Below are 71,483 nucleotides of genomic sequence, written 5' to 3'. Positions count from 1 at the left end.
TATATAAAAATAATAAGTGATACATTGAACAGTACAGCACAGGAACTGGATCTTGGGCACATCTTGTCTGATCCGATCATGATACCAATCTAAATAATCCCATCTGCCCACACGTGACTTCTATCCCTCCACTGCCTACCTGATCATCTGTCCGTCTAAATTCCTCTTACTGCTATCTGTCACCTTGATACTGATCACCATCTCCATCGCCTTGCTTCAGTCACCTCCCCTGGCAGTATGCTCCAGGCAGCAAGTTCTCTGTAATAAAAACTTGTCTCTTTTACCCCTCACCTTCAACCGATGTCCTCTGGACATTTCCACCCTAGGATAAATAACTTTCTACCCTGTCTCATCATCATCGTTACATGCCATGTCATATCGCATGGGCAATCATGCTTGTTCTTGGCCAATATTTCTACAGAAGTGGTTTGCCATCGCCTTCTTCTGGGCTGCAAAGTGTCTTTACAAGACAGGTGACCCTCTTCATTATCAATACTCTTCAGAGATTGTCTGCCTGGTGTCAGGACTTGTGATATGCACCGGCTGCTCGAACGGCCATCCACTGCTTCATGTAACCATGATCGGGGGGCTAAGCAGGTGCTACACCTTTCCCAAGGGTGGCCTGCAGGCTAGCTGAGGGAAGGAGTGTCTTACACCTCCTTTGGCAGAGATGTATCTCCACCCCGCCATCCATTATGCTATCTATCCCTGTCATAATTTTACGCACTACTAGGAGATCAATCCTCCATCTCTGATGCTCCAGAGAAAACAATCCAAGCTTGTCCAACGTCCCCTAAAATCTAATGCTCTCCAATCCAGGTAGCATCCTGGTGAACCTCTTCTGCATCCTCTCCAAAGCCTCCACGTCTCTCCTACAGTGTGGTGAACAACACTGCATACAATCCTCCAAATGTGACGTGATCCCAAACAGACATCTCAGTTTGCTGCTCAGGGCAGCGCAGTAGCATAGCGGTTAGCACAACGCTGTAAGATCAGAGTTTGATTCCCACTGCTGTCCGTAACGAGTTTGTACTGTTTTCACCAACCACATGAGCTTCCTCTGGGTGCTCTGGTTTCCTCCCACATCCCAACGACGTACCGGTTAAGATTATTAAGTTGTTATTAAGGTTATTAATTTGTGGGCACGCTCTGTTGCTGATTTGATTTGATGGAAATGGCACATTTCAATAAACATTTTCATGTACATGTAACAAATAAATATATCTCTCATCTTTAGATATTGTCTAGTAAAATGTACAGAAAGTGTGCAGATGTTTCAGGTATTTTATTTGAAATGAGTGTTATTCAGGAGCCTGAAGACACACACTCAACGTTTTTAGGGACAGCTTCTTCCCCTCCTCCATCAGATTTCTGAATAGATAATGAAACCATGTATACTACCTCAATAGTTTTTTTTTCATTTTTTGCTCTTTTTGCACTACTTAATTAATTTTAAAAATTTTTATAAGTTTAACTTGCAGCTTTTTATTATTGTATTGCACGGTACCGCTGCCACAAAAGAACACATTTCAAGACATATGTCAGTGATATTTGTTGTGTGTTTAACATTTCTGTAATATTTAAGAAATATTGTAAATATATTATTTGATTAAGCACTCCTTGTTGCTTAAATAATTCATTATGGTTGTTTTTATGAAGTATATAAATTGCATATGTCATCTCCCCACCACATGATATGCGTGCACCTCGCTTAAAGTAAAAACGAAGTTAGACTCGCAATCTGGACTCTGAGTTTTCTTTCCAATTAATTTAATGTTTTGGAGTTATAAAACATAACAATATTCAAACCGACTCTCATTCTCATATTTTAACATTTGCCTTTTCAATCAATATTAGTACTAACTGATAAAAATTGCTTTTTTTAACCTATGACAAGACATAAATCCGATTGACTTTGATAATGAAGGAATGTTTGGAGCCGATGGACATTTATTTTACAATATCTATTCATAATTCCCTTCTGTGAGAAGTAGCTAATATTCTGACAATCATGGGAAGCAGGAATTATATTGCATGTTCATTGGAATGGTAACCCAGCACAAACCTAGCCCGTGAAACTACTCTAATAAACCAATCCACTATTTTAGCCTTTGAAAAGTAATAGAAGAAGAGAGAGGCAGGAAGACAAAGGGAATTCCAGACCTAAAGCTCTCGGCTGAACTGCCAGAGTGGGCTGACTAAAGTCAGGAATGTGTGAAAGACCGAACTTTTATTTTATTTAGAGATACAGTGCAGAACAGCAACTCACTGATTTAACTCTAGCCTAATCACAGGACAATTTACAAAGACCAATTAACCCATTAACTGGCACGTCTTTGGACTGTAAGAGGAAATTGGAGCACCCGGAAGAAACCCGCACAGTTATGGGGAGAACGTACAAGCTCCTTTCAGACGATGTCATAGTTGAACTCTGAGCTCTGACATCCCAAGATGTAATAGTGTCCTGCTAACTGCTACACTACCATGGTGCCCCAAGCTCTATACTGTCAAGCTCTATCTGAGCTTCATCCTTTGTCAAATTTATATGCCTCTGAATGTGCATGGTCCGAATATCCTCCAATGATAGGATCATAAAATCTTCAAAACCTATATTAAATAAAACTTCAAGTAATTAAAAACAGAAAGCAATCATAAAGGATTGAAATGTTCAACTTATCTTATTGTTACCTGTTTGCCTTTCGGTTCTCCAAATGATAATGGTTGGGGCTTAATGCAAAAAGCTTAACCAGCTGTTGGTGGAGTGTAGATTTTTACTGGTCATTGACTTCAGAAAGTGGGACGGTGTGCATGATCCTGTCCACATCAACAGTGCTGAGGTTGAGAGGGGTTGAGAGCTTCAGGCTCCCAGGTGCCTGTCCTGGTCAAACCACACTGATGTTAAAGCCATGCAAGCTCATCAATGCCTCTACTTATAGGAGGCTAAAGAAATTCACCATGTCCCCATTGAATCATTTTATCAATGCACCATAGAAAGCATTCTATCTGAACGCATAACAGCTTGGAATGTCAACTCCTCAGCACGTGACTACAAGAAACTGCAGAGTGTTGTGGATACAGCTTAGCACACCACAGGGACCAGCGTCCCCTCCATGGACTCTGTCTAAACTTCTTGCTGCCTCAGTAAAGCAGCCAGCATCATCAAAGACAATCTCTCTTCTCCCCTCTCTCATCAGGCAGAAGATACAAAAGCCTGAAAGCATGTATCACCCAGCTCAAGGACAGCTTCTATCTCACTCTATCAGTCTTGAACGGAACTCTTGTTTGATAAGATGAACTTTTGGCTTCGCTATACCTCATTATGACTTTGCATTTTATTGTTTATCTGCACTGCACTTTTTCAGCAGCTTTTACACATTATTCTGCATTAGTATTCAAGCTCAATGCATTGCGTAATGATCTAATCCGTATGAACATTATGAAAGACAAACTTTTCAACTGTATCTTGATACATGTGCCAGTAATAAACTAATTCCAACATTCAGGAATGCTGGGAGAGTCCGTCAAGCTCACGCTCCACAGTTGGGTCCAAGCAACAGTCCAGTGGTGAAGTCCTGTTGGGAAATCACTTGATCTATTTGGGTCGCAAGACAGGGACTGGGACTCCTGAGTGTTGTGGATCCTACAGGCATATGCATGGTGAAGGCAAGTGATTTCTGTAAAAAAAAACCACATCTGGATGCAGAGAATGTATGTTCAGATACTTGTTCAAAGTTCAAAATAAAATAATTATCAAAGCACATACATTCAGTGGCCACTTATTAGGTGCACCTGTATGATAATGAAAATACCTAATCAGCTAATCATGTGGCAGCAATTCAATTCATAAAAGCATGCAGACATGGTCAAGAGGTTCATTTGTTGTTTAGATCAAATATGAGAATGGGAAGAAATGTGTTTTAAGTGATGTTGACTGTGGAATGATTGATGGTGCCAGATGGGGTGGTTTGATTATCTCAGACACTGCTGAAATGAGATTTTCATGCACTGGTCTCCAGAGTTTACAGAGAATGGTGCAAAAATCAAATAAAAAACATCCAGTGAGTGGCAGTTCTGTGGGCAAAAACACCTTGTTTAGGAGAACCACCAGAGGAAAATGGCTAGACTAGTTCAAGCTGAAAGGAAGGTGACAATAACTGAAAGCAGCCACACTTTATAACAGTGGTGTGCAGAAGAGCATCACCAAGCCTTGAAGTGGATGGGCTAGGGCAGTAGTTCCTCCCCATGCCTCGTTTGGTGCATTGGACAGCAACCGTGATGTTTCTCTAGTGCTTTGTCTGTTTTACAAGGCCTTGTTGCTAGCTCGGCACTCAACCAGCACGGATGGAAAGCGTGCAAGGAGCCACCCAGATTTGAACTCAGAACCTTTCACCCTGAAGTCTTGGATGGATGTCACTACCCTACCAGCAACAGATTACAGCAGCAGAAGGTCACAAAGATACACACAGTGACCACTTTATTAGGTACTTCCTGTACATGTTACCATATTTTACCATGAGATTCATCATTTTGCAGATATTCATAGGGAGAAAAAGACAACTGAATTAATGAAAAAAAAATATCGAAACAGAGAAATACTGCAAACACCAATAGCTAAAGAAGACAACCTGTATAAATAATAGTGAGAACATGAGTTGTAGAGAGCCCTTGAAAGTGAGTCTGGTTGTCATAGAATTAGTTCAGAGTAGTGATGTTTCAAGTTATCCACCCTGGTTCAGCAGCCTGATGGTTGTAGGGTAATAACTGTTCCTGAACCTGGTGGTGTGGGATCCAAGGCTCCTGTACCTCCTGCCTGATGGCAGAAGCAAAAAGAGAGCATGGCCATGATGGTGGGGGGTCAATAATGATGGGTGCTACTTTCTTGTGGCAGAGCTCCTTGAAAGTATGCTCAATGTTGGGGAAGGCTTTTCCAATTATGGACTGGGCTATATCCATCACTTTCTGTAGACTTTTCCATTCCTGGTTATTGATGTTTCCATACCAAGCCACAATACAACCATTTAGGACATTTTCCACTGTGCATCTATAGAAGTTTGCACTTATTAAGTAACATTCAAAAGTTAGCTGAGTGGAAAGAAGGCATGGCCGGAAGAACATTTGCCTCTATTGACAAAACTAATTAAAATGCATTCCAGTGTTGTAATGGAGGCTGCAGTCCCTAGCAAGGAGGGTAATGGGGTGAGATGGATTCACTGAGAAAGAAATCAGTTTTTACTTTTTTCTCAGTTAATTACATCTTCCTCTGTGGTGTTACACTGCCATTGTAGGCAGGAAAGTGTAATGGCAATGTGACAAGAAGGTAGGTTGTTGCTATAATCAATATAAACTTAAGTATTTTAAAATGGAAAAAGATTAATAAAGCTAAACTGGGAACTGAATTATGCTTGCGTATTCTAATTATCACTGGTCACAAGCCTTGATTAATTTATGTGTATTCATCTACAGTAGAAACCCTGTCACCACCCAGTACACATTATTTATGAAAGTGTCAGTGGCATTATTCTTTTGTGTTTTTATGTCATATATATGCTTTATGTTAACATATATCTTCAGAGTAATTTTTTATGTTTACATTATTTTAATGTGATTATATGTACTGTATTTTACACCTTGGTTCCAGAGGAACATTATTTCATTTAACTGTATATATCTGTACAGTGAACGGCAATAAACTTGAATAGTAGGGAAGAATAGAAGTGGAATATATTTAAAATAGATTACAGTGCAGACTTCATTTGTGGATAGACAATTTTCCAAGAGGATTTTAAAATATGCTCTTTATTGTCATATGATTAGGTAATGTTCATTGTCTATTCAGAAATTTAATGGCAGAGGGGAAGAAGCTGTTCTGAAAACATTATATGTGCCTTCAAGCTCCTGTATCTGATGGTAACATTGAGAAAAATAACATGTCCTGGATGGTGGGGGTCTTCAACGATGGATGTTTCCTTCTTGAGTTATTGTTTTCTGAAGGTGTCCTCAATGTTGGGGAGGCTTGTGGCTATGTTGGAGCTGGCTGAGTTTACATCCCTCTGCAGTTTTTTCCAATCCTGTGCACTGATGTCTCCATACTAGATGGTGTCATTCTAACACTACAGCATTCTAACTGCTACCAATTACAGTGCTCGCCATGGTACAGCAGGGTAATTAGGTAGATTTGAAAATATCAGGTACCATTTTAATGTCTTCATATCCTTTCAGTCAGACACATCCAAGCCCAGTCTCTGCCATCACTACTGGTATTTTTTAATGATTAAAGAGATTAACTTTGTCACATGTACATCAAAACATTGCAACATACAGTGAAATGCATCATTTACTTTAAATACCAACATAGTCCGAGGATAAGCTGGGGGCCTATAAGTGGCACCATATTTTCAGTGCCAACATAGCATGCCTACAACTTCCTAATCCTAACTAACTCATATACCTTTCGGAACGTGGGAGGAAACTGGAGTACCCAGAGGAAACCCACGTGGTGATGGGGAGAACTTACAAACAGCAGCAGGAATTGAACCCTGATCACCGTAAAGCTTTGCGCTAACTGCTACACTACTGCACCTTTTGGTGTCTGTGCTCTTGCTCTGAATCCTGCCAAGTTATAGCAGCTTGATGCCACTTCATCCTGTACCTCATGAGGGCTGCCTCCATCACCGTCTCATTACACTGAGTCACTTGTCAATCTGAATGAAACTTAACTGACACCAGCCTGTCAATTACCACCATGAGTTTCAGCAAGATTATACCTAATGCAACACAACCTGACATTTAATCCCTCAAACCTATTCCGGCACTGAAGAGATCATGGTTGGTCTTCAAACTAATTCCATAAACCTGCTTTTACCCTAAGTCCCTATCCATTGATCCAGTTCTACCTCATAGAGTTATAGAGCACTACAACACGGAACTGGACCCTTCAGGCCATCTACTCTTTGCTGACTTGTTTTCCTGCCTAGTCCCAATGACCCAAACCTGGATCATAGCCCTCCATATCCATTCCCATCCATGTACCTGTCCAACCAACTCTTAAATGTTGTAATCGAGCCTGCATTTAACACTTCCGCTGGCAGCACATTCCACACTCTCAGCACTGAGTGAAAAAGTTCCTCCTCAGGTTCCCTTTAAATATTTCCCTATGAAATCTAGTTCCAGTCTTACCCAACCTCAGTGGGAAAAGCCTGCATGTATTTACCCTATCTACACCACTCATAATTTTGTATACCTTTATCAAATCTCCATTCATTCAAATCTACCCTGCAGGGAATAAGGTGCTAACCATTTATGCATGAACAGTAGTGACTAATTCATGAGAAGAGGATTGAGCCTGGTTTCTGCTCACTATTTACCAGAAGGTGGCATGGTAGCATAGAGTTAGGTATCTATTCAAATAGGACTTCCTGCATTTACATATGGTTTGATGGGAAGTTCACTATATACTTGGAACTTGACAAGGTTTATGGACTTTCTCTACCCTTATAGTAGGCATGGATTGATTAAGCTACCTTGATTAACTTGCTATCAAGATTCACCCTTGGCCCGTTGTGTTTGCCATGTTCCATAAACATGATGCATTTTGGCAATATCACCTCACCTGCAAATTCCACCCTTAGAACGTCAAGGGCATCAGGTACCTGGGAATGTCATTATCTCAAAATTTTGAGTGTTCTATCTGCATCATTGTGTGGTACGGAAGTTGCAAGGCATCGGACCATATGGCTCTACAGAGGATAGTGAAAACTGCCAAGAGGATCACTGAGGGGGGATCACCTCCCCCCATTTGTGACATTTACCGGGAGCGTTGTATATGAAGGGCCCAAAACATTGTTGAGGACCCCTACCACCCAACCTACAATCACTTTGACCCACTACCATCAGGAAGGAGGTACAGGAGCATCAGGACGAGGATTGCCAGACTTGGTAACAGCTTCTTCCCTCAGTCTCTAAGACTAATGAATACCCTGCCACCACCAAGGTGCTGTCACTAGGGCAGCAAGCTGTTTACTGTTTCCCTGTGCTGTACACTACATGTATTTTGAATGATAATTTATTAACTTATTTGTTGTAATATTTTGTTTTATGTGCTGTGTGTGATAATGTTTTGTGTGTGCACTATGTTCTGGAGGAATGTTGTTTCATTTGTATATATGTACTGTCAGATGACAATAAACTTGAACTTGAAAATTCCCAAGAATATATTGCGTAGACTTGCAGATTAATCTCTGTTCTGTTACAGCTGAAATCAAAAATCTTCATATTCCATTACCCAAAGGTTTTGTGGCAGTGACCCCCTTCCTCTATCCCTCATTCTGACCTTTTACTTTTCACCTGTCTATTACTTCCCCCGGGACCCCTCCTCCTTCCCTTTCTCCTATCAGATTCTTTCCTCTCCAGCCTTTGGCCTTTCCCACTCATCTGGCTTTGTCTACCACCTTCCAGCTAGCCTCTTTCCCTTCTCCCCACCTTTTTATTCTAGCATTTCCCCCTTTCTTCTCAGTCCTGAAGAAGCATCTTAGCCCAAGACGTTGATTGTTTATTCTCTTCCACAGAGTTCCTCCAGCATTTTGGGCATGTTGCTTTTGTGGCAATACCTTTTGTGAAATGTAATAAAACGGTTCAAGACTCTCATCATCACCTTCATGCGTAACCTGGGATGGATGGTAAAAGCTAGACCTATTAGTAACAATGGAGGAACTCAGTGGGTTGAGCAGTATCTGTGGGGTGGGTGAAGGAATTGTCAACATTCCAGGTATTAGTGGGAGGGGGGAGATGGCCAAAATAAGGTGGGCTTCTTGGCTGTGCCCTACTCCAGAAATTAATTTTTTAAGTAGCATTAGTACTAAACCATAACTTCAGATTGTCTGGTGCAAGCATGGCTCAACACCTGGTCATATCTGGGCAGGATCTTGCATAAAGACTCAAGAGTCCCCCATAAGTTTCCTTGCAATATATATCAGAGCCTAATTTGCATCATGTACGATTTACTTACATTTCACATACAAGAAGTCTGCTGAGTGATGAAAGGAATCAAATCAATGTCATGTTAACTGAGATAAATTGACTCGGAATGCAGGCTACTTATTTGTATCTATAAATTTTGCATTACCTCCCCTAAGCAGTAAGACTGATCAACACCTCCAGCCACTAACCCACCCTACCACATTATCATTTCCTGTCAGTCACCTTATGTACAGACACACCTGTGCCTAGTGTCATTTTATGGACATACAATCAATCGATGTATATAAACTATGTATTTATATTTAGTGTTTTTTTATTATCGTGTTCTTTTTTATGCTGCATCAAACTCAGAGTAATAATTATTTAATTTTCCTTTATATTTGGGTACTGGAAATAACATTAAACAATCTTGAATTAATTGCAATAATTTACTTTCTGCATTTTCCTTGAGGCTGAAGGTCCCTGTTGAACAGAAATGGTTATATATTATTATACAGTACTTGGTTAACGGTAATCTCATGATTTACTTTATTGCACATCACACATCATAGATACACAAATGAAGTTTACAGCATAACAGAGGGGAATGTGTCACTTCACATAAAGATATTAATGAAAACAGTGAAACAGTTTGGAAATAACTTTTAGGATGCCTCATTAGGGCGCCATAACAGCACAGTGGTTGGCACAACACTAGTACAGCTTGGGTTGGTGGAGTTCACAGTTCAATTCCGGCCTCCTCTGTAAGAAATTTTGTATATTCTCCCCATGACCATGTGGGATTACTCCGGGTGCTACGGTTTGCTCCCACAGTCCAAAGATGTACTGGTCAGTAGGTTAATTGGTCATTGTAAATTGTCCTGGATTAGGCTAAGGTCAATAGGTGGGTTGCTGGGCAGTGCAGCTCGTTGGGTCAGTAGGGCCTGTTCTGTATCTCTAAATCAAATTAAATACAGTTTGATGCACCCATTTTGTACAGTAAGTATACACCAATGCACAGGATCAGTAAAAAGTGCAGACGGTTGCAGACTCAGCTAATCACATCATCACTAGTCTTCTTACCATTGAGTACATCTTCAAAACAGCGATGCCTCAAAAAGGAGGCGTCCACCATAAAGGACCCCCACCGTACAGGCATGCCCCCCTTTTTAATACTACCATCACGGAGGTACAGGAGCCTGAAGGTACACACTCAACATTTTAGAAACAGCTTACTCCCCTCCACCATCAGGTTTCTGAATGGACAATGAACCAACCCCTGAATACTACCTCACTATTTTCGTTCTCTTTTTGGCACTACTGTGTACATACATCCACTGATGCCTCTGGACACATCTTCACTGATGTTCCTGGAATCATCGGGCGTTTCAGGTCTTTCAACATCATACACCCTCCTCCAGGTAACCCAGCCGGGGCTGATCAGACCTCAGCTTGTGTCCAGATGGCTAGCTACTTATGACTCCATGGCTCCTCTCTTTTGAGCCACAGCCATCTTGAGGCCCTCTCTGCCGCATTGGTGGTACTGCAGATGGCTCTCCTCTTCCTCTCTCCCTCCATGCCCAAATTGCTGAAGGCTCTAGCTAAGGAACGGGCTGCGAATCCCCTACAACCAACCTCCACTGGGAGACACCTCGCTCTCCATCCAGCCTGCTGACAGTTGCTGACCAGTCCTGCGTACTTGGAGAGCTTCCTTTCAAAGGCCTCTTCCAAGTGATCTTCCTCTGGGACTGTCAGTTCCAGCAGCACCAGTTGCTTAGTAGATTCAGACACAAGGACAATGTCTGGTCGCAGGGTGGTGGCTGCGATATGGTTGGGGAACTTCAGCTGCCGTTCAAGGTCCACCAACAGCTGCCAGTCCCTTGCAGAGGTCAGGATGCCTGCAGATGTTCTTTTGGCAGGTATTGGCTGCTCCCCAGCTCTGACAAAGGCAATGGTCTGCTTGGAGGGTCGGGACTGCTTCGCCCACTCAACTCCTGCGCTGATGGCTTCAGCGATGGTTTTCAGGACCTGATCATGCCTCCATCGGTACCGTCCCTCACCAAGTGCCCTTGTGCAGTCACTGAGGATTGGCTCCAGGGCTCCTCGCTTGGAGCACAGTGGGCACGCAGATGACTCTGCCTTGCCCCATGTGTGCAGGTTTGATGGGCTTGGAAGCACATCGTACACTGCCTGGATGAGAAATTGGATGCGGTGTGGTTCGGCTTTCCAAAGATCAACCCAGGTCACTTTCCTCTCAACCGCATTTTCCCATCTTGTCCAAGCTCCCTGTTGTTTCATTCCCACCACCTTGCAGGCTCTTGTCTCGTCCACTACTGCTTTCACCTCCTCCTGAAATAGACGACGCCTTTCCTTCCCTCTGGTGTCCATTTGGGGAGTTGGAAAGGATCCTAGCCCAGCTCAGCTTTGTGTGACCACTCCCACCAGCCTCCTGTGACGCAGCCTCGCCTCTGCTTCCTGAACAGCTTCCTCTGCCCTCCACTTCCTGCCAGTCCTTACTTGGATCCCTGCTCTAGCCACCTTCGGGTCACTTGAGTCCCTATACTGTAGCACTTCTCTGGCTCTTGTTACCTTGAATTCTTCCTCCAAGGATTTGAAGGGCAGTTGCAGTTTGTTGTGGTGTCCATAGAGTGCGATGCTGCTCAGGCTCTTTGGCAGCCCCGGCCATCTCCTGAGGTTTCGACTGCCGAGATCGGAACTGCATAGACGTGGAGGGGCCACAGAATTCTGGGAAGAATGCCATGCTGATACACCCAGGCTTTAAACTTCCTAGGTAGGCCAGACTTGTCCACAGATTTCAGCCAGCCATCCAACTCGGTGCAGGTCGCCTGAATGGATGTTGTGTCCCTTGAAGAGCTGTCAAAAACCTTGCCTAAGCTCTTGACTGGCTTTTCTGTGATGGTTGGAATGGTTGTGCTTGTGATGCTGAACCAGAGCTTGTTCTCCACCTTCCCTTTCCTCAGCACCATCCATCTTGATTTGGCTGATTTGAAACGCATCCGGGTCCACTCCACCAGCTTTTCCAGCCCCTGCAGAATCCACTGGCAGCCTGGGACTGATTCTGTGGTGACTATGAGGTCATCCATGAATGCCCTGATTGGTGGTTGCCGTTGAGCGGAATTCAATCTGGGCCCTCTGCACTCTGGTATTTAATTTAAAAAATATATTGCAATTTAGAGTATTTATGTATTGCACTGTACTGTTGCCACAATAAACATATTTCACATTATATGTCAGTGATATATGACGTGCCAGTTCAATTCTGGCACCGTCTGTGAACAGTCTCTGTACATCTTCCCTGTGGAATGTGTGTGTGTTTCTCAGGTGCACCGGTTTCCTTCCACAGTTCAAAGATGTACCAGGTAAGCTAACTGGCCGTTGTACATTGTCCTGTGATTAAGTAAGGTTAAATTGGGGTTGTCAGGGATTGCTGGGGTGGCATGGCTTGAAGGGCCAGAAGGGCCTACTCCACGCTGTATTGCTAAATAAAATTAAAAAATAATAAACCTGACTCTGATTAAATTCAGGCATTTCATTTCAATAAGCATTACTTAGTATTTGTGCTTTCTATCAATGTTAGCACTCTTAACAATATTTGCATTACAGCCACCTGAGGACCCACCAATGGACAACCACTTCGGAGAACTTCATACTCAACTCCAGTGACTGCATCATTACTACTATGTTAGTACTAATCTCTTTACTTTACTTTTGACAAGTAGATAAGTTGGGTTGCTGCCATGCTGTAAGACTCTATGACAAGACATAATGATTTGGGCAAAACAGACCACAGAAGCAAACAAATGATTTGAGCCAGCTGACATTTATTTTACAATATGGTACTCATACAGTCACAATTTTCTTCTATGAGAAGAAATTAATCTTCACAGCATTGGCAACTGCAAGTAGCAAGCCAGACACTGTATGTTCAATAGAATGGGAAACATAGTTTAAACAACAAAAAAAAATCACAAATTCTGACATAACTGGTTAGTTTCAGTGTAAATTCAGTTTGAAAGCACTTTTTAAATAACATTGGACAAAACATGAAACACTTGTTTTAACAGTTAGTAAACAACTTTGACAACAATTGTTCAGAAAGATGATAATTATTTAAAATCAACGACCTAAACCACGTAGGTTAAAGTAACATCGAAAATCAGGTGGACCCACTCGATTTTTGAAATAAGAACATAGTATCAATTTGATATGTCTCTTTAAAAGTTTTCTGATACACACTGGAAGTAGAGAACTGCAACATTTGAGAAAAACGCAATCTCTGTTCCACTTGCTACAAAAAAAAATCAAATGATAAGACATCCCTGTGTCAAAACTTCCTAAATACATCTTATATACATTTTCACAATTAGCTTAAAATTATATAACTGGAAACTGTTACACATGCCTGGAAGTTTTGTTTCCTAAAGTTTATTAGCTGAAAATGTTCTGTACCTCATTTAGTTTAAAGCTGGAAGAGGGTTAAAGTACTACCTTGACCTTTTTATATACTTAAAAATCTCAGTAGCATTATTATTGATTTACAGGCTTTAGAAAATGAACAAGGGAGAAAAGATACATTACTAATTTGACATCACAGAAAGCAAAAAATAAGCTTCTCACTTGATTGTTCCTACTGTATACAACAATCCTTCTACTTGACCTCAAATGTCAGAGTATTATTAATCCATTTAAACTGAGTCTATATGCATTTATATTTTGTAACAGCTGAATAATTCACTAGATTAAAAAGGTGCAAAAGTGAACCAAATGCCTAATTTGCCATCTTAAATTCATTTTTTACTGTTTGTGATGCAGCTTCACACATGATATAGCATTCAGGCAACAAACGGATAACACAGCATGTTCTGAGCTTACTTCTTAATCAGAGATCCCTATACAAAACCAATGTACAGCACATGGCACTGTCTGTGGATATCTGAAATGAACAACATTTAAACTTACTGTGATGACACGGAAATATTGATATTTTAACACAAGGGGAAACCTAATAAACTAGTTTCTGTGCAAGAGAGAAAGTCTGTGAATTTGGCCTAAGGAAAATCCTGCAGCAAAAGCCATTTTGCAAAACCTAGCACTTTAACCTTTTATATCTGATATTTGGTAGCAGTATAATTTTAAATGCACCATTGCATAAAGTAGCCTTAAACATCATATCTGTTGGAAACACTCTGTATTGAGTTACACTGATCACAGAGTGGTAACATTTCTCTCACAGAAATATTACACAGATATCTAATCAAGATGAGTATGTTAATTATTGCAATGACCACTGTAAATTCCTCAAAGCTTATCGTACACATCTTTCCAGTATAAATAAATTCATCTGTCAGTGTCCAGTTAGCTTTGACCCTAAAGACAATGCACTGATTTAAATAACATATATACATATATAAAGTCTAATATGAATTTATATTATTCTATGATATATTATCTATTGGATTTGAAAATCTGATAAATGTTGTAATTGAATTACAAAGTAATCAGTGCACACTTACTGCTTCTAAAACATTGTATTAATTATTTCAAATAAAGATGAAAATAGATAATGGATAATGGGACCAGCTATGGATTTAAATGACTGGTTTTAAAGTTTAATTTTAATTACACTTACATGACACTTATGGAACTTCCAAAACAGCTTCTTCCACTACTAGTTCATTTTATACCCAAATATTGCTCTATTAATATTTATTTGGCATAAATGTAATGTTTGTTAATAACTGTAATATTCTGTGACCAGTGACAGAAATGGAAACATTTCATAAACAGGGGAAAACATAGGGGGAACTCACTCCAATCCAAAACCTTCAAAGTCTAGTGGAAGGTATAAATCTGATGGGGCCTTTCCCTTATGTCTGATAAAATTAGCTTGGTACAGGCACTTGCTGTGTACCTTAACAAAGGGCAAGGTGTTAATTTCAAAACAGACAGTCCAGTTGCACATAATACATGCAAACAGAAACAATGAAGTTTCACTAGTTCAAGGAGGTTATCTGCGTCATTACAGATGATGTAGCCATTTTAATCTTATGGCCCAGTTGCCCCTTGAGCCACCAGACAGAGAAGGATATGGATTGAAGTGCTGATAAGTGGGAACAGCATAAATGGGTACTTCTTAACCAACATAGACATGGAGTGATGAAGGTTCTCTTTCTGTGCTCTGTAACTAGAATTACTCTAAATCTGTTGGGGCTCTGGAGAGAGCTTATTCTAAATTGGAAATACACTGCACTCCCAAGTAAAATATAAAATGCACAGAATGTCATCTCCATATATTCCACCAAATCCAAGTAAAGAAAGTCTCCTGGAAATTGATAGTGAACAAATATTTAGTAAAATAGATTTTCATTGGTCAACTGAAAATGCTTAATATAGGTGAAGGGATTCAGCCAAACTATTTTAAACATCGTTTAACCACATAATTTTAAGGACTGCATATCTTTTCAAACACTGTGAGAATAATTTACTATTCACAGATGAATTAAGATATATAAATTAACTGTATTTTACAACAGCAAAGCTTTGCTCTGTAATTTGCTTTCTGGTTGTTTGTCTTAAAATAGTGCAATGATTTTTTGGGATTTTTTTCCTCTGGTTTTTTTCTTGCATCACACAGGTCTGTTTGATTCTTACAATGGACCACAGCAGTGATGGTTATTAAGTAAGTAAAGGTGGCAGGATTGCAGCTAACTATGGTATACACTGCTTTATTCTAGAGTTAGTCAGGAAAAGACGGGCAATGATCAAACAACATTCCAGTTCCTCTTCCATTTTCAAGGCATAAACTTATCACCATTCCCTTCCTCTAGCTCCCACCAAAAAGAGCACACTTCAAATTTAATAATGTGCTCTCATTTTCAATAATGCTGATGGTATTGGAAATAAGGTTGACAGTTTTAAGTTGTTCAGTAATCCCTTACCTGGTGCTAATACATTTAATTACAGTAACAGAAATCAGGGTACTGAAAAGGTTGAAGCCTTTAAACTGAGCTCTACAGAGTAGACATTCATTTGAGGCATATTCATAAGAGCACCTGAGGCCAGGTACTGTACTGAGGCTGTGATGTCTCTTTCTAGAGCACTCCAGTCAGTCCCATTCTTTTGCTATTTCCCTGTAGCACCAGATAGTACTTTCTATTGCATGTCTGTCCACCAAAAGCCCAGATTTTAAATTTACTATACAGGCATTGGAATTCAAAAAGCCTTTCAGAGGAATTATCCTATTGGCTCAACGGATATGGAGAATCAATGCTGAATATGATGAGCACCTACTGTATTCCACAACAGTCTATGTACCTTTTAATTATATTAAAATGCTTAGGACGTTGAAGTAAACTTACCAAGGATTATACTTTAAAAATCAAAATCAGCTCTTTAATTTGGCATAGGCAGTGTTCAATTGGAAGCTGCTTTCCTCTATACGAAAACACCATTTACCCAAGGTCAGAGAGCTAATGATGCATTAGAGACCTTTAATGAGCATTTAAATGGCCTCATTTTCCATGCTAACCACACCCCTGTGCTTCCCTCTCCATATCTTATCAATACACGAGGCTGGCTGATACATCTTCGACAGTATTTTTAAGTACTTCTGATCTGCCAAGTAATGCTATCACATAATCAAATAATTTCAAATTCCTACAGACAGGGGTGTCAGTTTTAGGTAAGCTGATCTCAGCGACTTCACACTGAAAGATTCAAATCCATTGCACAAGTAACATGTTTTTACAGATAAGATTTGCAAACAAGTTTTTTCGATTTGAGTGCTTTATAGTAGTCTTCAGGTCCTATAAGTTGTAATTATCGAATAACTTTGGAGTTGAACTATGTTTACATTAAAATATCATTAGTTCTGTAAAACATGAACTGCTTATAGATACTTTTAAAAAGAATTGTAGCTTAAAAATTTTAATTCTCAGGCTTTTTTAGTCCTATTTCTGAAAATAACAAATGCAAAACAGAAATTAAAGTGTCATTTGCTTTCAGCGGAAAATGACTGAACATTTTCAAGAAAGCAATTAACAGTACATAATTTTCAAATCATCCACCATTGTTAAAGAAGCCAATAAGTTGTTCTATCAAAAGCTGCATTTTCATCTTTGGAGCTTATTAATTATTAATTTCCTCTTCTCTCTTTCCACCTTATATTCTTCTATAATTTCATTGTGGTTTCATAGATATCCATCTACTGTGAATAATACCTTACCAAATAGAAACTTTTGTCAGTAAATCTTGAACACAAGAGATTCTGCAGATGCTGATGAACACCCAGAGGAACAAACATAAAATGCTGGAGCTTTCATCAGGTCCTGATAAGAGTCTCAGCCCAAAATGTTGACTGTTTGTTCCTTTTCATAGATGCTGCCTGATGTGCTGAGTTCCGTCAGTAAATCTGACTGGTAATTTACTCCTCAGCTGTCATGCATGCTCAACATTTAGTGTCTAGGACACAATACTTCAAATATACACATACACAGAGTATGCAAGTAATACCATTTTGGGAAACGAGCATCAGTCTACTATAGTTGTTATTTTCAGCCTGTCTCACACCTAGTTATTTAAAGCCACTATCAATGCAGACAATTTTTTTTAGAATGCATTGCAAAGCTACAACATACCAAATATTCAAAGTTACAGAAAGATTTCTTAAGTTATTCATCAGCCAACATGCCAAATGAAAGGTTTGGTTGAAAGACTTCAAACATCTTAAAGAGTATTTCAATCTGTAAGCCTTTTGCAAAATGATCGGCAGTCCATTGTTCACAAACAACGTTGGGCACCATTCGAACACCGAGCGCAGTACTAATCCTCAAAGTCCAAATATAATTCTGAGGATCAGGCTCCAGAATACAACACTTTAATAGGAATTTCCATTAACATGGCATCTGCAGCCTTGGAATTTAAGATGATTGTAAACTGCTCCAACTTCTGGTTTTGTGCATGTAATATATAAATTCCTATCACAATCCTCTCCATTACATAAAACTGCCTTTGTGAAAGGCAGAAAAGGGAAAGAATGAGACTTGGATTAATATAGTCCATTTAATAATCTCAGGACATTCGGAAGTGCTTTACAGCTAAAATAGAACTTTTTCTAAAGTATAAGCACTGTTGTAATGTAGGATAAGCAGCTGCTAGTTTATGCAGAGCAAGATTAAATAATGTTTACTTTCTGCAAGTGATGTTGATTGAGAATAAAAATTATCCAGGACTTTAGGCTACCTCCCCTATTCTTCCTTTGAAACAATGCCATGGGATCTTTAACATGTACCTAAGGGCATTTGCAGCTGCGGTTTAATCTCTCATTGGAAAGATGGCACTCCAATGTATTTCCTCAGTGATGCATGTAAGTGGCGACCTATCCCCCAGTCGCTTGTGGGGGACTCGAGCCCAAAAAGCTTCATACTCAGAGGCGAGATGTTCATTTGCGAGCTGACAGCATTTCTACACACAACGCTCTCAGTATAGACTCGACGTAAAATATACATGTGCAAATGGAGCTAATAACACATTAGCAAAATACAGTTCTACATTTATTCCTAGATTTGCTTTCACTTCTTTCCACATTAAATGTACACAAGGCTCGTCAATTCAGTTGTCTAGCAGTCATGTAATTGTGCAAGATTTAAAGTGTAAAAACTATAGGAGAATGGTTTTGGTTAAATAAATGTCATTGTGGCACCTACAGATTTCTCACAATCCCCTGGCTGTCAGCAATGAAACCTCTGGTTTTCTACTGTGACTGAGCCCACCACTGAATGAGTCAAAAGCACTTAAAACATCTTAACTACATCAAGTACCGTATATAATTTAAATGAGCCTCTTGGCCCATAAGTCCTGTCAGCGGACATCAGGGACCTGATACAGTTTTGTGCACGATGTCACATGCCGATGAAAACTATCTCGCCACATGAATTTCTTACCACAGATGTGGCACTCGTACGGTTTAATGCCAGTATGGATCTTCATATGGCCAACAAGATGGTGCTTCATTTTAAATTTCTTACCACAAACACCACAGCCATATGGCCGGAGGCCAAGATGCATGCTCATGTGTCGATCTCGCTGACTCTTGTGAGTGAAGTTTTTGCCACACTGACATGGGTAAAGTTTGTAAACAACAGCAGTGAAGCCAGAGTGAGAGGTCTTTTCATTAACTGGTGGCCCTAGTTCACCTTCAACCCCATAACCAGGCAGTCGATTCACCTGCATTTCTGCTGCCATCAACGGATCCTGACGGTGTGCACTGATGCTCGTATCTCCCCTGTCAGCTGAAAACTCATCCAGTGATGACCCATAGTAATCGACCTGCTCATCGTAAGAACGATTCTCAGGTCCTTCCTCAAACATCTCTTGGTTTTTGGCAGTGACGATATTAAAGCTGTCATCAATGCTGGAAGATTGTATTACTGGTTCTGCCTGAGTAAGATTCTCCGACTCGGAGACTTGGTGATCTTCAACAGCAGGAAGGGAGACTCCATCACCATAATCCTGCTCAAACTTTTCCTGTTTTACATACACCCACCGTTTGTGAGGCATTATGCTAGGCTGACTATACAGCGGTCTGGCAAAAGCATACTCTGCACTGTCACTTGCTCCTTCCTCGCCATCCTGGCTATTCATTTCTGCACTTAAGTGATCCTGCTCTCCCGAGGAATTGCTGGGAAGGTTGTCGTGATCTACGGATTGAGGCGGTGACACGTTACCCTCTTTGGGGCTCTCTTCACCATTTTCATCAGCCTTTGAATCTTCAGTTGTACCCTTATTGAGTTCATGTTGTCCCAGAGCATTGAGTTCTGAATGTTCCCCTAAGCCATTAAAATTACTGCTACTGGGTGACTGATGGTCAATCAAATGATTTGCCTTCTGGTATGGAACAGTTGGGCACATCTTTAAAAGTTCTGTACACTTATCCACCACGTGCCACATTTGAAGGAAGCTCGCTACTGTTAAGTAGCTGACAATGTCAGTGGCTGGCAATACAAGCTTCCCCGTGTAGCAAGATAACAAAACATTTTCAAATGCCTTTGGGTTCATCACGTCTGGCAGAAGAATCCGATTGCTATTCTTCAGTAGTACCTGATCACAGAAATAAGGTGAACTGGCAGCTAATACAGCCCTATGGGCCCTGAATAAATGACCCTGAACTTGAATAGTGATGTCACATAGCTGTCCATCTTGACGCTGCTGGTTTAACCTCTGCAGTAAAGTACTCGTGAAATTTGGGAACTCCACTCGGAAAAAATTGGTTGCTAGTTCCATCGTAGATGAAATCAAATACTGTTTAAAAATACAAGACAATGGATATGTTAAATATGATCTGAGAAAATGCTAAATTTGTGTACTGTTGAGACTCAAACTAGCATTCTTAAAAATTTCTCTTAGTTTTAAATACTAAGATACAATGTTTGTTCACAGCAAAGCAAACGTAATGCTTTTCAAATCACAGGTTAAATTTGGGCATTGGAAATGGTTATATTATTTAAATTTGTATTCAAATCTCATTATGGCAGCAAGGTAATTTCATAATTAGTTGTGGTTATTAATAAATTGATGCATTAATATATAAACTTTCATGATTTGCAAATCCGTTTTAGAAAACAACTTTCTACTTTTACCTGGTCTGACTCCTATGTGACTTCAGACATATAGCAATGTTGTTGAGTATTTTAATGGCTGCATCACTACATGGTATGGGGAGGGGGCACAGGATCAAAATAAGCTGCAGAAATTTGTAAACTCAGTCAGCTCCATCATGGGCACTATCCCCCATAATATGCAGGACATCTTCAAGGAGCGATGCCTCAAAAAGGTGGCATCCATCATTAAGGACCCCCATCACCTAGGTCATGCCTTGTTCTCATAGCTACTATTAGGAAGGAGGTACAGAAGCCTGAAGGCACACACACAATGAATCATGAACAATTTCTTCTCCTCTGCCATCCGATTTCTGAACGGATATTGAACACTGCCTTTCTACTTCTGTATTTCTATTTTTGCACTACTAATTTAAATATTATTATACTTACTGCAATTCACATTTTTTCTATTATTATGTATTGCATTCTACTGCTGTCACAAAGACAAAAAATTTCACAACATATACCAGTGATATTAAATCTGATACTGATTACTGACTCTATGAAATAGCTTAGAAAACTACTCTATTAAAGCAAAATTTTTAAGAATTTGCAAACATTTTCATCTAAGGGGTTTTGTGGATAGCCCATTTTGGCCTTCTTCTGAGGACCCAACATCACCACGAACCAGACACTTAACTCAAATCATCTATTTATTTAGAGATATTGCACAGTAACAGGCCCTTTGGGCACTACGAGCCCGCACCACCCACCCAGCACCCAATTAACCAACTAACCTTTACATCTTTGAGATGTAGGAGGAAACTGAAGCACCAGGAGGAAATCCACACAGTCACAGGGAGAACGTACAAACTTCTTTGTCGATATTCAGAGATCTCTTGCAGGATGTTAGGGATAAATTTGTCCCGGTGAGGAAGATAAAGAATGGTAGGGTGAAGGAACCATGGGTGACAAGTAAGGTGGAAAATCTAGTCGGGTGGAAGAAAGCAGCATACATGAGGTTTAGGAAGCAAGGATCAGATGAGTCTATTGAGGAATATAGGGAAGCAAGAAAGGAGCTTAAGAAGGGGCTGAGAAGAGCAAGAAGGGGGCATGAGAAGGCCTTGGCGAGTAGGGTAAAGGAAAACCCCAAGGCATTCTTCAATTATGTGAAGAACAAAAGGATGACAGGGGTGAAGGTAGGACCGATTAGAGATAAAGGTGGGAAGATGTGCCTGGAGGCTGTGGAAGTGAGCGAGGTCCTCAATGAATACTTCTCTTCGGTATTCACCAATGATAAAGAACTTGATGATGGTGAGGACAATATGAGTGAGGTTGATGTTCTGGAGCATGTTGATATTAAGGGAGAGGAGGTGTTGGATTTGTTAAAATACATTAGGACAGATAAGTCCCCAGGGCCTGACGTAATATTCCCCAGGCTGCTCCACGAGGTGAGGGAAGAGATTGCTGAGCCTCTGACTAGGATCTTTATGTCCTCGTTGTCTACGGGAATGGTACTGGAGGATTGGAGGGAGGCGAATGTTGTCCCCTTGTTCAAAAAGAGTAGTAGGGATAGTCAGGGTAATTATAGATCAGTGAGCTTTATGTCTGTGGTGGGAAGACTGTTGGAAAAGATTCTTAGAGATAGGATCTATGGGCATTTAGAGAATCATGGTCTGATCAGGGACAGTCAGCATGGCTTTGTGAAGGGCAGATCGTGTCTAACAAGCCTGATAGAGTTCTTTGAGGAGGTGACCAGGCATATAGATGAGGGTAGTGCAGTGGATGTAATCTATATGGATTTTAGTAAGGCATTTGACAAGGTTCCACACTGTAGGCTTATTCAGAAAGTCAGAAGGCATGGGATCCAGGGAAGTTTGGCCAGGTGGATTCAGGATTGGCTTGCCTGCAGAAGGCAAAGGGTCGTGGTGGAGGGAATATATTCGGATTGGAGGGTTGTGACTAGTGGTGTCCCACAAGGATCGGTTCTGGGTCCTCTACTTTTCATGGTTTTTATTAACGACCTGGATGTGGGGGTAGAAGGGTGGGTTGGCAAGTTTGCAGATAACACAAAGGTTGGTGGTGTTGTAGACAGTATAGAGGATTGTCAAAGATTGCAGAGACACATTGATAGGATGCAGAAGTGGGCTGAGAAGTGGCAGATGGAGTTCAACCTGGAGAAGTGTGAGGTGGTACACTTTGGAAGGACAAACTCCAAGGCAGAGTACAAAGTAAATGGCAGGATACTTGGTAGTGTGGAGAAGCAGGGAGATCCGGGAGTATATGTCCACATATCCCTGTAAGTTGCCTCACAGGTAGATAGGGTAGTTAAGAAAGCTTATGGGCTGTTAGCTTTCATAAGTCAAGGGACAGAGTTTAAGAGTCGCGAGGTAATGATGCAGGTCTATAAAACTCTGGTTAGGCCACACTTAGAGCACTGTGTCCAGTTCTGGTCACCTCACTATAGGAAGGATGTGGAAGCATTGGAAAGGGTACAGAGTAGATTTACCAGGATGCTGCCTGGTTTAGAGAGTATGGATTATGATCAGGGATTAAGGGAGCTAGGGCTTTACTCTTTGGAGAGAAGGAGGATGAGAGGAGACATGATAGAGGTATACAAGATATTAAGAGGAATAGATAGAGTGGATAGCCAACGCCTCTTCCCCAGGGTACCACTGCTCAATACAAGGGGACATGGCTTTAAGGTTAGGGGTGGGAAGTTCAAGGGGGATATTAGAGGAAGGTTTTTTACTCAGAGAGTGGTTGGTGTGTGGAATGCACTGCCTGAGTCAGTGGTGGAGACAGATACACTAGTGAAATTTAAGAGACTACTAGACAGGTATATGGAGGAATTTATGGTGGGGGGTTATATGGGAGGCAGGGTTTGAGGGTTGGCACGACAATGTGGGCTGAAGGGCTCGTACTGTGCTGTACTATTCTATGTTCTAAGTTCTTGCAGACAGTGATGGGAATTGAACCCCAATCGCTGGTGCTGTAAACTGTTACGCTAATTACTATGCTACCAAGCTGTCCCAAGAGCATGTAATATGTAGTGATTGTGAGGAGCTATTGAAAGATTAGCTATCTGAGTGACTCACCTTCTCCTACCCCAAAGCCATTCCACAAAGCATTGCCAAGTGCTGAGTGGGATTCATTTACCTTCAACATAAGGAGTTTGATATTCTCCAGGGCACCTCAATTTCTTGCTTAAAAACTTCTTCCATCCATGTTCTGTCCATCACGGCTGCTGTGTTTGACATTTTTAACATACGATGTCAGAACTCAGCAAGGCTTCCTTAAATACATCTCCCAAACCTGTTATTTCTGACAGCTCGCTGAACAAGGACAGCAGAAACACAAGACTATTACCATTGTCATTGCCAGCTCATACAGTCACACACTTTATACAACATGCCATTGCTTCTGTATTGCTGGATACAACTTCAGGAACTTCCTGCTTATCAGCTCCATCCCATAGATCAACCACACATAATGTAATAGATCTAGACGGAGGGAGCTCATCATAACCTTCTATTGGACTAATAAGAATGGGAAACAAATACCATCTATCCTGTGAATGAAATAAAATAAAAATCCTGGAGCAATTCAAATCTTTTCTTTGAATCCTGAGACATATGTGTCTCAGCGAAAGCATTTTGTTTTGATGGAAATGATAAAAAAGAAACATATAAATCATTCCAAAGGTGATGCCTCAAAAAGGCGGCATCCGTCATTAAGGACCCCCATCACCCAGGTCATGCCCTCTTCTCATTGCTACCATCTAGGAGAATGTACAGGAGCCTGAAGACACACACTCAAGTGTTTCAGGAACAGCTTCTTCCCCTCTGCCATGAGATTTCTGAATGGACACTGAGCCCATGAAAACCATCTCAGTTCCTCCTCCTCTGTTTTTGCACTACTTATTGATTAAATTTTCTTTTTTTATATATACTTACTGAAATTTATAGTACTTTTACGTATTGCACTGTACCGCTGCCACAAAACAAATTTAATGACATATGCTGAAGCAAACTAAAAGCCCCGCTTTCCTGAGCACTATCTAATATCTCTCACCCTATCTCGTTACTGTGACTACGCTTACACTAAGTCTCAAATTCAGAGTTAAAAACGATAGAAACTAAAACTCTACTTCAAGATTTCCAAAGCAAGAGTTTCTTTTGTACTTATCATTAGTATCTTCTTATAGTTACTATTCTATAGATTTACTGAATATGCCCACAGGAAAATGAATCTCAAGGTTGTATATAGTGACTTTAATAATAAAATTTACTTTAAACTTTTAATTAAACATGGTTAGATTTTATTTCTTCAAACTTAAAAATCAAGTAACATGGGAGTTCCACTGAAAAAATAAACATCAAAAGCAGGTCAAGTAGCATCTATGGAGGAGCAAACAGTTAATATTTCAAATTGATAAGCTTTCATCAGAACTAATTCTGATAGACAGTCATCCATCTGTATCATTGGCTCTGTTTCTTCAAAATGCTGAGCATTTCTTGTTTCTATTCTCAACAGCTGCACTTTTTGCTCTTCAATTCAAAGCAGTTAAGCTTTTGTTACTTTAATATGTATTTATTTATTACAGCTCAGGGCATCGGACTTTGGAATCAATTCCGGCATCTTCCGTAAGAAAGTTTGTATGACCTTCCGATGTGCACATGGGTCTCCTTCCGTACATGTGGGATGCTCCAGTTTCCTCCCACATTCCAAAGACGTACCAGTTAGGACTTTAACTGGTTATTGTAAATTGTCCTGAGATTAGGTTAGGGCTACATCAATGGATTCCTGCGTCACAGTTCTGAGGGCCGGAAGGGTCTATCTGCACTGTATCTCTAATTAAATAAATTATTTTAATGTTGCATGATAACATATCAACCACCAATATAGTGAATCATAATTAAAATATTGTTTGTGCATTCATTAATCTTTTAGTATGGATCGTACTTTTATCCTCCCGCTTATGTCACAAGAACTATTTTTTCCATTTCAAAATTGCATTATCTTTTTCAAAAATACATATTTTTCTTGTTTCTTATAGACATTCTACACAGCAGGAAAACACTTGGTTAAGTAAAATTTATGCATTGACCAGAAACACTGAATTATTATCACATCTTACTGACATGCCATTTGGCTAGCTCTGGTAATAGTAGCTCTAAAACAATTTTCAATGTCTGTGATGGAAGAGGCTGTCTGAATTATTCTAAACATGTTGTTTTTTTATGTGAGATTCAAACTTATTTTTAATACAATGGCCAACCAATGATCTTTAAGAAATGTAATTAATGTTGAATTCTTTGTGATTAAAATACTCTCCTAATCACTATGCTGCTGTCCCATAAAGCCCAGGAAACTCTGGTAGTCCTACAAGAAAACTAATGCTAAAACCTTTATGGAATTGTGGGATTGTTCCCACAATGAAGGCCATTAGGCCCATTGAGTCTATTCAAACTCCCAATTAATGCTCAATGGCACAGAGCCCTTACGTTTCTTCTTCCTTTCACTCAAGTTTCAAACAAATTGTCCAATGTTGTCTTTTATTCTTATGTGTTTTCTACCCATTGTATTTGTTACAAGAATCATTTCAGAGTACTACTTGTACAGTACTGTGTTCTAGTATTCCTGTACGGGTCTTATATTAATGCACTACTTCCAATTCTATTCACAAGTTTCAAACTTAGTACTTCACAACAAAATTTTTGGTCTTTAACACACCAAGATGCTGGAGGAACACAGCAGATCAGGCAGCATCTACGGTAAGGAATGAACAGTCAAACATTTTGGGTCGTGACCCTTCATTGGGGCTAGTCCTGCCGAAGGGCCTCAGCTAGAAACATTGACTCTTATTCCTTTTCATAGATGCTGCCTGATCTGCGGAGTTCCTCCAGCATTTGTGTGTGCTGCTCTGGATTTCCAGCATCTGCAGAATCTCTTGTGCTTTTGGTCTTCAACTTGTGCATTATGAACTTTGACTTTGCCCCTCTTAAAGAAGTTCCAATCAGATTAAAGTTATCAAAATCATAAATAAGCATATCTTTACATTTTATTTGATCAATTTTCACATTCTAACATTGCATTCTGATTTTCTATTCCATGAAGAAATGGATTAGTACATTGTAAGATAGTAGTGAATGTTCAGCATAGACCCCATCAAACTTAGAGACAAGGGACTGCAAGTATTGCAATGTGCTGCTAAAAGCAAACTGCTAGAAGAACTCATCCAATCAATGAAGTTTGGCATGAGTCCCCAAATCCTAAGGACTTTCTACAGGGGCACATCCTGACTTGGCTGCATCACTGCCTGGTATGGGAACTGTAGGACTCTGCAGAGGGTGGTGCAGACAGCCCAGCACACTTGTAGATGTGAACTTCCCACTATTCAGGACACTTACAGAGACAGGTAAAAAGGGTCCGAAGGATCATTGGGCACCCGAGTCTCCCCAATCACAAACTGTTCCAGCTGCTACCATCCGGGAAACAGTACTGCAACATAAAAGCCAGGACCAACAGGCTCCGGGACAGCTTCTTCCACCAGGCCATCAGACTGATTAATTCACGCTGACAGAATTGTATTTCTATGCTCCTGTTGTACATACTATTTATTACAAATTTCTACAAATTGCACATTGCACATTTAAACGGAGACGTAACATAAAGATGTTTACTCCTTATGTATGTGAAGGATGTAAGAAATAAAGGCAATTCAATTGAGTTCCTGTCCCAATTAAACATAGTTACTTTAGAAGCAAAAACTGCAGATGCTGGAAATCTGAATTGACAGTGAAAAATACAGGAAGCACTCAGTAGGTTAAGAAAGTATCAGTGGGGAGAGAAACAGATTAAGGAAAAGGAACCAGCTGTCTTGTTTCGCAACATTTCAAGTTTTTTCAGTGCAATTTGTACTGCATTCACCAAGACAAGTTGGGGAATACTGCCAAATCTGAAATGTTTTATTGATAGTAGAAAGTCAGCTAACTCCTGTTGCAGACCCCTTTATTATTCTACTCATTGCAAATATGTTAAAGAAACCTTAAGGCTTTGCTGACTTTGATGACAGTAATACCACCGAACATCAAGTTGATGTGGTTAGATTATTGATGGAGGTGATTATTGCCTGGCACCTAAAGGCAGCAAGTGATATTCCTATCACACATTAGTTTGAGACCAAATGTTCCCCAAAACTGGCTGTAAAGCAGAGGGTTGGACTACTTCATGTTCTAATTGAAGAACCTACATAAGATTTAAAACATGAGACACAAACTGATAAAAAAATATAAGCCTATCAAATTCAATAAATATCTTAGGTTAGCAAATTTGCGCGTGGAAATGCATTTGTGGGCTTAGGTTTTGATTTGTAGATAAACAAGTTGTCAGGAGTCAAATAGATATAATAAGGGTAATTTATTATTTATTTCTTATTTAATAAACTTGGACTAATATGAAAATTTAGCACTTTTTGAATGGTGCTTTATTAAATAAAACGTTTTATTTACCAACAGGGCAAAGCAAGATAGCTACTTTTTCTTGCATACACCCTTGCAGCTCTCCTCAAGCCTGCGCTACGAGACCCCGCCCATTTGTCTATCCTAACCTTAAGATGATTAGCCAGCCGCCTGCCAAACATAAAGCCCTGCCCATGATTGGGGGAGAAGCCGTAGATGATAGGGCAGAATTCCTGTCAATTCCCAGGACCACCAATGACATCATCACACCAGCCCACCCCGCCTAAGACGTCAACAAGTCCTCTCTCGGTGAGGCCTTCGAAACCTCACGTCGAGCGACCGAGGATGGGAACGGACAAAAACGGCAGCTGGGTTGGAAGGATGCCCGGCCCAGCGCGACCTCGTCTCGGCTTGAGTCCGCAAGTGTCAGTGAAGGTCACCGGGCGCTGCCGCCACCATCACCACGTACCTGTGAGACTCCCTTTCACCTGAGAGGCCGCATCGGCAGCTCCCCGACAACCGCGCTGACGTCACCGCCAGCTCACGTGACCGCAGAGGCACGCCTGCCGTGTAAACAAACAGGCCGGAGCAGCGCGCAGGCGCTGTCCGCGCTCTCTGAACTCCGTTGGAATGCGTCGTCCGTAATAATGTAACAGCCTTTGCTTTCGTGGCACCTTTTACAACTTTGCAGTCAATGCAATGTTAATCTTGCTTTTATGTTCAACTCTTATTATCTAACTGCACTGCACTTTTTCTGTAATTGTCGCGCTATAATACAGTCACAGAGTCTTACAGCACGGAAAATGTACCTGCAATTCAACTGGCCCATGCTGTCAATTCCTTTCCACCCAGACCCTTTGAAACTGCACTCTGCATTCTGTTATTGCTGAAGACACACACTCAATAATTCAGGAACAGCTCCTTCAAAGGATTCAAAGTACAATGCAGTATTCAACCCTGATATTGGTCTTCTACAAAGACAGCCACGAAACAGAAAACCACAGGACCTATCAGAGAAAAACATCAACCTCCCCCAACGTGCAAGAAAAGAAAATGCGTAACTGGCAAGAAGAACATCAATTCCCCCCCCAACACAAAAACCAAATTGTGCAAACAGCAACAAGAAAGAACAAGTGAAAACACAGAATCAAACACACAATCAAAAGAGTCCGTTTTCAGTTCAGCTTAGTGTTTACTATCTCCAGGCTGCCCTGATTCAAAGTCACCCAAAATAGCAACAGAAAAAGTAGTGACCAGGAGCTCCAGTCCAGTCCACAGCTGCAGATACCATCCTCTGCCAGCATCGAGGGAGAGAGACCATTCAAACACAGGAACCTTCCCTCGGGAGCAGTGTGCAAGAGGGAAAGAGACACCTTCCCCCGGCAGCAGTGAGCTAAAAGCTGGTAAAAGGCGTTGAACACCCGCTTGCCTTCCACTCTTGCCTCTATGCTTTCAATCTTCCTCTATGCTTTAATCAGCGAGAAATGGAGTTGATCATGGGCTCGTGCCCCATCTCTAAGCTTATTGGCCACAAGCCTGCTGGAACCTTCTCACAGACAGCAAAGCACTAGATCACTCAATTGGCCCAAAAACACCTAATGAAATTGTAGATCACAGGCTCCAACAGTACCAGTGCCACAAAGGAAAGAAAAAGATGTAAAAGAAGTGAAAGAAAGTTTTGTGGACCATCTGGAGGATGTCGCCTGTGGTAGCGCTGTTCGCCGGTGCCATCTTCTCCTCCATGATCAGATTTCCATGAACCCATAAAGGTTTTTCATTTTCTTGCATTATTTATTTGCAGTAATTTTGATGTCTTTGCACTGTACTTGCTGCCACAAAACAACAAATTTCACGTCATGAAGAAGTTGGCACAGTAGCATTGTGGTTAGCATAGATATTATAGCGCCAGTGATCTGGGTTCGATTCCGGCTGTTGTCAGGAGTTTGTACATTCGCCCTGTGACCGCATGGGTTTCCTCTGGGTGCTCCGGATTCCTCCCACAGTCCAAAGACTTACGGGACAGTAGGTCAATGTGTGTAATTTGGTGGCATGGGTTTGTTGGGCTGGAAGCGCCTGTTACCGTGCTGTATCTCGAAATAATAAAAAAAATAAATGCATACAAGTCAATGAGCAGTGGCCCATTGGAGATCAGAAGCGTGAGAAGACGTAGCTCACTCAGGTACGCTGATTGAGTAGAAAAGGCATTGACTCACTGCAGTTTGGTGTATTGAGCAGCAGCCAATCAGAGATCGGAAGCGTGGGAAGACGTAATTCACTCAGGTTCACAAATTAAGGAGAAAAGACAGCAACTCATGGCAGTTTGGTGTTTTGAACATTGGCCTATCAGCGTTCAGGATCGATTTGCAAGAACAAATTAAAATAAGGCAGCGGCAAGCGGAGGGGCCATTGTTGGAGTGGACAGAATTAGACTGTGGAGTTTGGGGCTTTAGTCAAAGAAAATGAAAAGCTGAAGGTAGATTTACCCCCCCCCCCAACACACACACACACACACACACACACACACACACACACACAGTTTATTTATTGATTTTCCTTCTTTATATTTGCTCTGTTAGATCAGCAGTGATGTCAGGCAGGATAGTTGAATACAGCTGCAGCTTCTAATACTCCGCGTTGATAAATTGGAGCTGGAGCTGGCTGATCTCTGGATCATTCGGGAGGCTGAGGGATGATAGACAGGACATTTAGCGAGGTAGTTACGCCCAAGGTGCAGGACACAGGAAACTGGGTGACATTGAGAAAGGGGAAAGAGGGTAAACAAACAGTGGAGGGTACCCCCGTGGCCATCCCCCTCAACAACAGGTATACCATTTTGGATACTGTTGCGGGGGGCGGATTGACCGAGCAGAGGAAAGTCACAGTGGTAGATCTCTGGCATTGTGTCTGGCTCTGTGACTTAACGGAAGGGAGGAGAAGAGGCGAGCAGTGCCAGTAGGAGATTCGTTCATTAGGGGAATAGAAAGGAGGTTCTGTGGATGAGAATGAGAATCCTGGATGATATATTGCCTCCTGGGTGCCAGGGTCTGGGACATCTTGGATTGAGTCCTCAGCATTCTTAAGGGGAGCATGAACAGCTTGAGGTCGTGGTCCATGTAGCTACCAATGACATGGGTAGGGAGAGTTCAGGGAGTTAGGTGCTAAGTTAAAGAGCAGAGAGGCCACGTGGCCATATGGTTAAGGCATTCAACTAATGATCTCAAGGTCATGAGTTTGAGCCCCAGCCGAGGCAGCGTGTTGTGTCTTTGAGCAAGACACTTAATCACACATTGCTCTGCGACGAAACTGGTGCCAAGCTGTATGAGTCCTAATGCCCTTCCCTTGGACAACATCAGTGCTGTGGAGAGGGGAGACTTGCAGCATGGGCAACTGCTGGTCTTCCATACAACCTTGTCCAGACCTGCGCCCTGGAGAGTGAAGACTTTCCAGGTGCAGATCCATGGTCTCGCAAGACTAACGGATGCCTTTAAAGAGCAGGATCTCTAGGGTTGTGATCTCAGAGTTGTTACCCATGTCCTGTACTAGTGAGGCCAGAATTAGGAAGATTATACAGTTTAATACGTGGTTAAGGAGTTGCTGTAGGAGGGAGGGCATTAGATTTTTGGATCATTAGGGTCTCTCCCAGGGAAGGTGGGACTTGTTCAGAAGGGATGGTTTATACCTGAACTAGAAGGAAATTAATATCCGACTGGGAAGTTTTGCTAGTGCTGCACGGTGTGGGGTGGGGGGGGGGTTGTTCGGGGTGGGGGGAGGTAGATTAAACTGGAGTTGTAGGGGAAAGGAACCAGAGCGCCAGAACAGAGAGTGGAGAGGTTGTGGAGACGGATCTTGTTAAGACCTCAGACAAAGTCAGGAATCAAAAGGTTGAGTATGGTGTGACTAGTGTCCTGAGCTGTGTATATTTCAATGCAAGAAGTATCATTGGAAAGGCAGATGAGTTGAGGGCAGGGTGATTTTAACTTTCCACATATTAACTGGGACTCTCATACTGTAAAAAGACTAGATGGGATAGAGTTTGTCAAATGTTTTCAGTAAAGTTTCCTTAATCAGTATGTAGAGGTACCAACAAGAGAGTGTGTGATATTTGATCTGTTATTAGGGAATGAGGCAGTACAGGTGGCAGAAATTTGTGTAGGGGAACACTTTGCATCTAATGATCATAATGGGCTACCTGACTGGCAGGCCACAATTTGTGCAGCTTCAGAGCTGTGTGTCAGATGTGGCTACATGCAGCACAGGGGACTGTATTGGCTCTCTTCCTGTTTACTCCTGTGTACCTTGGGCTTTAGATACAACACTGAATCGTCCTCTGCAGAAATTCTCTGATGATTTAGCAATGGTTGGGCGTATAAAGAGAGGATGGGAGGATGAATACAGGGCCCTGGTGGAGGACTTCGTCAAATGGTGCAAGTTGAGCTGCAGAAGGAGATGGTGATAGACTTTAGGAATACTAAGCCTGCATTGCTCCCAGTTACTATTGATGGTGAGGACCTACAGGTACCTGGGGGTGCACCTGGATGACAGACTTGAGTGGAGCACAAGCACTGAGGCTGTGTACAACAAAGGCCAGAGTCGCCTCTACTTCCTGAGGAAACTGAGGTTCTTTGGATTGTGCATGTTCTAGTAGTCTGTTGTCACCAATACAATCTTCTGTGCGGTGGTGTTCTGGGGCAATGGCATCAACACGGGTGATGCCAACAGGCTCAATAAACTAATTAGAAATGCTGGCTCTGTTATAGGAGTCAAACTGGACACACGGGAGGCTGTGGTAGAACAAAGGACCCTGCAGAAAATCCTGGCAATTTTGGACAATGTTTCTCACCCCCTGTATGCCACCTTGGCTGAACAAAGGAGCAGTTTTAGTAACAGACTAAGACAACCGCTCTGTATGAGTTAATTCTTTCCCATGGTCATTCAGCTCTATAATGAGTCAACCTATAGCCAGGGAAGTCTTGATCCCCTCCTGTTAGACTGTTTGAGGGAACTTGTTTTTTTATTCTTTCTTACTTCTCTTCTAATATTTGTATATCTGTGCACTTGTAATGCTACTGTGACACTGTAATTTCCTTTGGGAGCAATAAAGTATTTATCTATAATGTCACTGTTTCAAAGTAAATATGGAAAAAGATAGGTCTGGTCTGTGGGTTGAGATTCTATGCTGGAGAAAGGCCAGTGCTGATGGTGTCCGAAAGGATATGGCAGTTGTGGATTTGGGACGGCCTGCTTCCTGGCAAAGGTGTACTTGGTAAGTGGGAGGCCTTCAAAAGTGAAACTTTGAAAGTACAAAGCTTGTATGTACCTGTCAGAATAAAATAGAAAGATAACAGGTTTAGTTTTCAAGAGATAACAACCTTAGTTTTCAAGAGATACTGAGGCTGTGGTTAAGAAAAAAGGGAGGTGCATAGGAGGTATAAGCAGGTCAGAACACATGAGATGCTGATGGATTGTAAGAAATTCACGGGAACACTTGAGAAAGAAATCAGGAGGGCTAAAAGAAGGCATAAAGGTGCTCTAGCAGACAAGGTGAAGTGGAATCCTATGGGATTCTACAGATATGCTAAAAAGGAAAAGGATTGCAAGGGACAAAATTGGTCCTTTGGAAGATCAGAATGGTAATCCATGTGAGGAGCCAAACCAGATGGGGGAGATATTAAATTATTTTTTTGCATCTGTATTTACTCAGGAGATGAACACAGTGTCTATAGAAGTGAGACAAAGTGAGTCATGGACCCTATGCAGATTCCAGAGGAGGAGATGTTTCTATCTTGAGGCAAGTTGGGGTGGATATATTCCCAGGGCCTGACAAGGTGTTCCTTCAGACCTTGTGGGAGGCAAGTGCAGGAATTGCCATGGCCCTAGCAGAAGTACTTAAATCATCCTTAGCGACAGGTGAGATACCGGAGGATTGGAGGATAGCTAATTTTGTTCCACTGCTTAAGAAAGGCTCTAAAATAAACCAGAAAATTAGAGGCTGGTGAGCCTGACATCAGTAGTGAGAAAGTTATTCAAAGGTATTCTGAGGGACTGGTTACATGAGTATTTGGACAGACACAGACTGATTAACGATAGCATGGCTTTGTGCATGGTAGGTTGTGTCTAACGAATCCTATAGAGCTTTTCGAGAAAGCTGATGAAGGCAAGGCAGTTGATGTTGTTTACATGGACTTTAGCAAGGCATTTGACAAGGTTCCACATGGGAGTTTGGTCAAGGAGGTTTAGTTGCTCGGCATTCAAGGTGAGGTAGTAGATTAGACATTGGCTTTGTGAGAGAAGCCAGAGAGTGGTAGTAGATGGTTACCTCTCTTACTGGAGGCCTTGACTAGTGGAGTGTCATAGGGATCAGTGATGGGTTCATTGTTGTTTGTCATGTATTTCAATGATCTGGATGATAATCTGGATAACTGAATCAGCAAATTTGCAGATGACGCCAAGATTGACAGTGGAGTGGACAGTGGGGAAGACTATCATGGCTTGCAGCAGGATCTGGATCAGCTGGAAAAATTGGCTAAAACATGGCAAATGGAATTTAATGCAGACTAGTGTGAGGTGTTGCATTTCGGTATGTCTTACACAGTGAACGGTAGGACACAGAGGAGTGCTGTAGAACAAAGGGATCTGGGAATACAGGTCTGTAATTCATTGGACGTGATGTCATAGGTAGATAGAGTCATAACGATAGGGTCATAAATCAAAGTATCGAATACTGGAGATGGGATGTTATGTTGAAGTTGTATAAGAAGTTGGTGTGGCCTAATCTGGAGTATTGTGTGTAGTTTTGGTCACCTACTTATAGGAAAGATGTAAATAAGTTTGAAAGAGTACAGGGAAAATTTACAAGGATGTTGCCGGCTCTGGAGGACCTGACTTATAACGAAAGATTGAATAGATTAGGCCTTTATTCCTTAGATTGTAGAAGATTGAGAGGAGATTTGATAGAGGTGTACAAAATTATGAAGGATATAGATAGGGAAAATGCAAGCAGGCTTTTTCAAATAAAGTTGCATGAGACTACAACCAGAATTCACAGGCTAAGGATGAAAGCTGAAAGAGGGTTGTGAGAGTGTGGAATGAGCTTCCAGCTCAAGTGGTGTATCTGAGCTTGATTTCAATGTTTAAAAGAAGTTTGGATAGGTACATGGATGGTAGGGGTAAGGAGGGCTATGGTCCCATTGCAGGTCAATGGGGGCAGGCAGTTTAAGTGGTTTGGCATGGAACAGATGGGCCAAAGGGCCTAGTCTGTGCTGTACTTTTCTAAACCCTATGACTCTAATGACCATAAACCTGATTCTGAATCAAAATCAGAATTTCGATTCTTGGACTACTTCAAGGTACTTAGATTTTGTAATTGTCTCTGTGGATGCCTTGAAAAACTGTAATTTTTTCTTGGTGTCTTGGTATGTATGATGATAATAATAATACCAATTTAGATTAGGTTATGAGGACACGCAGTCCTCTTTTATTATCATTTAGTAATGCATGCATTAAGAAATGATACAATGTTTCTCCGGTATGATATCACAGAAACACAAGATAAACCAAGACTGAAAAACTGACAAGAACCACATAATTATAACATATAGTTACAACAGTGCAAAGCAATACCATAATTTGATAAAGAACAGACCATGGGCACGGTAAAAAAAAGTCTCAAAGTCTCTCGAAAGTCCCATCATCTCATGCAGACGGTAGAAGGAAGAGAAACTCTCCCTGCCATGAACCTCCAGCGCCGTAAACTTGCCGATGCAATGAAGAAGATAATGATGATCATTGTGGAAAGCGGCATCTTTCACAGCTTCTGGCTGTTCCACTTTCACTCAGTGGCCACTTTATTAGGTACACCTGTACACCTTGTTAATGCAAACATTTAAGCAGCCAATCATGCAGCAGCAACTCAGTGCATAAAAGCATGTAGGCATGGTCAAGAGGTTCAGTTGATTCTCTGACCAACCATAAGAACCTGGAAGAAATGTGATTGAAATGACTTTAACCATGGAATGATTGTTGGTGCCAGGCAGGGTGGTTGGAATATCTAGAAACTGCTGACCTCTTGAGGTTTTCATGCACAACAGTCTCTAGAGTTTACAGAGAATGGTGGGATAAACAAAAATGCATCCAATCAGCGACAATTCTATGGCAGAAAATGCCTTGTTAATGAGAGACCATGTGTTACAACAGTGGTGTGCAGAAGAGCATCTCTGAATGCACATGTTGAACCTAGAAGAGGATGGGCTACAGACGAGAAACATACACTCAATGGCCACTTTATTAGGTACTTTCTGTAATACGCTGAATGTATTTTGGCAGCCAATGAAGCACTTTCTGAAGTGTAATATCTCTTGTAGAAAACATTAATTTGTGCATAGCAAGCTCACATAAACAACAAAGTGTTACGTAACCGGCAACAAGGAATATCAATCGAGACAGGTTATATAAAAATAACCAAACATTTATTAAACACGGATAAAGGATAAGGTAAAAATAAACAAAAACTTTAACCGGAAGTTAACAGATATGCAGCCGTTCACCAACTCGCCACTCGGCTCTGGTTCTTAAAGCGTTAAATGCGAAAACAGTTCTTAAAGCGATACAATCAGATATAGTTCTTAAAGCAATAACTTCTAAAGTCCAACAGATTTACACTTTCAATTGGGAGAGACTTCTCTGGAAAAGGATTTCTTCACAGACGCAACTTTCCTGCTGGTTCTGTCCACAGGATTCACGATGCTGAAAATAAACAGTTTAAATCAACTGACCTTAAATTCCTTTAGAGAGAGAGAGAGAGAGAGCACCTTTTTGCATAAACTCCTTGCTCTTTTTGGCAAGAGTTATCTCAATGCAGGTAGCTACTACTCCAACGAAGACTCAATAAGGTCGATCCTTTATTAAACTGCCAGACGATGCCAACTCCTCTCAATCCTTCGATCCTGTAACTTCGATAAATTCTTCACATTCCCTTCCAATGTTGGAATTGGGTAAATCAACACATCTAGCAAAAATTTCCAGTCCAAATAATAATGGTATCTTGCAACAGAACGCACACTCCGTTTTAAAAATGAAACTGCGTCATAAGAACAAACACGCAACAGAAACGGAGATACAGCACGTTCTACCTGGAAATCTACAATCTAAAAACCCCCTGCATCACCTGGGTCGACCCTTATATGGTCATGGGTCACATGTCATCACATGACCACACATTGGCGGGAAAATTACATCAGGTGACCTCCTAAAAACCATTACATCATTCTCACAAAAAAAACACATCTCCTTGAGCATGTAACAAAAGTTATGCCAATAGTGTTATGAAAATGTTGATAAAATCATGAAGGATATAAATTAGGTGAATGCACGCAGTTTTTTCTCCAGGGTTGAGGAGACAAGAACTAAAGGACAAAGACGAAGGAATCTGCAGGTGCTGGAAATACAAAGCAACACACATAAAATGCTGGAGGAACTCAGCAGGTCAGGATGCATCAGTGGAAAAGAGTAAACAGTCGACGCTTTGGGCTGAGACCTTTTATCAAGACTGGAAAAAATGATGAGAAGTTAGAGCAAGAAGGTGGGAGGAGGGTGGAAGAAGTACAAGGTGGTAGAGAATAGGTGAAACTGAGAGAGAGGGAGGGGTGAAGTAAAGAGCTGGGAAGCTGATAGGTGAAAGAAATAAAGGGCTGGAGAAGGGAGGATCTAACAGGAAAGGGTAGAAGACCATGGAAGATAGGGAAGGGGGAGGAACACCAGAGGGAGGTGATGGGCAGGTAGATGAGATGAAATGAGAGAGAGGAATGGGAATGGTGAAGGGGGGGAGGGGTGCAATTACCAGAAGTTCAAGAAATTAATGTTCATGCCAGATGGAATATAAGGTGTTGCTTCTCCTACCTGACGTGGCAGTAAAGGAGGCCATAGTCTTGACATGTTGGAATGGGAATGGGAAGTAGAATTGAAATGGGCAGCCACTGGGACATCCTGCTTTTTCTGGCGGATGGAGCGTAGGTGCTCAGCAAAGCAGTCTCCCAATCTACGTTGGGTCTCACCGATATACGGGAGGCCATACTGGGATCACCAGATACAGTAGATGACCCCAACAGACTCACAGGTGAAGTGTTGCCTAAAGGACATACTGTTTTGTTGGTTTAGAGTTCAGAGTTCAAAGTGCAAAGTGAATTTATTATCAAGGTATATACTGTATATGTCACCATATACTAACATGAGATTCATTTTCTTGTGGGCATTCACAACAAACACAAGAGAATCAATGAAAAACTGCACACAAAGATGGACAAACATCCAATGTGCAAAAGACAACAAATTGTACAAATACAAAACAGAAAAAAAATGAAGTAGTATAATAAATAAATAATATTGTGAAATCTGTTCATTGTTGGGGTGAATGAATTTTTCCAAGAGCTTGATGGTTGAACGGTAATAATTGTTCCTGAACCTGGTGACGTGGGACCTAAGGCTCCTGTATCTCCTTCCCGATGGCAGCAGTGAGAAGAGAACATGGCCTGGAGGTTGGGGGTCCTTGATAATGGATGCTGCTTTCTTGTGGCAGCGCTCTTTGGTGGCATAGAAGTGCTAGGGTGGGAGGTGCCATGGGTATATATTCACCCAGCCCTGAGACACATGTGGGCAAGTGGCCAAGTGGTTAATTCATTAGACTAGCTACCTGAAGGTCGTGAGTTCGAGCCCCAGCTGAGGGAACGTGTTGTGTCCTTGAGCAAGGCACTTAATCACACATTGCTCTGCGACGACACTGGTGCCAAGCTGTATGAGTCCTAATGCCCTTCCCTTGGACAACATTGGCATCGTGGAGAGGGGAGACTAGCAGCATGGGCAACTGCTGGTCTTCCATACAACCTTGCCCAGGCCTGCGCCCTGGAGAGTGAAGACTTTCCAGGCGCAGATCCATGGTCTCACAAGACTAACGGATGCCTTATTACTTTATGTGTTAAGATACATGAACACCATGGTCTGGAGAAACATTGTTTTGTTTGGTGGTATACATATATATGGTTGAATGTCAATAAACAGACTTGAAAATCAGATACAATTTTCATACCTCTCTTTGATCAGTGACTGCTGCATGCGAATGGTTGAATGACAATACGCTGAACTTGACAAAGCAAAGATAAATCCATCTGACCACCTGACATTTCAAGTAAAGAAAGATAGATCTTTTAGGATGGAAGGTTATCACAGAATCTGTGGAGGTGTAGTAATGTCAGATTGTTAAGTTTAAGAGGAAGCACAGTTGTGTAGTAGAGATGTTCCTTTCACCTCCAGCAACCTAGCTCAGTCCCAGCCTCCCTGTTGTCTTTGTGACCACCTGGGTTTGTCATCGACTATATCTGATGCTCCCGGTGCAGCCTCCTGTACACCAGGGGAGGGGGCAGCTTTGTTGAGTACCTTTGTTCTGACTGCTGCAAAAGGCAGGATCTTCTGGTGGCTACCCCTTTCAATTCAACTTCCCATTCCTATTCTGATATGTCTGTCCATAGCCTACTCTACTGCCATGATGACGTCATACTCATTTTGGAGGAGAAACGCCTCTTATTCCATCTGGGTGCCTTCCAACCAGATGGCATGAACATCGATTTCTCCAACTTCTGGTAATTTCTCCCCCAGTTTGGCTTCCCTCTCACCAATTCTCTTCTCTTTACCTGCCCATCACTTCCCTCTGGTGTCCCTCCTCCTTCCCTTCCTTTCATGGTCCGCTGTCCTCTCCTATCAGATTCCTTTTTCATTAGCCCTTTACCTCTTCCACCTATCACCTCCCAGCTTCTTACTTTATTCCCTTCCCTCACCTACCCACCTTCCCCCTTCACCTGGTCTCACCTGACACCTGCCAGCTTGTAGTCCTTCCGCTTCTACCACCTTCTTATTCTGGCTTCTTCCCCCTTCCTTTCCAGTCCTGATGAAGGGTCTCAGCCCGAAACATCATCTGTTTCTCCCTCTCCGTAGATGCTTCCTGACAAGTTGAGTCCCTCCAGCATTTTGAGTATGTTGCTCTGGAATATGCTGTCTTGGAAGGTTTTGGAGGCTCAGTCATTAGTGGTATCTGAAGAGGAAGTGGATATATTTTTCAAGGATCGGTGAATTGAGGGCTTAAGAGGAACATACGTTGATGAGGAGATGAGGCCTGGAGCAGATCAGCTATGATCACGTTGGACAGGACTGAGGGGCTGAGTTGCTTACCTGCTCCGCTTTCCTCCCACATCCAAAAGATGTTGTGGATGAGTCGTTAAAATGGCTACTGTAAATAATAGGTGATTAGTAGACTCTGTGGGGACTTGGTGGGAATGTGGGAAGAATAAAATAGGATTAGCGTAGGATTAGTGTAGTAGATACTTCTGGTCAGCTTGGACTCAGTGGTTCGATGGGTACTAATGACTGTCATCCTCGTAAGCCCATCACCCCATCTGTTCTGAATGCAAGCAAAGCAAGGTTCTGACGGTTGTCAACGATCTATATAAGACTGTTTTCTGATGCGAATGAACGATGCTTCCTGGCATGAACATTGCTTGCAATGCACAGTATGTCAACAACCACTCACCAGGAGCAGTTATTTTCGAGACAGAAAACTTTACTGCAAACCTGACTATGAACAGTAAGTCTGTGCACATTTTAAAGACACAAAACTGCAAGGATTCTGCACTATTTAGTCTTCAATAGTTTGGTTTGAAGGCCTTGTCTAACATAAAGCCACAACTTATCCCCTTTTTAATGAAAATACATTGCAATGATATATCATCATCATCATCATCATTATGTGCCAGGTTATATGATGTGGGTAATCATGAAAATTCATCATGATTGTTCTTGCCACATTCTTTTTTACAGAAGTAGTTTGCCATTGCCTTCTTCTGGGCAGTGTCTTTACAAGATGGGTGGCCCCAGCCATTGTCAGTCCTCTCCAGAGATTGTCTGCCTGGTGTCAGTGGTCACATAACCAGGACTTGTGATATGTGCTGGCTGCTCATCCGACCATCCACCACCTGCTCGCATGGCTTCACATGAGCCTGATCGAGGGACTAAGCAGGTGCTACACCTTGCCCAAGGGTGACCTGCAGGCTAGCGGAGGGAAGGAGTAACTTACACCTCCTTTGGTAAAGATGTATCTCCACCCCACCACCCACCTGTGATAATATAGTTTCCGTAGTAACCCTTCACTCTTCATTCAAGGTCATTTTCTTCTTCTTTTTAAGTCCATCACCCCTGGTGGGGCTCAGTCCACCGAAAGTAGCTCTCCAGAGCCCTCTCTCTTGGGCCAGTCATTCAAATTGTCCCCAGCTGTAGCCCACCTTCGAAGATCCTTCCTCTCCCAAGGATGAGGTCTTTGACGTTCCTGTTGGAGTTTCTGCAGCACTGGATTTTTTATGGGATAGGGTTGCTAGCCCCATGTCCAACCCTCCTCCTCTTACAGTCAGGCTGGATCATCCACAGCGTGGTTTTATGACTGTATCAAGCAATAATTCCATTTACTACCTGCATGCCTAGAAAGACAATCATACAGACTGGCCTACAGACACCCGATAGCAATCAGATTATTTTAATATGAGAAAAGAGCTCTTTCACACCAGGTTTCCACTGAATATTTGTAACAATAATAATTTGAAACTCCTTATGAAGTAGAAAATATTACATCTGGTCATAAGGGTGGGCTATCATCAGGAATTCAGGAAACACTATATCTGAACTGCATGAATAATCTATTTTAAATCCTTCTCATTTCCCAAACTGTGAGCTCACAACCTGAAAACTTTCTCTTTATGTTTGCTTTGAAACAAAATGTGAGCCACTGTAGGTGTCATAAAGGGGAAGGTCTCTGCCCTGTTTAAAATTACTTGGGAATGGTGCTGGAAATGCTGGCAAGCAAGTTTTCCAACAACTTAGAATGAATAAATCAAAGTGTAGTACTATTAATACCTTCTTGCAGTCTCTCCCTTGTTAAAGAGGGCATATCAGCTTTGTACCGGTAGATAAATCTACCATACACAACATTAATAACAGTAAGTCTATTCAGGTCAAAGAACAACACTGCTAAGAAACCAGTATCAAAATAAAAGCAAGCATTGCCTTTCAAAAGAAAACATTCATATCAAAGAAGCATTTTGGTACAACTTTTGAAGTAAAATTTGTATATTTCTCCATCTAGACATTGTGAAATATTAGCCTGTCGGCAGGTTATAATGACAAATAGTAAGGAAAATTGTTCTTATAAAGTTTTCTATTGCTTATTTCCTTCCTATATTTATTGATTTTTACAATGAAAGTGTCCCACAAACTAGTTATTAAAATACATCAGTTCTTCTCCCCACCTTTCTGCCTGTATCTCTATTTGCCAACACCCAAACAAAAAGCAGATTGTTGAAATTATTAAATTGGAGCAAGTGGTAATAGCATACAGTACTGTGCAGAAGTCTTAGGCACATATATTTAGCTCGGGTGTCTGAGACTTTTGCACAGTACTGTATTTGTCACTGTGGAGCAGAGAACAAGTTTGTAACTATGACAAGAGCAAATGATGTTGAGAGTTGTGAGGGTGGGGCACCGCGGGAGGGTGAGGGACAGGTGGCAGAGAGGAGGGCCAGGGCGGGGGTTGTGCAGGTGCGGATGCTCACAGCCCAGAAGCACGAGGCAAGGTCATTTGATTCCAAACAATTGGTTTATTGATCATTACAGAATGTCTCTCTGGTGTTTTCCACTCCCTTCCCCTTTTCCCAACCATGAATCCCCTCTCCCTGCCCCCTTCCCACTCTCAGTCCACAACAGAGACCCATATCAGAATCATCATCACTGACATCTTTGTTTTTTTGTGGCAGCAGTACAGTGCAATACATAAAATTACTACAGTACTGTGTAAAAGTCTTAGGCACTCTAGCTATATACATGTGCCTAAGACTCTTGTACAGTACTGAGAGTGACTTCAGTAAGGACAGAAAGTGTTCAATAGATCAGGAAGTGAGTGCAAGGTGAGAGAAACATACCTAACACAAAATGCTGGAGGAACTCTCTGCATTTCCGGCTGCTGCAGAATCTCTTTAGCTTATACCATGTTCAATCAATAACTTTTCAGCAGAATTTGGAACTGTTAGATAAGTTATACCCCTGAGTTGCTTATTTTCATCTCCATGCTACCTTTAAACATTGATTTCAGGTATCCGAGTAAACAAAATGCACAGTTCACATTTCTGAGTTTCTTCGTGCTGAAAATTACTATTTGTGGTATATAATCTCAGACATCCCACCCTGCAAAAACTCATTTCAGGGAGGTAGCACCATCAATTTGCAGGAAACTCCCGGAACTTCCAGGAGAGGTGGGATGTCTGCAATAGAGTAGCTCCTTAGCAGCTAGCCAGCTAGTTTAAATAACGTTAGCTATGCTAATGAACGAATGACACCTGTTAAACTCACCTCAACATGTCTTTTACAGTCTTAACCCACCATGGGCAATAGAAAAGTCACTGTTGCAAACAGTGCAGCGAGCAACACTGTCATTATTTGACCCCCATTAGGCAGGGGTTCACTTTAGTGTAGTCTGGGGTGACGTACGTTTTATATTTTCTTTTTTTGGAACACTCTGCCATGGTGTGCTCTCACTCTCTCTCTCGTGGCCGCTCGCGCACGCTCTCGCTTGCTTTCTCGCTCTCTCGCTCACGTGCTCTTGCTTGCTTGCTCTCTCTCTCTCTCTCGCGCGCTCTCTCTCTCTCGTGGTCGATCTCGCGCTCTCTCTTGCTTTTCTCTCGCTCGCTCTCAAAAAAATTGATTTCCGTGATATTGTATATAATTTGCGGGCATCAGGGAGCCACAATTAATATACAGGAGACTCCCGGAACTTCCGGGAGAGGTGGGATGTCTGTAATCTTGCAGCTATCTTTTTCTTTCTATTCTGGAGAATTTCCGGAGCATTTTACCTCCCTGAGTGAGAAGGCAATTGAAATCTACACTCTCAAGTCCCTGCTCATGTTGGAAACTACAAGACTGTTGTAAAAACTCATAAGGATTGTCAGCCTTTGGCAAGGGGAATCTAGGATCCTTTCCTGAGATGATGTCTATGTACATCCAGGCCTATTTTTCTTGCTACCCTCCAAATGCCTTTAAATTGTTTTCGAACCACTACAACAAAACACTTTCACTGCACAGACTGTTGATAATCGAAGAAGGCTGTTCACCTCCACTTTCACACGGGCAAAAAGAGATAGTCACTAAAATCTATATCCCAAAAATTAACAAAAAATATACCCAAAGCACTCTACCTTTATACACCGTAAAATTGCAATTGGGAATCCTGTTCAAAGCTTCTTCTGATGCTGCTCTCACCAGGTATTGGAAAAAGAAGATAAAAGAGCCATGACTTCTGATAAACTGTTTCCCTAATGTTGGACGGCTGGGTGGCAGTATAGAGATACATCTCTACCAAAGGAGATGTAAGGTTCTCCTTCCCTCCACTAGCCTGTAGGTCACGTTTGGGCAAGGTGTAGCACCTGCTTAGCCCCCGATCAGAGTCATGGGAAGCCAAGGGAGCAGGTGGTCGATGGTTGTATGAGCTGCTGGTGCGTATCACAAGTCCTGGTTATGCAACCCCTGATTGCAGACAGACAGTCTCTGAAGAATATTGATAATGGCTAGGGTCACCCGTCTTGTAGAGACACTGTCCAGAAGAAGGCAATGGCAAATCACTTCTGTAGACAAATTTGCCAAGAGCAATCATGGTCATTGATCTTGATCGCCCACGTCATGTGACATGGCACATAATGATGATGTCATATGACATGGTACATAATGATGATCAGGAATGTGGGATGGTGATGTAGCATAGTAGTCAATGCGTCACTCTGTCGTGCCAGCGATCAGCAATCGAAGTTCAATTCCCAGTGCTGCCTGTGATGAGCTTTTACGTTCAACCTGTGATCTCATTGATTTCCTTCAAATGTTCGGGTGTCCTCCCACATTCCAAAGATGTATGGTTAGGGTTAGATTTAGTGAGCTGAGGGCATGCTATATTGACACTGGAAGCATGGTGAAACTTGTGGACTGCCCCCAGCTCAATAATCGCTGATTTGTTTTGACACTAACAATGTATTTCACTGTATACTTCAATGTACATGTGATAAATAAAACCAATCTTCCTTTATCTTTAATGATGACAAAGAACTGGAACTTCCCTCAGGATGATTAATAGAACTGAATGATGGCTTGTTATTCCTGGACCGTGCTGCAGCTTGAGCAATGCTGGGTCATCTTCACACAATTATAAATAATAAATACTCCCAATAAGGTCTTGCATAAAATGTATTCCTCTGTTACCAATAGGCCTAATAAACCAGTGTTTCACCTACAAAGTATGAACTGTGGAGAGGCAGGAGGAGTGATTATTATGGAGAAGTTGCTTTCCTTGAAAACCTTCTGTATCACAGAAAAACCCTATACCCATTTGAATGTCATATTATAAGCAAAAGTGAGTTCCAATGGGATGCTTTTCTCTTAACTGTCATGAGTTCATGGTGTGGGGCCACTTAAGAGATTTGCTTTGGTAACTGACAAGGCACTGGTCAGCAGCTGTGTTTGGAGACATAAGTAATGAGCTCTTCGGGCCTATGTAGGGAGCTGGGGGGCATTGGGCTTTGAGGTTTTTAAAGCATCTGAATTGGTTAATTGTTGTTTACAAGAGTCATTAATCATTTAGAGTTCCTTGTATTTTTCATGAGCAACTCGCTCTTGGTAGTGTGGTCTCCTGGTGCCTTATGTTTAAACTTATGAAGTTTATCATGATAGGCTCGTGGATTTCATGTTACTTGTATTACTTAAGCAGATGCCTGATTCGAATGAGTTACCAATGTTCTTTAGGAATTATTACGAGGAAACTCTGGTTGCCGACTTTACATTGGAATCTGTCTTTCCTCTGCACTTGGGTTCTGATATTGCCAGTGCACAACATGACAACAAATGCTTATCATCTTTCAGCTTTCAGTTTTAAATAAGACATGCACTTTAAGATCAGGTATAGATACAGGCTTAGATTGTCATACACATTCATTATTGCCATATATACAGCCTACACAATGAGCTTCATGAAATTCCTTGCTTGCATGAAGCTCATCGTGTAGATTGTATAGATAGAACATAGAACATAAAATAGTACAGCACAGTACAGGCCTTTCAGCCCACAATGTTGTGCCGACCCTATATGCCAAGAAAGAATATATATGGCAAGAACGACTATATATGGCAAGAGTGAATAGAGTGAGGAGTGGAAAACAACAGAATGGTGCAAAGATTGGAGCGCACAGCGAAGTCTGGTACACAGGAGTGCTGAAGTGACAATAATGGAAGGGGTTGAATTAAGGGTTCGAGAATATGGCAGCACCACTGGGAAGTGGTGATTGGTACAGAAGTCAGATAGTGGTGGGGAAGAAGCTATCCTTGAGTCTGGTCATCTGGGTTTCAAGGTTCTGTGTCTTAGAACATAGAAACCTACAGCAAATTACAGGTCCTTTGGCCCACAATGTTGTGACGACCATGTAACCTACTCTAGAAACTGCCTAGAATTTCCCTACCACACAGCTTCTCCCAGAAGGCAGAAGAGAGAAATGGAGTGGCCAGGATGATGTCACTGACAACACTGTTAGGCTTCTTGATGCAGTGCACCATGAAGATAGACTGGATGAAGTAAGTGAGGCGCCAGTGATTGACCAGGGAATGTTTACCATTCTCTGTGGATTCCATTGGTCTAGAGCAGACTGGTTACCCAAACAGGCTGAGATGCAACCTGTTGATAGTGCCTCTGTAGAATTCGAGAGGATTCCTGTGGACACCTTGAATCTTCTCAGAAGTGCTTTCCTGATCAGCATATCAGTGCAGAGGGTCCAGGAGGGCTTGTTGGTGACATGGGTGCCAAGGAACTTGAAGCTCTAAACCAGCTCCAGAGAAGTTCCATTGATGAGGGTGGAATTTGTTCATTTTCCCACTTCGTTAGGCCAGCAATCAGCGTCTTGGCCTTACTGATATTGATGGCTGGGTTGTTATCCTGATACCATGACTGTTGCTTCTCAATATCAATATAAAGGTAAGATAGTTTAATGATATAATTTGCAAAAAAAAAAACAGTGGGCGTTTAGGTTTATAACTTGCCCTAAAACTTGCTCATCCTGTTTCAGACATCTTGAGGGTAAATGATGCACAAAATTCCTGGAAAAAGATCCTTTAAACAGTAAACTGAGCTTATCATGCTAAAAAAAAATCCATCGTATCACTGCACATACATCAAGAACTGCGAGTTTAAAAAAATAGGCAAAATGTTGTTACTTTCGCAATTTGGGTTTATTCATTTTAATTTCTCCAAACATAAATGAGGCATATCATTGGGTATGTTTATAGAGGAGGTTCATAGATTAGTCAGGGTATCAAAGGTTACGGGGAGAAAGCAGAAGAATGGTGTTGAGAGGGATAAAGAATCAGCCATGATGGAATGGTGGAACAGACTCGATGGGCTAAATAGCCTAATTCCACTCCTATATCTTATCATTTTATGGCCTCATAAGACCCACAAGAGGGAATTTTATTCTGTATCTTGGATCTTTGGGTGTGGGCAAATTTCTGTAACCTGGATGGCCATAACACAGGGACCACCTGTTCAAAGTAACACAACTAAGTTCCCCTGCATTACTTCCCCCTTTCTCCTCAGAGCCAACGAGCTCACTCACTGGAAAATGTTTAACACAGGACATCTGCTAATCCCACTGGGATTTCTTCATGAATGTTGAGTTGCTCAAGTTGCTTCAGAACATAAGAACTGGGATCAGGAGCAAGCCATCTGCTCCCACAAAGCCGCTTCTCTGTTTAACATAGCAATGGTTGAACTTTCCATTCCTGTCCACAGTCTTCTGGGTGGAGAATGCCAATAATTTACAGGCCTCTTCAGGGGAGAGAATTCTCTCTCATCTCCATCCAAGATCAGTGACCTCTTACTTTGATTATATGATCTCCTGGTTTCAGATTCCCCAAGGGTTATGTCTGTTAGTATCTTGACTGATGCCTCCAAGAACTGTACACAATTTATCAAGGATCTTACTTATTTGGTTGTGACGTTAGAAAAGGCATTAAATGCATAAATGATTTTTCCTCAGTTAATACAGAATAATTAAGTATTGAACATAGAATATTTACCTCATCAAATAATCCCAGAAATACATGAGGTAATGCTCTAGTGTAAAGCTGGTTGGGCTATCTTTCACCAATAAACAATTTAGTTAATGGAATTTGTCATAGTTTAACCCAAGAATCCACTGGTTTATCTACCTGTGTGTGTGTGCGCGTGTGTGTGAGATCATAAAATATAGGAGCAGAATTAGGCCATTTGGCCCATCGAGTCTGCTCCACCATTTCATCATGACTGACTCATTTTCCCTCTCAGCCCCAATCTCCTGCCTTCTCTCCCTGTATCCCTTCACGCCTTGACCAATCAAGAACCTATCAATCTCTGCCTTAAATATACCCAATGACTTGGCCTCCATGGCTGCCCATGGCAAAGAATTCCAAAAATTCACCACTCTCTGGTTAAAGAAATTTCTCATCTCCGTTCGAAATGGGTGCCCCTCAATTCTGAGGCAGTGTCCTCTGGTTTTAGACTCTCCCACCATAGAAAACATCTTCTCCACGTCCACTCTATTGAGGGCTTTTAACGTTCATAAGGTTTCAATGAGGTCACCTCTCATTCTTCTGAATTTCAGGGAGTACAAGCCATGAAACGCTCTTCATATGACAAGCCTTTCAATCCTGGAATCATTTTCATGAACCTTCTTTAAATCCTGTCCAATGTCAGCACATCCTTTCTTAGATAAGGGGCCAAAAACTGCTCACGATACTCCATGTGAGGCCTTACCAGTGCTTTATAAAGCCTCAGCATTACATCCTTGTTGCTATATTCTAGTCCTCTTGAATACTGCACGTGCATGTATGTGCTAGTGTGTATGCATATCTGTGAGTGTGTCGTGTGCATGTGACTGTGTGTGTGTGTATGCACACACAGTTGGTTAGTTATTTAATAGAAGATGTGCTATTGTAGGGTTCCTGTTTTATTCTAGACAACATAATGATAACTTCACCCACCATAGCTCTGGACTGATTCCACAACCTACAGATTCTGCAAGGACTTTGAAAGACTCTACAACTCATGTTCTCAGCATTGTCTATTAATTTATATTTCTACAATTCGTCTTCTTTTCCACTTTGGTTTTTTGTTAGTCTTTGTTCATGTATAGTTTTTTTGGGGTAAATTCTATTGTATTTCTTCATTTTCCAGCAAATGACTGGAAGAAAATGAATCTCAAGGTACTGTTCGGTACCTTGACTTTGAATTCAAAGGTAGTGTGAATGATATTTTTGTGTCACCGGCCTTGCCCTTGCACACAGCTTTTCACAGGAGATACGGAAGAATCTTTCTGAAACGTTAACTCTGTACCTGTAGATGTTGACTGTTCTAATAATAATTCTCAGTATTTTCTGTTTTTTTTTAACAGATGATGCTCATTACTTCCAACTGAAAATTTATTTTACTCTAACAAGTGAAAGCCAGTAAACAGATCCAGATCCCCAGCAGACTGAAAATAGCATCTTAAGAGAACTCTGTAACTTGCTCAGCTTGGCTAGTATGGAGCTTACAGGGACACATTCAACTTCAGCATCAGTGGTAGCATGCTCAAAATTCCCATGTGTGTGTGTAAAACATAGACCTGTAGGTTGCACTATAAACTTATAGAGCAGTCAAATTTCTTACATTGCTGTATGGTGCTAGACTATGGACCACCTACTGTAGGCATCTGAAAGCCCTGGAACGAATCTACCAACTATTTCTACCACCTATCTTGGCAGAATATTCCAGGTACCTCCTGACTACCTCACAAATCTCATTTAATCTTTCCTCCTCTCACCTTAAAAAAAGATTTTGAGGATCGGCTGGAAGAACAGACACACTAACACCAGCGTACTGGAGGAGGCCAACATGGACAGCACCTCCACTGTGACAAAACAACACCAACTCCGATGGATAGGTCATGTCAGTCGAATGCCTAACTCACATCTCCCTGAACAGATCCTTTATTTCCACTTGAAGGAAGGTCAGTGAGCCCCGGGTGGGCAAAGGAAACGCTTCGAAGATAACATCACAATCAGCCTGAAGAAATTCAACATGACGTCTAAAAACCGGGAAGACATTGCACTCAATAGATACACCTGGAGGAAATCTGGTCAGGAGGGAGCTATGCTCCATGAAAATGACCTTCACTGTGCCGCAGAGTACAAGCGGCAGCTGTGAAAGGAGAGACTGAAGATCCAAAAGACCCAACCACTGACCACATCCACCATTTCCACTTGCCCACACTGCACCAGAGTCAGTGGATCCCAGATCGGCCACTACAGCCACCAGAGGATCCACCAATAGACAAACCCTCAGGAGAACATCATACTCGACTCAAGTGAATCCACTACTACTACTAGAAAATAGAACAGCACATCACAGGAATTGGCTCTTTTACCCACCATGTCTACACCAACCTTAATACTAAACTGAACTAATCCTAACTGCTTCTTCATGGTCTGCATTCCTATGATCCCTGTGTGTTCTTGTATCTGTTTAAATGTCTCTTCAATACTGCCACTCAAGTCAAGTTTGTTCTTATTTAACTATATGAGTGTATACTGTCAAATGAAGAAGCACAGTAGTACACACAACACACATGTAACACACAATAACTTAGGAAAGGAAGAATTAAATCTACAAATTAATTATGCATAGATAAACAAATTTAAGTGCATAAATTAAATATTGAACAAATTATCCAGTGACACTTTGAATGTGACGTGGCAGGGAGTTCAGAAGCCTAATGGCCTGAAAAAAGAAGCGTTTCCCATCCTGACCATTCTTGTCTATGCATCAGAGTCTCCTGCCTGATGGTAGAACGTCAAAGAAGATGCTGGATGGATTAGACATAGACATAGACATACTTTATTGATCCCAAATTGAGTTTCGTTACAGCTGCACCAACCAAGAATAGAGCATAAATATAGCAATACAAAAACCACAAAAAATCAAACAACAATATGCAAACTATGCCAGATGGAAATAAGTCCAGGACCAGCCTATTGGCTCGGGGTGTCTGACCCTCCACGGGAGGAGCTGCAAAGTTCGATGGCCGCAGGCAGGAACAACCTCCCATGACGCCCAGTGGTGTATCTTGGTGGAATATGGCCGGAGTCCAACAGCAAAAAGTTCAATATCCGGGCTACAAACACGTTCCTCGATTGTAATATGACCAAGATTGCACCATCTGTTGTTAACCAGAACAGCAAGCCCCCAACTCCTTTACGCTTACCGCTCTCAGTGCACTTCCGGTCAGCCCGAACGGTCTGGAAGCCCCCCATGGAAAAGTTTTGGTCGGGTATGTCCACGTGCAGCCACGTTTCAGTAGAACACATAAAACTGCTCTCCTGAAATGTTCTCTGACTCCTGGCTAGCGCCGTCAACTCGTCCATTTTATTACTCCTCTTCTCCATGAGTTTCCTAGTATTATCAAGGATTGGTGGGATCCTTGATAATACTAGGGGCCCTGTGTACACAGTTCTCCTGATAAATGTCCCCAATGGATGGTAGGGAGACCCCTATGATTATCCTCACCGTAACTGCTTCTACCATCTGTCTTGGCAGAACATACGAGGTACCTCCTGCTTACTTCACAAATCTCCTTTAAACTTTGCCCCCTCACCTCAAAGCTAAGCCCTCTAGTACCTAACATTTCCACTCTGGGAAGAAGACTCTGACTCTCTGCTCTATCCATCCCTCTCATCATTTTAGATACTTCTATCAGGTCTCCCCTCAGATTCTCCGGAGAAAATCATCAAAATTTGTCCCACCCCTCCTGATAGTCATCCTGGCATCATCCTGGTAAAACTCTTCTGCACCCTCTCCAAAGCCTCCATTTTCTTCCTGTAATGTGGCTACTTGAAATGCACATACCTGTAATACTTTTGCCTAACAGAAGTTTTATATGAATGAGATTCTGCAGGTGCTGGAATCACCAGCCAGTTTCGACTCCTTTCTTTTCCCCTACCTTCTTATTTTGGCTTCTTCCCTCTTCCTTTCCAGTCCTGATGAAGGGCCTCAGCACAAAATATTGTCTGCTCATTTTCCTCCATAGATGCTGCCTGAGCTGCTGAGTTCCTCCAGTGTTTTGTGTGAAAAGTTTTATAGAACTGCAACATGACTTCCCAACTTTTATACTCAATGCCTTTACCATCCTATTCACTTGTGTCGTCACTTTCAGTGAACGATGGACTTGTTCTCCAAGATTCTTGCGCACACTGATGCCATTTGCTGTATACTTTCCTCAGGGAACACAGAATGCATCTTCCATTTCTCTACCTCTCCAAGATCCCTCCATACCCAAAGAACCCTGAGTACACCAATGACATTTACTGTACAATTTCCTTGGCCATCCCAGAATGCATCACCTCAAACTTGTCTGCATTGCCCAGTTCTCTACTTCTTTTCTGTCATGCCCTTTAGAATCTTCTATGTTCCAGTTAGATCACCTGCCATTCTTCTGAGTGCCAAATAACATCGTTTCAGTTTCTTTAGCTGCTCGTGGAAGAACAAAACTTTGATCGCAATGTTTGAGCTGTTCCATCATATGACCTAAACTGTGCAACTTTGTATCCCATTATCACAACCAAACAATTTTTGATGCAGCATCTCAATGCAGGATGTTAACAATTTCCTACCTCCCCATAGATTCTGCTCAGCCCTTTGAAGGAAGAAATAAGACCATAAGCCAGAGGAGCAGAATTAGCCTATTTGGCCCATCAAGTCTTCTCTGCCTTTTCATCATGGCAGATTTATTATCCCCCTCATCCACATTCTCCCTGCAACCTTTGACATTCTTGCTAGTAAATATACTCTGTAGCAATGAATTCCACAGGTTCACCACCCTTTGGCTAAACAAATTCCTCCTCATTTCCATTCTAAGTGGTTCAGTTGGTTCAGTTTATTACCGGAGAATGTAAGCAGTATACAACCAAAATACTTAGTCTTTGCAGAAATCCATGATAAACAGATCCCCAAGAGAATGAGCGACAGAAAAGCGTTAGACTCCCAAAGCCCTCTCTCCCCCTCCCTTGCACAAGCAGCAGCAAACATCGACGCATCAACCTCCCCCTTCCCCCCACCCGTCTCAGCAAAAAAAAAGCATCAGCACCCACCACCCGCCAAGCAATAACAAAGCACCCAAAGAGAGACCATGAACAGCAGTGAACAAAAACTATTTACCCAACATGCCACAGGCTTTCTCTCTCTCACTAACAAGGAACAGGGGGATGTCACCCATATCACTGCGAAAAGGGAGATAACAGCCGCTGTTACGATATTACAGTCAGCGGCATCACTTTTTGTTCTGAGACTCTCCAACTTGAGAATTGGCAGCAAACTCTCCCCACCATTGAGAGAAAGAGAGAGAGAGAGAGGGGTCACTCAACGACAGAGACCTCTGCAGCATCCGCCGCTGTAAAATCCTGATGTTCCTTCTCTTTTGACACATCAGTCAGTGGCACCGGCTTGGAATCTGCCGTCCACAGGCACACTCCCTGGAGGCACCATCTTCCAAGCCGTGTCTGGAGAAAATGGTCGGCCGATGAGCTCCAGGAGCAGAAACTCATCTGCCGTTAAGAAACCGCAGTTTGAGTGCCATTGCAGATCAGTACCTTGACGGAACCCCATCCATCTTGAAAAGGTAAAAAAGAGACATCAAAGAGAGGAATTTAAGCTGTTTCCACAGATGAGCTCGAAGAGGTAGCCACTTGGCGCCATCTTGGGATAAAGGGACATCCTTCCATTCTGAGGCTGGGCCCTCGGAGCCTAGACTCCCCCACTATTGGTAATGTTCCCTCTACGTCCACTCTCTCTAGACCTGTCAATATTCAAAAAGTTTCAATGAGATCTGCCTTTATGCTTCTAAACTCTGGCAAGTGCAGGCCCAGGGCCATCAAATGTTCCTCATACATGAATAAGCATGGTTTCAAAAATCAAAGTAAATCAAAACCCTTGAACGAATCACGTTCTGAGTGCATTTGTGGATGCCTTCTAGGTTCTGCATGCAAACACATCACCTTCAGACCAGATGGTTAGTTTAACAGCTCCTTACTTGAATCCGGAATGTAGAAATAAATAGTTTCTTTAAAAAAAGCCTCAATGACTGACAGAATGAATTGCAATAACCAGCTGTGAAACATGCTTTTCCTTTATACCCTGTGAATCTGCTCATAGTTCACCACGAGTCATCACTTGCGAGGCTGTAAATCATACTTCAATGACGGTAGACAATGCATCATTCAAATCTTGCAGTCAAAGGATAATGTTAACAGTGAATTCTAATGTTGATGCAAATTTACAACCTGGATATTATGTTCCCCCTCAGAGTGAATTGCTAATGACGTAAATATAGAAAATGTCCTGACAACTTTCCAAATCTCACCTGTTGTTGGTTACGCTTATATTAAGCCAATCTCAGCTCTGGCTGGCATCCACGAGCTCATTATAGATGAATGCATTGACAGAAACCTGGCTGAGGGGAAATAACTCTGGCTGGGACTGAGGACCTGAGTTATAGGGAAAGGTTGAATCAGCTAAGACTTTATTCCCTGGAGCGTAGAAGGATGAGGGGAGATTTGATAGAGGTATACAAAATTATGAGGTGTATAGATAGGGTAAATGCAAGCAGACTTTTTCCCATCAGATTGGGTGAAATTAGAACTGGAAGTTATAAGTTGAAGGCGAAAGATGAAATATTTAAGGGGATCCTCAGGGAGAACTTCTTTAATCAGAGGGTGATATGAGTGTGGACGAGCTGCATGTGGTAGATATGGATTTGTCTGCGATATTAGCAGTGTGCCAGGTGCTGAGGGGTGTGAGGGAAGAGAGCTGAATGCAATTACTATTACAATGCAGAAGGTGCTCAAAAAGCTGGAAGACCTAAAGGTGCATAAGTCTCCTGGACCAAATGAACTGCACCCTAGGGTTCTGAAAGAGGTAGCGTTAGAGAATGTGGTGACATTAGTAATGCTCTTTCAAGAATCATTGGACTCTGGCATGGTTCCAGAGGACTGGAAAATTGCAAATATCACTCCACTCTGTAAGAAAGGAGGGAGGCAGCAGAAAGGAAATTGTAGACCTGTTAGCCTGACTTCAGTGATTGGGAAGGTGTTGGAGTCACTTTATGAGGTTATGGAGTATTTGGTGACACGGGACACGATAGGACAAAGTCAGCATGGTTTCCTTAAGGGAAAATCTTGCCTGACAAACCTGTTGGAATTCTTTGAGGAGATTACGAGTAGGATACATAAAGGGGATGTAGTGGATGTTGTATATTTGGATTTTCAGAAGGCCTTTGATAAAGTGCCACACATGAGGCTGTTTACCAAGTTAAGAGCGCATGGTATTACAGGAGAATTACTAGCATGGTTAGACCATTGGCTGATTGGTAGGAGGCAGTGAGTGGGAACAAAAGGATCCTTTTCTGGTTCTGGCAGTGACTAGTCGTGTTCCGCTGGAGTTGGTGTTGAGTCCACTTCTTTTTATGCTGTATATCAATGATTTATATGATGAAATGGATGTCCTTGTTGCAAAGTTTGCAGATGATACGAAGATTGGTTGAGGAACAGGTAATGTTGAGGAAACAGGAAGGTTGTAGACGGACTTAGACAGATTAGGAGACTGGGCAAGAAAGTGGCAAATGAAATACAGTGTCAGAAAATACGTGGTCATGCACTTTGGCAGTAGAAATAAGTGTGCAGACTATTTTCTAAGTGGGGAGAAAGTCCAAAAATCTGAGATGTGAAGGGACTTGGGGGTTCTTGTGCAGAACACCCTAAAGGTTAACTTGCAGGTTGAGTCGTTGGTGAGGAAGGCAAATACCATGTTAGCATTCATTTCAAGAGGTCGAGAATATAATTGCTGGGATGTGATGCTGAGGCTTTATAAGGCACTGGTGAGACCTCACCTTGAGTATTGTGAACAGTGTTGGGCTCCTCATCTAAGAAAAGAAATGCTGGCAGTGGAGGGGGTTCAGAGGAGATTCACAAGGATGATTTTGGGAATGAAAGGGTTATCATATGAGGAACGTTTGATGGCTCTAGGTCTGTACTCACTGGAATTCAGAAGGATGAGGAGCTATCTCACTGAAACCTTTCGAATGTTCAAAAGCCTGGACAGATTAGATGTGGAAAGGATGTTTCCCATGGTGGGGGAGTCTAGGACAAGAGGGCACAGCCTCAGGATAGAGGGGCATCCATTTAAAACAGAAATGTAGAGAACTTCCTTTAGCCAGAGAGTGGTGAGTTTGTTGAATTTGTTACCACAGGCAGCTGTGGAGGCCAGGTCATTGGGTGCAGTTAAAGTAGAGATTGACAGGTTCTTGATTGGACATGGCACCAAAGATTACAGGGAGAAGACCAAAGAGTGGGGCTGAGGAGGGAAAGAAAAGGATCGGCCATGATTGAATGGTGAAGCAGACTTGATGGGCCAAATGGCCTAGTTCTGCTCCTATGTCTTGTGGTCTTATTTAAGAGAAGTTTGGATAAGTACATGGATGGGAGTGGTATGAAGGGCTATGGCCAACATCGTGGGTTGAAGGTCCTGTGCTGTGCTGTCTGTTCAATGTTCTATGCCGGGGTCCCCAACCTTTTTTGCGCCGCAGACCGGTTTAATATTGACAATATTCTTGCGGACCGGCTGCGGGGGGGGTGCGGGGTGGTGTTAATCACGACCGGAATATAGGTGATAAGTCAACTATAAGTCACTTATCAGTGGCTAATACACTCAATTTTGTTTCTGAAAGGGTTTATCCAACGAATTTAATATTAAACACACAGCACATATTTTCCCCGCATGAAAACAGTGATAAGTCAATTATAAGTCATAAGGGGGTTCCTTATGTCCAGTCTATTCCGCAATTTAGTTTTCGTTGCATTCATGGCAGAAAACTCCGCTTTGCAGAGGTATGATGTTGAAAATGGAAGCAACGTTTTCAGTGCTTTTGTGGCTATCTCAGAATGTTCAGCCTTGACTTTGATCCAGAATGCTGGCAGAGATGTTATGTTACTTTTCAGCCCACCGTCATTTGCAAGCTCGAGGAGTTGATCTTCTTCCTGCACTGACATGGATGATTCACCAGGGACATTCACAAATGTGACCCATTCCTTTGCACGTCTTGGGTCATTTGCGGTTGGGAAGAGTCACTCGAATTCTGTCGACAGCGAAGATAGGTGTTCACGCACCAGCTGTGAGCCTCAGTCTCTCCCAAATTCCCAGCTAATGTTGGGAACATGTCAAATATGCCCCTGTCCACTCGCCGTCCCCACAGTTCCAGTTTGGCTTTGAAAGCAGACACTTTATCTGCCAACTTGAAGACAGTTCTTATTCTCCCCTGGAGTGACAAATTGAGTTCATTGAGCAGGTTGAAGATGTCACACAGATAAGCGAGTTTTGCTCTCCACTCCTCATCACTGAAGTGTGCTGCCAGTGGTGACTTTTTTCCTGAAAGAAATCTCTGTAGCTGCTCTCTTAACTCAAAAACCCTGGCCAGGGCTCTCCCCCTTGATAGCCACCCGACTTCAGTGTGTAAGAGAAGACGTTTGTGCTCTGCATCCAGTTCCTCGCAAAGCTGCTCAAACAGACGTGAGTTAAGGGTTTTTGCTTTGATGTGATCGATAACTTCAACAATGTCACTCAATACGCTGTTAAGATCAGGTGACATTTTTCGGCTAGCCAGTATTTCCCAGTGTGTGATACAGTGTGTAGACTGACGTTCAGGAGCAACCTCTTTGACTCGGGTAGTGAAACCAGACTCGTTAAGCTGTTCCAACAGCTGTGCTTTGATGTCCTCCGCTATGTCATCGATCCTCCTTGAAACTGTGGTAGCTGAAAGAGAAACCTGTGCCATCTCGTTAGCTGCAGCTTCTCCCAACAGTTCACAGCACATGTCCTTGGCAGCAGGCAGAATCAATTCTTCACCAACAGTGAAAGACTTCTTAAGGCTGATTTATACTTCTGCATCAAATTGATGCTGCAGGTACGGCGTAGCCGTGAACGCTACGCAGTGCCTACACGGATCTCTACGCCGTAGCCTGATGCGCACCTCTCCCAAAATGTAACTATGTGTCGCGGCAACGCAGACTGCAACAACTGTGATTGGTCCACTTGGCAGCATCGCATTTCCTCCTATGCTGCAATAGCTTCCCATTGGGCGACTGAAGGGCAAGGAAGGAACTCTGGCTGCAATGCTTTCCATAAAGCTTTACAAACCTCCGAAATTATGGAGGACACATTTCGCTTTTACGAAAAAAGACGCTCGCTTTAAACTTGTTTACCCTGAGAAAGCCTACCATGACCATGAAGCCTTGCACAGGCAGGTGTGTGCGCATGCGTGACGTGCTCGAATTGCAGAGCGACACAGACACACCAACACACAAGTATAAATGCTCACAACGGCGTAGCCCACTTGTGTAGGCTATGGCGTAAGCTGGTATGCACAAGTATAAATCAGCCTCTTTGTCTTTAAGAGCAGGGTGCTTGGACTCAATGTGCTGAAGCAGTTTTGAGGGCTTCATTGCCTCATTAGACAGCTGGTCTCCACATATCACACACAGGGGCTTGGAGTGTGCGAGTCACCGTCGCAATAAAGCCATATTTTATGTACGACTCATCGTATTTTCTGTTGAAGAAAGCTGTCTCTGCATTATCATCATCGTTAGGCCTTTTATGTCCCCTACCATCTCTTCCAAAGAAACTCTCAAGCGACGTTTGTTTTTCACTCACCAAGTAGTTGTAGATTAATGACCGACTGATGTACTTGCGTGCGTTCAAGTTCCACAGTGGGCGTGACAGGGAATGAGGAAAGGTGCAGTTGACTCATATCGTTTCCTCGCGGCCCGGTAGCACATACTTTGCGGCCCAGTACTGGTCCGCGGCTCGGTGGTTGGGGACCACTGTTCTATGCCCTTGCAGAGTACTGAAATGGACCTGATTGAGGTCGTCAATGACCTCCTGCAGTCTGTGACCCTGATGAAATAACTTCCATTGTTTCTCTCATCATGACTGCAAGCATCAATGCCGTTGTCCCCATCAACCTTCTCCATCCTCCCTCCCTCCTCATCCAGACAGATGGGACCACACTAGTTCGATCTGTTCAGTTATCACCTGACAATCACGTACAATGTCTTCTCCTCCCATACCTGCCTGACAAATGTTCTCCACACTTCCTATCTTTGGCTCCCTCTTAGACATAAGAAACATTTCTGCCTGAATAGTGTTCCCCTTAGACATCTCCTGCCTGAATAATATTCTCCAAATTTCCTGTCCTTAGCTTCTTCTCTCCTTTGTTTGACATCCAGCAGAGTTTAACATTGGAAGATGTAATCACCCACCTCAGACCCTGCATCCTAACCAGTGCTGTTATCAGAGACACAAGAGACTGCCAGTGACAAAACCTGTTGCACAATGAAACAAAGTGCTGGAGGGAGTTGGTTGGTCAGGCAGGTTATAGATGCTGTGGAGTTCCTCCAGCCGATTGTTTATTGCTCCAGATTCCAGCATCAGCAGTCTCTTTTTTCTGGGAGCGGAGATAGATCTCTACCAAAGGAGACATAAGGTGCTCCTTCCCTCCTCTGTTCTGCAGGTCACTCTTGGGCAAGGTGTATCACCTGCTTCAACTCCCACCCCCGCCCACCACCCTGATCATGGTCACATGAAGTCATGGGAGCAGGTGGTGGATGGTCGTATGAGCAGCTGGTGCATATCATAAGTCCTGGTTATGCGACCACTAACGCCAGGCAGACAATCCCTGGAGATTTTTGATAATGGGCTGGCTTCACCCATCTTGTAATGACACTGTCCTGAAGAAGGCAATGGCAAACCACTTCTGTGGAAAAATTTGTCAAGAACAGTCATGGTCATGGAAAGATCATGATCGGCCATGTCATATGACATGGCACATAATGAATGAGCAGTCTCTCTTGTCTTCATGTTCCATTCTGCCGACTCTAAAGGTATGCACACTTTGAAGGTTTCCTATTCTCTTGGGTGGTGCTCTGTGAGACTCTCTCACGTTGCTCACCTTGTCTGATGCAGACCAGGTGAAGGGTCTCCAGCCAAAGCATTGACTGTACATTTCACTCCACAGATGCTGCCTGACTCACAGAGTTCCTCCAGCAACTTGTCTTTTGGCTGCAACTTTATTCCATCCCTTGGTGATGATTGTGAAACTGGACCATTTTGTGGAGGGAAAAGGGAAACAGACAGTTTATGCTTTGGGTCAAGACTACTCAACTGGACTGTGATACAGGGGAAGTGCCTCTGATAGAATTTCCATTGAAGTTTGGAGGAAAAATGCCATTCCTCGAAGAGACTTCACAGTTACAAGCTAGACCAGTCTATTGGAATGTGTGGTATCACGTTAGAAACATCTCTGAACTTCTAACCATATATCTCCTGTATCAACATGGCTGCTATCTTTCACCTCTGTAGCAATACTTGTATCCCACCCTTCCTCCTCCAACTGGCTGTGGAGCTATCCACCCTTCTGCCTGGACTCTGTACCTACTGCGGGATGGAAGCTGTGAGAATATGGCACGGTCCAGATGGTGGGGACCTCAGATGATGGATGTTGCCTTCTTGAGGCAGCACCTCCTGTAGATACGACTGATGGTGGGGAGGGATGTGCCTGTGATGTACTGGGCTGGGTCCACTGCTCTCTGCAGCTTCTTAAAGTCCTGTGCATTCTAATTGCTGCACTAGGAAGTCAGGATACTTTCAACAGTACATCTGTAGAAGTTATTGAGAGTGTTGAAGTTTACAGGGAATAAGATAAGATCAGATAAAATTTCATTTATCCTGAAGGAAATTACTGTTGCAAGGTTGCTCAGTCAGAAATATATACTTTAAAATATAAAACGTAAGCACTGAGGTGTGAAAAAGAATACAAAATGTGTATTAAAATGTAATAGTGGAAAATAAAGATGTACAATGAAACCATGTACTTATATACTGAAGGGGGAAGAGCTGTAGAGTCTTATAGCCACAGGGAGAAAGGTGCCAAGATCGCCTGAGGACTGGTGAATGTGTATGACTTTGGGAAGAGTTGAGCTTCAACTTTTGCGCATTTGACTGTTTAATTATACTGGGCCCTTTTGGCTTTTTTTTCTTTCTTTTCTTTACTAACCCTTCAGTTAAGTTAAGATTCATAACCATAATTCCTTTAATGGTATGCCATGTGCTGCTTGTTATTTCTTGGCACTGAGTTGTAACAGGGGAGCAAATTACACAGCATCCACATAAACCGGGGTTTGGGCTGGGAGAGCCGTCTCAGTCTTAGGGGTTTGGAGGGAACGGAGTGTGTATTCCCCAGGCTTACACAGCTGAGGAAACCAGTGGGGTTTCACTACCTCAGTATAGCAACACTCTCAACACTTTAAGCACATTGCACACCAATGGACTTTGATTATTTTTGTTCAGTGAAAGTACCTCATAAAGTAGCCACTGAGTTTATATTCTTTCTTGTAAAAATTGTGTATTGAGTATAATTTATGCTTTTCTTGTGAATGTTGTGTATCTCAGCGGTCCCCAACCACCGGGCCGCAAAGCATATGCTACTGGGCCGCGAAGAAAAAATATGAGTCAGCTGCACCTTTCCTCATTCACTATCATGCACCGTTGAACTTGAACATAGGGATGCCAACTGTCCCGTGTTAGCTGGGACATCCTGTATATTGGGCTAAATTGGTTTGTCCCATATGGGACTGCCCTTGTCCCGTATTTCTCCCGCTAAGGTAGAGCGTTCCTATGAAACCTTTCGTGCCGAAATGGTGTAAAGTGCAGAAGCAATTACCATTAATTTATATGGGAAAAATTTTTCGGTATTCCCAGGCTCAAAAAATAACCTACCAAATAACACATAAAACCTAAAATAACTCTAACACAGATGCCTGCGCAAGGCTTCATGGTCATGGTGTCTTTCTCGGGGTAAACGCAAGTGTCTTGTCAACACACACAAAAAATGCTGGTGAACGCAGCAGGCCAGGCAGCATCTATAGGAAGAGGTACAGTGGACATTTCGGACTGGGACCCTTTGTCAGGATTTGACTGCTACTTTTGTCCCTTCTCCGGGAGTGAGAAAGTTGTAAAAGAAACTGGAAAAGGCATGTTGAGGTGAGTTTAACCCTACTTGAACACCACCCCCCACCCCCGGGTCAGCTGGTCTGCAAGAATATTGTCAATATTAAACTGGTCCGCGGTGCAAAAAAGGTTGGAGACCCCTGGGGTATCTGACACTACGTGCCTGTGGTGCTGCTGTAAGGAAGTTTTTCATTGCACCTGTGCATACCTGTACTTGTGCGTATGTCCACATGTTCAACCTTGACCTTGACTATGAACCTCTGAGATACTCACACACAATGTTCAGTCTTTCACACATCCCTGACTTTAGTCACTCCACCTCTGCCAGTTGTACCTACAGCTTTGGGTCTGGAATTCCCTTTGTCTTCCTGCCTCTCTCTTCTGTTATTACTTTGCAAAGGCTACAATAGTGGATTGGTTTACTAATGTCACTTGTACTGAGGTACAGTGAAAAACTTCCAGGCTGATCATTCCACATGTAAGTACATCGAGGTGGCACGAAAGGGAAATAAATAACGGAATGCAGTGCGGGAAGACAAATAAAAGGATTAGCTTCATTTGTCACATAGAACGTAGAGAGTACAGCACAGGAACTGGCCATTCAGTTCACAGTATTGTGCTGAACCAGCTAAAAAGCAAATCAAAAATACCCAAACACTAATACCTCCTATCCCTCTATCCATATCCCTCTATCTTCCTTATGTCCATGGGCCTATCTAAATTTCTCTTAAAAGCCTCTAATGTATTTGCCTCTACCACCATACCAGGCAGCGAATTTAAGGCCTCCCTACTCTCTGACTAAAAAACTTAACCCTCACATCCCCCTTGAACCTACCCCCCTCTCACCTTCAATGCATGCCCCCTGGTATTAGACATTTCAACCCTGGGAAAAAAATACTTTCTGTCCACTCTATCTATGCCTCTCATAATCTTGTAGACCCCTATCAGATCTCCCCTCAGCCTCCAACGCTCCAGAGAAAACAACACTAGTTTATCCAGCCTTTGCTGATAGTACATGCCCTCCAACCCAGGCAGCACCCCGGTGAACCTCTTCTGCACCCTCTCCAAAGCCTCAACAACCTTTCTATGGTGGGGTGACCAGAACTGTATGCAATACTTCTAACCAGCGTTTTATAAAGTTGCAACATAGCCTCCTGACTTTTGAACTCAATGCCTTGACTAATAAAAACAGGCATTCCATAAGCGTTCTTATCGACCTGTGTAGCCTCTTTCAAGGAGCTATGAACTTGGATCCTCAGGTCTCTCTGCTCAGCAACACTGTTAAGGATCTTGCCCTTAAAGGTGTACTCTTTGCACTTGCTCTACCAAGGTGCAGTACCTCACATTTATGTGGGTTAAACTCCACCTGCTATTTCTTAGCCTACGTCTGCAAATGGTCTATATCGTGCTGTATCTTTGCCGGTCTTCTACATGATCCACAACTCCTCCAATCTTGGTATCATCTGCAAATTTACTAACCCACTCATCTACATTTTCATCCAGGTTACTTATATATATCACAAACAGTAGAGGTCCCAGCACAGATCCCCGTGGAACTCCATTAATTACAAACCTCCAGCTTTGAGGCTGACCCTTCAACCACGACCCACTGTCTTCTCCGTGCAAGCCATTTCTAAACCCAAACGGCCAACTTGCCGCAGATCCCATGCATCTTAATCTGCTGGATTAGCCTTCCATGAGGGCCTTTGTCAAATGCCTTACTAAAATCCATGTAGACAACATCCACTGCCCTACCCTCATCGATCTCTCTCATCACATTGTCAAAAAACTCAATCAACTTGTAAGGCACGACCTGCCCCGCACAAAGCCAGGCTGACTCTCCCCTATTAGGTCATGGGTTTCCAAATGCTCATATATCCTACCTCTAAGAAGTTTCTCCAGCAATTTCCCTACAACTGACGTGAGACTCACCAGTCTATAGATCCCAGGATTTCCTCCTTTTCCTTTCTTAAATAGAGGTGCAAAATTAGCCACTCACCAGTTCCCCAGAACCTCGCTTGTCGCTGGAGAGGACACAAAGATACTGGTCGAGGGTCCAGGAGTCTCGTCTCTTGTCTCCTTCAATAACCTGGGGTAAATCCCATCAGGCCCTGGGAACTGATTCACCTTAATACTCCTTAGGAGACCCAACACTTCCTCATTCTTGACCTCTAAACTCCCTAATGTGTTATACACTCAGCACCAATCTCCATGTCCTCCATATCCTTTTCCTTGATAAATACCGAAGCAAATTATTCATTAAGTTTCTCACTGACATTCTCTGCATCCAAGCAAATCCTTTATCCTTGAGTGGTCCCACCCTCTCTCTAGTTAGCCATTTGCTCTTGATGTCTGTATAGAATCCCTTGGGATTCACCTTAATCCTACTTGCCAAGGACTTTTCATGGTCCCACCTGGCTTTCCTATTTCCCTTCTTTAGTCCTTTTCTGGCTTCTTTATAATCCTCATGTGCTCTGTTTGATCCTGACTTCCAAAACTTCACATACTTTTCCCTTTTCTTCTTGACTGAATTCATCGCCTCTCTGGACATCCAGGGTTCTCTTATCTTTCCATCCCCGTCCTTCCTTCTAACAGGAACATACCTTTCCTGTACTCTGTGCAATTGATCTTTAAACACCCTCCACATGTCTGATGTGGACTTTCCAGAGAAAAGGTGTTCCCGGTTAACACTTCTTAACATGCAGTACATCAAAATATCAAAATGCTTGGTGAAATGGTCATATGCATCAATGACAAACACAGTCTGAGGTGGTGCTGGGGGCAGCCCACAAGTGTTGCATGCTCCCAGTGCCACATAACATGCCCAAAATGTACTATCTTCTTTGGAATATGGGAGGAAACCAGGGCACCTGGAGGAAACCCATACCATCGCGGAGAGGGAGAACATACAGACTCCTTACGGTCTGTGATGCAATTGAACCTGGCTCAGTGGCATTACAATAACATAACACTGAGTGCTATTCTACCATAATGGTTGCATCAAAAGCACATAAGACTTAAAAGAACAATTACTCTAAGTGGAGAGAGAGGAAACTAGTTCTTCTGTTCATAGGAATGAGTGTATGTACATACATCGGAAATTTGAATTTAATAATATTATGGGGGTTGTCCGTAAGTCAGAGACAAGGCTGTACTCATAAACAGAAGAGATTCTTCAAGTGCTGGAAATCCAAAGCAGCATGCAAAAAAAAATGTTGGAGGAACTCAACAGGTCAGGCAGCATCTATAGAGAACAATAAACAATCAACATTTCAGGCCGAGACCTTTCACCAGGATCAGGAGTCCTGTTGAAGGATCTCTGTCTGAAATGTCTACCGTTTAATTGTCTCAATAGATACCGACAGTACTTGCTATATGCAACCAGCAGATGGCAGTAAAAGCTAAGTCTTGAAGTTTTAAAGCCATTGTACAATTCAATCAAACACCAGAGAGAGTCTCCCTCCACTCAGTTTTTTTATATAGGTAAAGGAAGAACCTTTTTAAGCTAATTGTCAGCTGGTTGACTTATTACTCTTGGTGAGGTGCAATTCTTCTTCACTGTACTAAATTAAATGGGCAATTTAACATTTTTAGTCAATTTTCAATCTTTCCATGGGATGGGATTTGGAACAGATGAATGGTCTCGGGCCAAAGCATCTACCCTTTATTCCTTTCCATCGATGCTGCCTGACCTGCCGGAACAGACAATATTTATTCTTGGGGAAACATGGTAGCTTAACGCTTTACAGTACCAACTGTAGGGTCGGAGGTTCAAATCCCGCCGTTGTCAGTCAGGGGCTTGGACTGTGTGGGTTTCCTCCTAGTGCTCCGGTTCCATCCCACAGTCCAAAGACGTACCGATTAGAGTTACTGCGATGTGGGTATGCACGTTGGTGCCAGAAGCATTGGCGACCCTCAGCACAGTCTCAATGCAAACAACACATTTCACTGTAGGTTTCAATGTTTTGATGTACACCATATGACAAAGCTAATCTCTGTTTTACCACACTCCAATTAACCTTGAGTAGAAGGTGCTGGGCTGTCTACTGGTGGGAGGTTCTCACACAGAATTATTCCAGGATTTGGGCCCAGTGATAAAGAAGATCTTTGAATGAAGTTTGCGGAGTTCCATTGGCAGACTCACATTGGCATGTAACTGCCAGAGTGGTTTGTGTTTTGCCCTTGTCCTTTGATGGTTTTAGCTGCTGCAGGAGTGGCAGGTGTATCAGTGGGTCCTTGCTGAGCGTATTGTAGACGATGCGTTAATGGTAGTGTGGGTTCCTTTGCCGCGGAAGGTGACATGTATCTTATCAGACCATAAGACCATAAACACCAATGCCCTTGAACGGAAAAACCTACAAAAAGTAATGGATACAGCCCAGCCCATTCAGGGTAAGACCCTCTCCATCGCTGAACACATCTGCATAGAGCACTGCCAACCAGAGGGGCTAACTTCACTCGCCCCCAACACTGAACTGTTCCCACAACCTGTGGAGTCACTTTCAGGGACTCTTTGCCTCGAGTTCTCAATAGTTATTGCTTTTTTTCCCTCGTTTTTTACTGTAAATGCCCACAAGAAAATGAGTCTCAGGATTCTATATGATGACATATATATACTTTGATAATAAATTTAATTTGAACTTTGATATAGGAGCAGAACTGGCCATTTGGCCCATTGAATCCCCTTTGCCATTCAATTGTGGTTTTTTTTTCAACCTCATTCTCCTACCTTCTCCTTGTAATCCTTAACCTCCATACCAACTCAGAGCTCGCCAATCTCTGTCTCAAGTAAACCCAGAGACATGGTCTCCACAGCCTTCTGTGGCAAATGATTACAGTATCTTCCCGAAGGAATTCTTCTCCATTTCATTTTTAAAGGGTTGTCTCTTTATTCTGAGGCTGTGAGCGTCAGCTGCACACTTATCCAGCAAGGTGGGGTGGTGATATGTATGAAGAAACAGGAGGTCAGTCCTTGCTGGGACATCCTCACCTTTAGATGTAATGCTGAGGCTTTGCAAGGCATTGGTCAGACCGCAGTTGGAGTATTCTGAGCAGTTTTGGGTCACTTATCTAAGAAAGGATGTGCTGGCAATGGAGAGAGCCCGACGGAATTTTACAAGAATGATCCTGGGAATGAAAGGGTTAACGTATAAGGAGTGTTTGAAAGCTCTGGGCCTGTATTGACTGGAGTTGGGGCAGGGGATCTCCTGGAAACATGTTGAACATTGAAAGGCCTAGATAGAGTGGATGTGGAGACGCTATTTCCAATAGTGGGAGATTCTAGGTCCAGAGGACACAGCCTCACAATAGAAGGATGTTCCTTTAGACCAGAGATGAGAAGGGATTATTTATTTTTTGATTGATTAATTGCTTTCTGTATTTGCACAGTTAGTCTTTAGCACATTGGTTGTTTGCCGGTCTTTTTGTGTAGGTTTTCATTGATTCTACTGTATTTCTTTGTTCTACTGTGAAAACATGCAAACGTGAATCTCAAAGGTTGTATATGGTGACTTCACGTACTCGGATAATACACTTAATTTGAACTTTGAAATGAGCTGAGTTTAGATCCTAATGGGAATTCAATGGTAATCCCTATATCAGCCCCACCAGCTTTCTGAATGAGCCTTGAACCTTGTTGTTTTTTGGTCTATTTATTAATTTTGTAATTTATAGTAATTTTATGTGTTTCCACTGTACCGCTACTGTAAAACACACGGCATCGCTCTCGGGATCTCAGGACCACACAAGCCTCTCCACCGCGACAGGGTGACAATCCACGGAGAAGATCTTAAATATCAGCTGGGAAGATGGAAGAACCAACGTCAGCGTGCTAAATGAAGCAAAAACAACAAGCATTGAAGCCTACGTCATCAAGAACCAGCTAAGATGGAGCGGTCATGTTGTTCGGGTGAAAGACGAACGTCTGTCGAAATGGATCTTCTACTCCCAGCTTATAGAAGGCAAACGTAAAAGAGGCGGACAACAGAAGAGATTCAAAGACGTCTTAAAAGCCAACATGAAGAAATGTAACATCAACATCAACAATTGGGAAACCAATGCCAAGGACAGGAAACTCTGACAAGCCATCATCCGAGAAGGAACAGCAACTTTTGAAGCCAACAGATGTGCAGAATTAGAAGAAAAGAGAAGAAAATGGAAAGAGAGGCAGCAACAACCAAAGCCCGATCTGCCATCTGGAACTACCTGTCCTGAATGCGGAAGAACTTTCAAAGCCAAGATTGGACTCATAAGTCACTTGAGAGCCCATAAGTAGATCAACAGAACGAAGACCATCATCCTTGACCTCGAGGGATAGCCACGATGACTGTAAAACAACAATTTTCACACCATGTAGTCAGTGATAATAATCCTGCTTCTGACTCTCATTCTGAGTAGCAGTGGGGCAGGCTATCGATCTGATTTGGGGGATTAACAACCAGGCATAAGTCAAAAACACAAGAAATTCTGCAAATGCTGGAAATCCAGAGTAACAGATACAAAATGCTGGAGGAACTCTTTATTTCTCTTTATAAATGCTGGCTGTCCTGTTGAGTTCCTCCAGCATTTTGTGTGTGTTATTCTGGGTTTCCAACATCTGCAAAATCTCCTGTGTTTTTGAGGAGTTTCTTCTTTATAAAAATAGATGTCAACAAACTAACTTATATGTTTCAAAGATATGCAGCTATGCTCATTGTAATTATATAGATAAATATTCCAGCTATTGTGTTCCATATTCATATCAATGTTAACATACGTTAATAGTTATGGAATAAAATGTCAAAGGAAGCTGGATACACACAACTCTGTTGTAACAGATGGACCTGACAGACAAACTATTGGCATCCAGGTAATTATATTGTCAGAGAAAGCTCATGTGGTACAGAAATCTCTCAGACCTGATTCCTGCAAGTTCCAGCCACCTGGAGTTTCAGGCTCAAGTGCTGAACAAGGAAATTCATTAGTGCCTGTTGCTTGAGACTTTACTGATCACCCCCTGGAGTTTTGGGAGGAGATTAGAATGATCTCTGTGGCATCCTTAATTGTTCAATTAATCACCTTGCTAACGAATGCTAATTATTGGGTACAGAACAATTAGTAGAAAATGTTGTAGTCATTTGTGTCTGAGAAGGTGTGTCTGGGCAGCATGGCAGCGTTATGGTTAGCACAATGCTTTACAGTACAGGTGGCCTGGGTTCAAATCCCTCCTACTCCTGTAAGGAGTTTGTACGTTCTTCCCGTGACTCTGTGTGTTTCCCCTCATTGTAAATTGTCTTGTGATCAGGCTGGGGTTAAATCGGGAGTTGCTGGGCAGCGCAGCTCGAAGGAGCAGCCTACTCTGCACTGTAGCTCAATAAATGAATAAATAAATAAAAGAAGGGTGCTGGTATGAGAACGTGTCAGCAACTTGAATTGAATTTGCCTTTGGGAAGTAGGTTCAGAAGCCTCAGGTCCAACACCACCAGGTCTGGGAACAGTTATTACCCTACAAACATCAAGCTCCTGAACCAGTGTGGATAACTTCACTCACCTCAACTCTGAACTGATTCCACAACCTACAGACTCACTTTCAACGTCAACACAACTTACGTTCTTAGTATTATTGATTGATTTATTTATTACTGTATTTTAATTTTTTTCTCAGCTCAACCTGAGGTGTGGGCACACCCAAGCACATTCATTTCTCAATTGCAAGGAACTTTCAGACTATTCTAGTGATGTTTAGTATTGTGGCTTTCTGGAGATTTACATAAATATTGTTCTGTAAGCCTAATTGTTTAATGCTGTTGTGTGGTGACTTCAGGATGATACCAGTTGTAGATATTACTGTTGGGACAATGTATACCCTGTTTATGTTCTAGTCTTTCAATTTTCTCTTTTAATTCAGTGTATTTCTGGTGATTTCCACTTATTGATTTCTGTATGCTATGCGTGTTTGGAATGGCTATATCTATTAAATAAGTTGTTCATGCTAGTTTATCCTGCAGTATTATCTCCGGATGGTTATTATGGAATGGGCTATCGGTCATAATATAATTTGTGGTATTCTGACTCTAAAACTGGATCAGGCTTTTATTTATAGTAAGGTGTGATTTTTTAAATGAGTTTCTAAAGGTAAGATTTTTGGTGAATGATGTTTGCCATTTGATTGTGCTTGTGTAAGTAATCAGATTGAGTTAAACTGTTGCAGATTCCTGTAATGTGTTGGATTGTTTCTGCTTTCTCTTGGCATTTTCTGCATTTATCATTTGTGTCTGGGAAGAGGTCTTCAACTCTCAGCCAAGCAATGACACTTCCTCATCAAGATCTAGTCTGTTCAGACAATGTCTTCCATGGAGGGTCTTGGTCTTCCACTGGCTACCTTCCTCTTCTGTAGTGATAATGTCTTCATTTTTCTGGGTTGTGCCTTCATTTACATTCAGTGGTGAGTACTTCTTTCTTATCAGAATTGCACATGCTCATGTGGAGTTCTGAATCCTGTTTTCGTTGATGAAAATATATCCTTAGAGGTTTTACCTGACTGTTGTGTAATCTTTTATGTCTGTTATTCCTCTTCTTCCTTCTTTCCTAGGCAGTGTTAATCTATATGTGTTCAAGTGTACAAAGTGCTTTCTAAAATTTTTCTTTTCAGTTCTTATTTTTCCTTGTAAGTTTTCCAGATAGGTTTTATGCCAAAAGAAGATGCTTATATGGGCATAGTGAAAGGTTTTATAGCCTTTGTTATATTTTTTTATATAGAGCTCTGTTTGGTGATTTTCCTAAGCATTGAAGTAAATTCTGTTGAAGATTTATCCCCTTATGACACTCTGATCTATTTTCTTTGCTTGTTGACATCCCAGGTACTTATTTCATATTTATCCATCGGTTGCATTGTATCCTGCTGCTGTGTTTTATATTCCACCAGCTCAATTGCACCTCTCTTCATGTTTAATGTTCTGCACTTATCTAGTCCAAAGTTCATGTTTATATCTTCCGAAATAGTTCTACTATTTGAATTATTTGCTTTAGCTTTACTGATGAAAGAGCATATGAAAGAGCAAGTATAGAAGGTCCCTTGGGGTATAATTCGTTTGGTTGTCTCTGACTTGGTGCCTTCTCACAATAGGTAGTACCTACAGAAGGTGCTGCCTCATAAAGGCAACATCCATCATCAAAGATTTCCACCATCTAGGCTGTGCAGCTACCACAGGACAGGAGATACACAAACCTGAAGCCCCA

General features: G+C 42.2%; 1 protein-coding gene across 2 annotated transcripts; it reads right to left on the bottom strand.

Moving 5' to 3' along the window:
• Positions 1-12,709: 12,709 nt before the first annotated feature.
• zbtb43 (zinc finger and BTB domain containing 43) lies at positions 12,710-31,397 on the bottom strand. 2 transcript variants are annotated; one of them, XM_063073423.1, is made up of 3 exons: positions 28,506-28,517; positions 23,733-25,426; positions 12,710-20,274 (listed from the first exon to the last, which is right to left on the bottom strand). In XM_063073423.1, the coding sequence occupies exons 2-3, from the start codon at positions 23,739-23,741 to the stop codon at positions 18,835-18,837; spliced, it is 1,449 nt and encodes a 482-aa protein (XP_062929493.1). In that variant the 5' UTR covers positions 23,742-25,426; positions 28,506-28,517; the 3' UTR covers positions 12,710-18,834. The 2 variants fall into 2 exon arrangements, with proteins under 2 accessions (XP_062929493.1, XP_062929494.1); XM_063073424.1 differs by lacking the exon at positions 23,733-25,426 and having other exon boundaries at positions 28,506-31,397.
• Between the last annotated feature and the right edge of the window lie 40,086 nt (positions 31,398-71,483).

The sequence above is a fragment of the Mobula hypostoma genome, chromosome 21, assembly GCF_963921235.1.
Source record: "Mobula hypostoma chromosome 21, sMobHyp1.1, whole genome shotgun sequence".
Taxonomy (NCBI): Eukaryota; Metazoa; Chordata; class Chondrichthyes; order Myliobatiformes; family Myliobatidae; genus Mobula; species Mobula hypostoma.
The sequence above is the reverse complement of the archived record's forward strand: the minus strand, read 5'-3'. Positions and strand labels throughout refer to the sequence as shown.